This window comes from Cavia porcellus, unplaced genomic scaffold, assembly GCF_034190915.1.
Source record: "Cavia porcellus strain 051 isolate PalLab524CR breed Dunkin Hartley unplaced genomic scaffold, mCavPor4.1 scaffold_23, whole genome shotgun sequence".
Lineage (NCBI taxonomy): Eukaryota > Metazoa > Chordata > Mammalia > Rodentia > Caviidae > Cavia > Cavia porcellus.
In genome coordinates this window covers 10,611,860-10,683,076 of record NW_026947506.1, presented here as the reverse complement: position 1 = coordinate 10,683,076, position 71,217 = coordinate 10,611,860, and the positions used below count along the sequence as shown (strand labels likewise).

Here is a 71,217-nt window from a genome sequence, read left to right as displayed (position 1 = left end):
TTGAGCTCACTTTGTAGCCCAGGCTGGTCTCAAACTCCCAACAATCCTCCTGTCTCAGCCTCCTGAGTGCTGGGATTACAGGGATGTACCCATCCCTATAACAGTTTTTAAAAAGCCAAGACACAAACACACACAGGAGCTGAGGCCTACACAGGGTCGGGACCTGCCTGTGTCACCATCCTCCACCCCACAATGTCCCCCAGGAGATCTTTGGGGTCAAGGACACTATGTACTGTCATTTCCAGGGGAGCGATCTCCTTCTAAACCCTGCTAAGGACCTGTGAGGCTGTTGCATGGTTCGGGTTTATTTTGTTTTGTTTCTGTGGTGCTGGGCCTCAATCTGGAGCCTGGAGGATGCTGGCCCAGGGCTCCAAATCGAGTTGCACTGCTCACCCGGGGTTTTTTCCTTTTTTAAGTAAGCATGGTGCACTCTAGACTCACGTGGACAGTGCGGCCCAGCACATCCGAACGCTATGGGTGCAGTGGTCACCACACTACAGGGTTAGGTCATCCATATCGCTCCGTGCTTATGCTTTCAGGACTAAGGTGCTTGCAGCCTCACCAAGACACTGGCTGCTGTGCGGGGCTTGGGTGTCGTCATGACACTGCCATCTCCAGGGACAAGGTTTCTTCGGCTCCATTGTAGTCTTATGGGTCTGGCGAAGTTCGAGCCATTGGTTCGTGAGGTCGTGGCTCCTCACCAGCCTGGCACACAGAAGGTGCTTGTAGATGAGTCAGTGCGGGCAAGAGGACACACACATCCTGTGAGTGTCGCCTGCACCCCCAGCCTCCTCGGAGGCCAGCTCTGCCTTCTCTAGGTCACCGAGGCCGTGTCCCTGTGGGGTGTAGTGATGTTCCTGAGGTGGGCGAGGCTGCGGAAGCCATGCAGGCTTTGTTTGCTGAGCAGTCCCTGCGGCAGCTGCCTCGCGTGCCCCACTGGGGGCTCACTGTGCCTGTCTGCCTGGACGTCCCCACTTCCCCTCATCTTCTCCGCACAGCCGGTGACTGACGCAGCCTGGTGAGCAGCTGGCCCCACACTGTGCTGGTCCCCAAGGACAGCTTGTAGCACGGGTGGTTCTGACCCTCAGTGTCCTGGCCGACCTCATCCTGAGCCTGGTGGGCCGGGCCTTCCCACAGGGCGTCCACTCCAGGGCCTTCCCACAGGCGTCCACTCTTTGCCCGAGGCCTCGGCTTTTTTTCTTTCTTCAGAACCGAGGATAGAACCCAGGGCCTTCACACTGAGCTATGTATGTCTTCAGCCCTTTTTAAGTTTTTCTTTTCTTTTTTTTGTTTTAGTTTTGAGATAGGGTCTTGCTACATTGTTAAACTGCCCAGGCTGGGCTCTAACTTTTGATCCTCCTGCCTCAGCCTCCCAGAATGTCTCAGCTCTTAAAAAGGTGCAAGATTCTTTCTTGTTTTTAAAAGTACAGAAGAGAAAGAGACAATTCTTTACAGATCCCTGCTTTTTGGAAAAACAAAACTAGGCATCTCAGGAGGCCAGAACTCTAGAGCTGGGCAGAGGAGGGTGCAAGGGGAGCTCTGTGATGTCAGCTGGGGTTCAATGCTCTGCTCCTGAGGGTTTCCATGCCTGTCACCCAGAGTTGGGGCCCCAGAAGGTACATGTCCACCTCCCCTCCTGGCCCCTGTACCTGAGCCTCATGCATCTCAGTTCTATGTGGTCACAAGCGCCTCACTGCACTATTGTTCCTGATAACAACAACAGAACCTCATGCGCCTCTTCACATGCCCTCTGATGGACCAGGTCCCTGTGTGTCCCCTGCTCCCGCCGCACACCTTCCCTGCCCTGCCTCCCTGTCCTGTAGAGCCGTGAGCCTGGGGTTCTTTTTACTGCTGAGAAGTGTCTCCACTTCACCTTTATTTTGGATGCATATTTTTCCTGGGTGTAGAACTCCAGGTTGACCTTCGAGACCTTCATTCAGCTGTCCCTGTTCTGGGACAGGGACACATTGTGTTTCTGCTTCCCTCGCCGCAGCCCACCTGTGCGGTCTCTGCCCCATTTCGATTTCCCTCTGTGTTTAATGTGAATCTCCTTCTGTGATGCCTCTTTTTCCTTTTGTACTTTACAGATGTCCCAGTTTTATTTTCTTTCTTGAACTTTTTAAAGAGAAGACTCTTCTGCCCACCTTGTCTTTGCCACTGCATAGAATCTGTCTGGCCGTCTCAGAGTGTCTTTGGGGTTGATTTTTAGCACCTTAATAAGGAAGTTCTTTGTAGTCTTTGTATGTTTCTTAAATTTAGGGCTTATTGAACTCCCTTGATTTATGGGTTGAGAGCTCTCACTAAAGATGGAACATTTCAGCAATTGTTTCGCAAAATAGCTCTCATCTGCCCCAGCGCTGTCTTTATTTCAGTAAACTCTTTCTGTCCTTTGGAGTGGGACGCTGGGCAGTCCCCAGGTCCTCAGGGTCACCAGACTTTCTCATCCCTCGTGCCCAATCTGCTCTTAACTCCACCCCGCGTGTTTCTGCTCTGCCATCGCACCTGGCAGTTGTCACCTCCACAAGTTCACTTCTGTGTCTTTCTGTAACTCATCTTTGAAAAGACAAGGCAGTTATGACCACCCTTTCCGTGTCCTGCTGGTGGTCATTTCTGGGCCTGTTGACTGGCTGTTTTTTCTTTCAATTACAGATTCTCCTTTTTTGCTTGTTGTAATCTTTAGTCAGATGTGGGTATCATGAGCTTTGCCCTGTTGAGTGCTGTAATGTGTGTATTCTGATAAATACTCTTGAGCATTGTTTGGGGACAGTCAAGCTACTTGGAGAAATCTGGTCTTTTGTGTCTTGCTTTCAGTGTTTGTTAGGTGGGCCAGAGCTACTTATCCCTGTGAAGGAATGCCCTGGTTAGTGATGGGGACAGTCCTGTTCCAGGGCCCATGATAGCAGGCACCATTTCCTCCTGTTCTCACTGGTCTTGCGTTGGGTGCATTACCCCAATTTTTTTTTTTCTTTTTGTCTTTTTGAGTGTTTTGGTTACTTTCCTCTTACAGTTGAGACAAAATGCCTGATGCCCAAAATAAAGGAAGGAAAGGTTTATTAATCTTACAGTTTTTTAGAGGTTTCAGTTCATACTCAGCTGACTCCAAGGCAAGGTGGCATGGCTGAAGAGCAAATGTTTATGGTGGCCACAAACAGCAAGAGCAAAAGGGTAAAAGAGAGAAGGCATGCCTCCTTCCCTGCCTTATATTGTATGCTGCTTATCTGTCCCTCATATCACCAATCCTAGTTCTAGACAATAAACCAATCACAAATCTAGACTCAGCCGCCTCCAAGACTGCATGAGGCTTGAGGGGGCCATCTGAACACAAACCATAACATCGAGACAGGGTTTCACTGTGCAATTCAGGCTGATTTTGAACTCACTTTGTATCTCAGGTTGGCCTTGAACTCAGAGGAATCCTCCTGCTTTAGTCTTCTGAGTGTTGGGATTATAGGTCCACCACACTTGGACTTCCCCAATGTTGAATGTACCCAGTGTTCCAGCAATTCTCACTGCTATGCTCTGGGGAAACCCATTCCTGTCTGGCCCATAGGCCTCTTGTATTCTTGCATAGGGTCCTGGGTCCTTTGGTCTCCCCTTCCCTGCCCGATGGCTTAAGAGGCCACCACTAAGCTGGGCCACATGGAGCCACCTCATCTGTTCCCAACTCTCAGGGCCACTGCCTATACTGCTTATTATATGTGACATGAAAACAGTTGTTTGCACATTTTCTCTACTGTTTTGAGAAAAGGCGAAGTGAAGACCTTATTGTTTCTACTTGGTCAGGAATGGAAGTCCACTTGCAGTACGCAGGTTACATTAGGAGTTGTTCCTTAGGGAAAATGTGCCAATGTGATGGCCTGTCAGTGTGGAGCTGGTGGAGAGCAGGCGCTCAGCTACACTGAGTGTTGCCCTCCTAACTACACCACTGCTGGAATCACCTCTGAGGGTGGAGGTGTTCGCTAAAGGCACGGAGGTAGCTGGGCTCTGGTGGTTATAAGAGCTCAGTCAGGAGCACCTTCCCTACCCCGTGGCTGCCATATTATTTCTGCTGGTACCATGGTAACGGTTCTGATGAGTACAGTCTAACTAACAACTCTGCCTCCAGACCCCTCAGTGCCATGCAAGAGAAGTCTGTAGCACAAGTCTCTGGCCCGAGCTGGTGGGTACGGCTGAGCTCCCTGCACCACGGAGCCCTTGTTCTTACTGGGCTCTGGGAGGTGTTTGTCCTGGGAATTGCAAAACAGGGCCAAGGCTTTGCTTCTCTGGGTTTACACCTTTGCCTTCTTTTTCCCCAATTGTCTTATGGTGACTTCTCAGAGACACAAGGACAGGGAAGGGGGACACCATTCACCTGCTGCCTTCATACACTGGAAATCTTCTGAAGCTGACCTGGGGATTCTGTTTGATTTTTGAACTTTGATTCCATCAACTGAAAATGCAGTGTTTTTATGCAAGTGAATCCAAAGTATGTACCTTGGATAACATCTGGCACTGTCGTGTGTGACGCCTTTGACTTATCGGCACTGACTTTGCAAAAGCCTCTATGCTATAGCTACCGTCATTACCATTTCCAGTTTATGGATGGGTAAACATGAGTCTCAGACATAGAGCACAGGACAAGGGCATCCGGAGGTCCACCCATGGTCTACACCTGGGGCACACAGGTCTCCTGCTAAGTGCACCAAGAACGGATAGCCAGGCAGAACTACAAGTGCGGTGAGAAGTTGGGGGAGCATGACAGAGGTCTGCATGGAAGGCACTGACTTGCCATGGCTCAGGAGAGAGGATGTCAGGACTCGATGAGATCCTGTTAGTGTTTGCCTGGTGCTAAGTCTCAGGGCTTCCCTGGCATTGAGGGCAGTGGCCAGTGATGCTGGATGCCAGGAGAAGGCCAACTTGCTTTGCACACATGGTTTTCTTTATGAACTGTGGGAGGAAGGACCCCCTTGCCAAATGCCAAGATGTTTTGTCATGGCTTGTCATCTGTGACAGGAGAAGCCCTGTCAGGCCAGGTCCTGTGGCCTCAGAGAGTAGCTGCGTGTCATCCTTGGGAGGCTGTCACCACCAGCCCTGGCATAGAAACCTGCCCCCAAAGACCCGTGCTGGATGCCACAAGCCTCCTGTGGTCACCCCAGTAGGCCTCAGGTCCACATTCACAGTGGGCCTTTGGAGGGCTTCTCAGCCTCCCACAGAACCAGAGGGGGCACTGCCAGCCCGTGCCTCACTAGAAGGGGCATTGTGCCTGTCACTGGCTCTTGTGATGCAGACACACCAGCTGTTCCCAGCCCCAAAGCAGATGTGGAACCCAAGCATGGAGGAAGAGTTGGTCTGCTATGGTGTGGATCTACGTGGCTTTCCTGGGTGTCTTCCCACGTGGTTTAGCCAGCCCGCAGCCTGGGATGTGGTGGCCTGAGAGCTTCCTGGTGTGTAGGCAACCTTGGGTCCTCTCCGTGAGCTGGTCCTGGGTCTGGAGCACCCCATTTTTCTTTGACAGTGAGGTGCCCTTGTTCTGGGATGCCCTGGCACCTTCTGAACTCCTAACCTCATACAGAAAGAGACCCCAGGGTGGGGCCAGGGCAGACTCTGCTCCCCTGTCCCTTTGGTTCCAGATTCCTAGGCTCCCAGGGCATGGACTCCAGGCAGTGGCTATTCCATGGCAGTGATGCTGGTGCCTGTTATAACCGTGTAGGCTCATCACCTTGGAAGGGCCCCTGGACAGGATCATCTCCCATGGGGCTGGGTGCCCTGACCTCCACACTACTGACCAGTGAGCCTGGCTTGTGTAGTTCTGGCCTGGCAGGCAGGGAGCTGGACCTCTCCGGCAGCAAAGAACCAGCCAGTCCTGTTTCCCACAGCCTTGGTGCCCGGGTCTGTCTTGTCTTGCTTGTAGGAGGGTCCTACATCTTTGATCTAAGCTGGACCTCCTGCTGCAAGGACCCAAACAATCTGAGTCAGAGCGGTGCTAACAGGAAACAGGCTCATAGTGCTGAGACCACAGCCAAAGAGCTTCAGGCCTTTCTTCTGGTCACAGCACCACCTGGGGAGGCTTTACCTGAGAGGAACAATACACGGAACTCCCTCCTTGATACCCCACTCCCTCTGCAGGGTGGAGAACCCCAGCTGGCGCCGAGGCTGAGGTCTCCTCACTCGGCCCCAGCCTCACAGACTCCCGGGATGACAGCATCCAAAGGACATGTTGACGGGACGATCTGACCAGCGTCTCCTGTCTGGTTGATATCATCAAGTATTTCAGGAAGAAAAAAACTGTTTTTATTATTATTTTTAAAGCAACTCATTTCACTGTGGAATATTTTTGAACCGGGACAATAATAGCAAGAAAAGTGCTTTTCACACAACACAGCAAGAACTACTGTTGGCATTGGTGGGAACTCCCTTGAGTCTTTATGTGAACATGCACACATGTGCACACACATGCACAGTGCACACACATACATGCACACACTGCACACACATGCACACGTGCATACACATGCATACATGCACAATGCACACATGTATACACACATGCACACATTTGCCATACATGCATGCACAAGTGCAGTACACAGTGCACGCAGATACACACAAGCACACATATGCCCACATAAACCACTTTTTAATGGGTTTCTGCACCTGCTGAGTCATCATTTTCCTCTCCCTTCTGGAAGTCATTGCTGACTTCTTTAGGGAAATTCTTTCTGCGTATGCAAATAGATATATATTGGTTTGTGCAAGTTTTTGCATGCAGGTGGTTGGAGAGGCAAAAGTACTTTGTGGACTTTTTAAAAGCATGTTTTAAATATACTTTGGGGAGCTGTTCACACCAGCCCGCGTAGACCTGCTTCATTCTTCTAAAAGGGGTCAGTGCACACTGACCCCGCAGTTCACGAGGTCCCCTGTGGGGAACAGTCAAATTGTGTTCAGGCCCTTTATTGAACAAGATCACTACTTTTCACTTCCTGGAAGTGACTTTAGTGGGTCACAGGCTGTCACAATCCCGGTGGCCACGTTGCCGCCCTTGAGCTTGTGGTGGTTTACACTCCTGCCTGCCGAGAGCGGTTTCCCGGGATGTCACCTGCACACTTCTCCATCACACTTCTGAGTGAAAAACACTGCTGCCTTCTTTCTACAAGTGAGACTGGAAACGTTTCCCAGCATTTAAAAGCATTTACATTTCTGTTTCTGTGCCCTGCCCTTGTTATTTTTGCTCGCTTTTCTCCTAAGTTGTTTCTCTCTGTCTCTCTACTTTTGGTGGAAAGGACTCTATGTTTTGGCCCCAAACCCATTACTACTTCTTAGCCCAAAGCTGGAAGCTAAGGAGCTGCTCACAACCCAGGCTCTTTTTGTTCCTTTCCCTTCGCTGCCTCACAGGCTGTCTGCTTCCTGCAAAGATGGCTCCACCATGCGACTCCCCTTCAACCTGTTTTCTGTGCTTTCCCTGCTGAGGGCCTAGTTTGGGCCAAGCCTTGTCTTTCCCAGCTGGAACCCACTTCTCCCCATGGCAATGCTGGGGTAACAGGTCTGTGCCTCACTTTGTATCACTCACCAGAGAATCCATTCCTGCAGATGTTTCGTGTTTAGCTTTTTTTTCTGCAATTGCAAGCTTTCTTTCAAAAAAAAGCAAAAGAGAATGCAATATGTGTATGATAATTTATTTTGTGTTTTATAAAGAATTAGGACAGAGGCACTTGAAAGCCCCAGCTATAAAATGATGAGGAGGCGGAGTTGCTAACTGCTGTGATTTGGTCGCTGGGCTGGTATGCATGGGTCGGATCTTGGCGCTGCACAGGTAAACACGCGTGATTATGTGTACTGTATAGGAAAAAAAAAAAGGCAGAAAGCATCGTCCTGCCTTCAGGAGACCTCCAGCCTACAGACTTTCCCTAGTGCCAAGGAGGGGGTTGACAGTGGTGGTCATGCTTCACCCTTGCCTTCCAGCAGTTAGGGAAGGCTGACCTCATGCTGTTACACTCTCACTGCCTGCCTGATCTTGACTCTGTTTCTCTTGATGAATGTGCTTCCGCGAGAGTGATCCGCTCTGGAGGGTGCTGCTGTCTTTTCTCTGAGGAATGGTAATGAGAAAGGGTCTTCTTCTTCCTCTCCATGCAGAATAAAGCTCTCCATGCTTTTGTAGCAAGAATCCATGGGTACCCAGCCATTCCTCCACCCTCACGCAGCGGAAAATCACAGGTGGCACAAATAAAGTAATATACATCTGCTCTAGGGCAAATGTACGTGGGGCAAATTCAAAGCTAAGCAGGACTGTGCATTGTGAAGTTACCAGCCAGCTCCGAACATGGTGACCCCCTAAAGACACATCTAAAACTTGACTTTATTAACTCAAGCCTCCTCATGGCTCAAGGAATTTTTATTAAAGCAAGGACTTTATAATCGAAGCTAGGTTTCTTTGCTCAGTTATTAATTCTGTTACATGGGACTGACATTTCGAATTATTCTTCAGAAAAGAATGACAAAATTAAGGAAAGAAATCCTTTATATTTTTGTGCTTTGCTGAAAAATTCTTTTTTTTGTTTTTCTTTTTTGGTACCAGGGATTGAACTCAGGACTTTGAGATTGCCATGCAGACACTTGTGCTAAACACCCAGCCATTGCTGAAAATTCTTTATTATTATTATTTTTTTCCTTTTTATTGGTACCGGGGATCAAACTCACGACCGCCTGCTTGCAAGGCAGGTGCTTATGCCGCTGAGCTAAATCCCCAGCCCCCTAAATTCTTAGCAACGTGCAATGCTTCATTGCGTGTCATCGTTGTGCAGGAACAGTGCTAGTCTCTGTGTCCTTCTGGGTTTATATGCAGGTCTGTCAATTGCCAAGGTCTCCAGATGCACCTGGTGGGACGCACAGCTCTTCCAAGCCCCTCAGCTTTCCAATCCTGCCACTCCAGGCACACGGTTTCCCAGAGCACTTTCCTTTGCTAGGGATCGGTTGATGTGTGTTCTGTGAAAAGCTCTTTAGTCACCACTTTCCAGAGAGTGATTTTATTTTTCTGGGCCACTTCTAGCAACGACATTCTGTGAGCTGCAGCGGCTGGCTCACCCTGTTGGAGAGAAAGCTCTCGCAGGCAATGGCTCCCCTCTGGGAACCCCTCCTCTGGGGTGGTTGGTGTAGGAGTAGGGTGCGCCACTGTCAGTGGAGACCTCTCACAGTAGTTCTGCCGGCCCCTGGTAGCTGCCAAATGATCTGCTTTGTTTAGAGCTTGGCCCCCGTGATTCAAAGCAGGATGTCCTGGAGAGGCTGAGGTGTGCATGGCTGGGCTGAAGGTGAGACCGCTGGAGAGCTGCCTGCCACTTCAGGTCCTTTAAACGTCCTTGTGGGCACTCTCCTTTTAATGCTATACCTGGATTTTCAAAATCACCAAAAGGAAATCACCTTAGACTATTTTCATTCTGCCTCCCCATGACTGGTGAGATTTGGGGTTCACTCTCGACTCTCATCTGCCTCTCCTTAGCGCAGCCCTGCGTTTTGAGGTGTCAGGATACGGGCAGAATGTCATTCAGAAAGCCCTTCCTCACTGTCCTTTATTTCTCAGGTGTTGCAGCTTCTGAGCTTCTCACCTGGAGGGCTCAGCCCAGGATGGTCCTAGTCCTGCTGGGCCACCGCTTCCTGAGACCAGGCTGAGAGAGAGGGAGCAGGGACAGGCTGAACCCTTCCAAGCAAACGCTCCCTTTATTGGGTCAACCACAGTGCTTTCAGTTGACATGTTTCCAAGATCAACGGGAGAGGTTGGGTGCTTTAGCACCATAGCAAAGCAAATGGCATTTGTCCGTGTCCTTCTCAGTCTGCAACCGTGCTTGGGAAGTGAGTTTTTTCTTCTCCCTCCATCCACATGACTAAAGAAATCTGGACACTGGGCTGTGTGCTGGACCCCTTGTGCTACATGCAGCACTAACTTTTCCCAAAGAGAAAATGCTATTTCAGACTTCAGATTATCAGCCAGAATTGGTGACCCGTGAGTACCTTCTGTGGAATTGTTATTCCTCTGGCAATACCAATGGCAAGGCATGCAATATAAGGGTAATGGTTAGCAACGGTGTGGAACTCAGGATATGCCGCACATCGGCCAGGGCACAGCAAGTGAGAGGACACTTTTCCCTTCCTTTTGTAGATGAGGACATTTTGGCACAGAGGCTAAGAGGTTGCATAGCCAGTAGAAAGTGGAGCAAGGCTGGGACTGATGAACCCTGTGTGTGTGTGTGTGTGTGTGTGTGTGTGTGTGTGTGTGTGTGATGTGGGCAGCACGTGAGGGTGCATAATTACACACATGATGTAATGAGAGAACTCGTTAGGTCAGGAAACTGAGCTAATAAAACCATCAGCCTGTGATTACTTCTGAATGGGCATTGCAGCTGGGATTGGCTCTCAGACCCTGACGGTATTATGGGGGATTTGGTGCCAGCCCGCAGTTGGGTCTAGGGATATTGAAAGTTTTTATTTTCAGAAGCTTAGCTTTTATTTCCCATTTTTGTCTAGACTAATTTTAAGGTAATTCCCTGGGTGACCATATACTGAATGGAATCTGGAGGATGTTATTCATAATAATAAATTTGTACCCCATTGGGATTAGTTAGAAAGCAGTAAATTATGTACTGCTTTTTGCAAACCAGAGTTCTGAGGGTGTGATTAGACTCTAGCCAGGATGGGACGGTCTGAGTGACCGGGATTGTCACAAGGGCTCAGTGGATATTTTAGTCTTATCCTTTCCTCACAGACGAGCACCTATCTCAGTAGAGATGCAACTTTTAGCTACTTGGTATAATTCTGTTATGGCGTTCTAAGAAGATTTGCAAAAATCCTTATATCATCTCAAAACAAATCCACAATCAGCGATGTCCAGTCTGAACGTCCAGTGTGACCCCAGATTGGATTGCTCAAATAGTTGTCTGATCCCCTCCTTTGCACAGAGCAGAGAGAACTAAGTTATGTATTTCCCAGTCTATCTGCCTCCACAGCTCCAGGAGCTGCACCCCGGAGACAGATGTGGAATGACTTCCCACAGCGCTAAAGACCAGAAGTAACTTTTCTCTTGTGTGATGTGTTACCAACCAGTTAGGCTTTTGACTGGTTTTGGAATTGACTGTTAGGAATTGATTTCTTGTTTTTAGTGTATAAAACATTTTATGCTTACAAAGCCAAAACTCTGTAAGTAGGTATATTCTGAGATGTCCAGTTCCATTTCTATCTTCTCTACTTCATTTCTCTTTCCCTGTTCATGTAACAACATCTTTTTTTTTTTTTTTTTTTTGTCTTTTTCCTTTTTATCGGTACCGGGGATCGAACTCACGACTGCCTGCTTTCAAGGCAGGTGCTTATGCTGCCGAGCTAAACCCCCAGCCCCATGTAACAACATCTTAAAACCAGTTTTTGTTTGCAAAGGTGAGAAATTTATTTGGCTCATGATTCTGAAAGCTGGGGAGGCCGCAAGCTTGGTGCTGGCATCTTAGCCTCTGGTAAGGACCTTGTGCTGCATGTAACATGGTAGGGGGTATCATGTGTGAACACCAGTGTGGGTCTCTCTTCCTCTTAAGTCACTAACTCCATTGCAGGGGCCCCACCCCTATCACCTCATTTATCCTAGTCATCTCCCAAAGGCTTCACTTCCAAGTAGTTTAACACCTGAATGGATTGTGTTCCCAACACATGGACTTCTGGGGGATGCGCTCAAACCAGAGCAGATGGAGGTCATGAAATTCCTGTTCATGTGATCAGAACTTTAATACTGAATTTTTTTCTTAAAACAAATCTCACTTGGTTTTCATGAATTATTTTTCAAATGTAACATTTGCTCATACTTTATATTATTTCATTTCAGATTTTTAGATAGTATTTATAAATAAAACTGGCTTAGAGTATTCTTTTTAGGGAAATATTGATCAGATATTGGGTGTCTAATTTGGCTTCATAAAAAGTTATACCCCTGATCTCTGTTCTGCAACTGTTTACCCAGCATTGAAATTACCTAACTGGAGAAGACTCCAAGTTCCCCTGTAAAACCTTCAGGGCCTGCTATGTTATTTAGTGGGAAGTCTTCTGCAGTTTCCCCCCCATTTCTTCTACTGTGATTTCTCTCTTAAAATTGTTTACTTACAGTAATTAACCTCAGATTTTATAGCTCTAGTCGTTTGGATTTGGTAAGTTTTTTTGGATAGAAATTATTTACTTTAGTTTCTTCCCTATTTGAGTGGTTCTTTCATTTTTGTCTTACTCTGTTTGTATATTTGTACTGTTTTCTTATGAGATTTTATCCAAAGCAATGGCTTTTTTTAACAACAGTTTTTTGATATAGTTTTACTGTGTTTTTAGTTTTGTTAAGTCAATATCTACTCTATCTTATTTCTTCTGTTGTATTTACATCAGTTTTTTAACCTATTTTTATTGATATGTTTTAAAATTATTAGTACATATTAATTGTACAAAATAATGGGTTTCATTGTAAGATTCACATACATGCAGAGGATGCTTTGATAGTATCCAACCTCTCTGTTACCTGCCTTTACCCCCTTGCCTCCCCTCTCCGGGTCTTCCCTTCCCTAATATGTAGTTCTTTGATGGGGATTGTTTTGAATAGTAGATCATTAGTATGAACATTAGAATTATGTATAGTATTATGACATATACTATGTCCATGAGCATAGATAGTCTTTCTATCGTCCAGAACTTTCCTCAGTGTCTCTCTTCGGTGTTTTATAATTTTTGTTGTAGAGGCTTTTCACCTTTTTGCTAGGATTTATTCCTAAATGTTTCACTTGTTGAGGAGCGTTGTGAGTGGGGTTGTTTTCCTGCTTTCTTTCTCAGGGGGGTCTTTATTGGTGCCGAGGAAAGCTGACGATTTTTATATTTTAACTTTATATCCTGCAGCTCAGTGGAGATTTTGGTGGACTTCTTAGGGTTTTCTAGGTATACAATGATGTCATTTCTTTCTGTCTTTCCCTATTTGTGTCTTTTTATTTCTTTCCCTTGCCTGGTTACTCTGGCTGCAGTTACCAGTACCATGTTAAGAGTGGGGAGTGGCTGCTGTTTTCTCCTCCTGACTTGGTAGAAAATGCTTTCGGTCTTCCCTCTCAGTATGATGCTGCTTACAAGCTTATGGTGCAGAGCCTTTATTATGCTAAAATGTAATCTTCATAGGTTTAGCTTTTGATTTTTTTGTCATAAGGGATGTTGGTATCCAAGACTTCTCTGTGCCTATTGAGATGGTCATATGATTTTTGTCTTTGATTTTATATGATGTATTGCATTTAGTGATTTGTATATTTTGAACCAAGCTTGCATTGCTGGAATTAAGCTAACTTGACTATTGTACAAAGTGTTTTTTTTTTTTTTTTGTCTTTTTCCTTTTTATCGGTACCGGGGATCAAACTCATGACTGCCTGCTTGCAAGGCAGGCGCTTATGCCGCTGAGCTAAATCCCCAGCCCCAGTGTTTTTTTTTTTTTTTTTTTTATTGAGACAGGGTCCTGCTATGCAGTTCAGGCTGGCCTTGAACTCAATTTGTAGCCCAGGCTGGTCTTGAACTCGCTCTGATTCTCCTGCGTCAGCCTCCTGAGTGCTGGGATTACAGGCATGAGCCACCATGCCCAACTTGTAGATGACATTTTAAAGTGTGATGTTGAATTTGCTTTGCAAGTATTTGATCAAGAATTTTTCATCAACGGTCCTCAAGGGTATTGGTCTATAGTTTCTCTTTGCCATGTCCTTGAGCAGGTGGTGGCAACAGGAAAATACTGGCTTCACAGAATAAACTTGGAAGTATTTCCTTCTGTATTTTATGGAATACTTCGAGGAGTGTTGTGATTTTCAGTTCTCATTCATCACTGCTAGTGTGTAGAAATGCAGTTGATTGAAAAACATTGATCTTATGTTCTGTAGCCTTCATAAATTCTTCTTAGCTTTGGCAAAATTGTGCAGACCCCTGGGAATTTCGGACCACGTTTTCTGGTGAGTAAAGATGGTTTTTGTTTTTTCTTCACTGTCTGGGTGCCTGCTTTTCCCTTTCCTTGCCTTAGAGGCCCTGTTAGACCCGTGTGATCCAGAGAGGGCACACGTGGTGGGCCAGTCTCCGCCTTGGGGAGGGGGACTCCTTCCTCCTCTCATTCTGAGGACAAGGTTGCTGCAGTGTTTTCAGTCAATGCCCTGGATCAGGCTGAGGATGTTCTGCTTTATCCTAATGCACTTGAGGGAGTTTTCTAAAAAATAGAGAATGAATGCTGAACTCTGTCAAAGTTTTTCTGTATTGAATGAACACAGAGATTTAAAAAATTTGCTAATATAGATTATTGCATTAATTTAATTTTTTGTTTTAAAGAGAAAAATAAAAAAAATAATAAAACAGGTTCAAAACAGGTTAGTAGGAAAGTTACAGTAATTAATATATTTTATATTGTTGTCTTATAGTATTTATTTAGAGTATAAGATATAGGCATGATATCTTGTCTGAACAATATTAGTACAAAAATTTCTTTTCAGTGAACTAAGAGAAACTAGCTGTATAACTATCTTAACTATCTTGTGCATAAATATATTTTTTCTTTTCCTCTTCTTTTCCCCATCACAATTTATCTTTTCTTTTGAACAGTTTCTTTTTAGTTCAGTATCTATTATAGCAGCACAATTTGTAACAGCTAAATCTTGGAAACAATTCAAACACCCATCAACCAAATAATGGATAAAAAAGATGTGGTTTTTAATATCATGGAGTACTACTCAGCCATAACGAAGGATGAACTGGAGACTTTTATAGGTAAATGGATGCAACTCAAGACCATACTCATAAATAAACCAAATCAGACCCGTATGTGTAAACATCATATTGTCTCACTAATGTGAGAAACAAGTAATAAGATCCAAAATGTACATTACTTTAATTTTGAAAGGTAAACTACCTTTGAATTCCTGGGATAAACTCCCCTGGGCTATGAGACCTTATTCTTTGTTATTTGTTGTTGGATTCAATTTCCTGTTTTTATGCTCATGAAGGATATTGAATTGTACTTTTGTTATAGTGTCTAACTTGTTTTGGGACAAGAGTAAAGACTACATAAATCGAGCAGGATTTATTAACATTTAACTATATGAAAAAATTTATATAGAATTGATATTATTTCTCTCTTAAACATGTGATAGGATTCATCAGTGATAGACTCCCTTAGCCATATAGATCTGTATAGATCTGTAGTTTTATTTTAGATTACGAATTCAATTTGTCATGGATGTAAGGTTTATGCAAATTAAATTTCTTTTAACTACAAATTTAATTTTTTTAAAAATCTTTTTGAGACAGTCTCTCTATGCAGTTCAGGCTGGCATTGAGCTCACTTTGTAACCCAGGCTGGTCTTGAACTCACAATGATCCTCCTGCCTCAGCTTCCTGAGTGCTGGGATTACAGGTGTGAGCCACGATGCCCAGCCCAAATTTAATTTTTAATCAAAAATTCAACTTTTTTATGTGGTTGTTTTCCACAAGGTTACCTTTTTTTTGAGTGTCTTTTAAGGAAATCATCCATTGCATTAAAAATTTCAAATTTATTGAAACAGAGTACTATCATCTTATTATTTCCTTTAGTGTCTATGAAAGCTACAATGATTACTACCCTTTCATTTCTAATTTTGGGAATTTTTTTTGTCTTTTTAAAATACTCTGTGAAGCTTTTAATTTTCACTTGATTTCTAAAAAAGCTAATTTTTGGTTTAATTTCTTTTTCTTCATTATCTTTCACTTTATTTTTATCCTGATCTTTATTATTGCTTTGATTTTATTTAATTTGGGTTTAATTTTCTATCTTTTTCAGATCTCTAAACTTGGGAACTGGGCAAATTTATTTGAAAACTTTATCTTTTTTAGCACTATGGTCATTTATTGCTAGAAAGTGAGCCCTACACAGTATTTTAGAGGCACTCTAAAATTGTGGTTATATTTTCATTTTCACTCAGTTTAAAAAAAATGTATTTTGGTACCAGGAATTGAACTCAGGACTTCGACTTGCCAGACAGGTGCTGTGCCACTGAGCTAAATCCTCAGCTCACTCTGAAATATTGTCTAATTTTCATTTACTATCTTTTTTTGTATTATTGTTTAAAGTGTGCTGTTTCGTTTCTAAATATTTGAGCATTTTTTGAGAGAACATTTTAGATCTCTTATAGTAAGAAGCTATGATTTATGCAGTTTGAACTTCTTTAGCATTTACTTTGTGGTCTGTGCCAAGGCCTTGCTTGGTGACTATCCCCGCTGCACCTGAAAAAAGCGTGTTATGCTGTGTTGCATGGACTATTGGAGCCATTAGGTCATGTAGGCTACAATTTTATTCAAGCCTCCTAAAATGCTCGTTTACTTTTGTCACTTTGTTCTGTCAGTTATGCAATGCGAGTACTAAAATTTTGGTCACAATGGCTTCACATGTTTTGAAACTGTGACTAGTTTATTAATGTGAGGGCTGTTACATCGTCTTGATGACCGGCCCTTTTATCAATACACAACGGCAATCACCCTCCCTGGCGGTAATCTCTGCTCTAAAATCCACTCCGATGGGAACCTCGGCAGTCAATGTCTCTCTTCATTAGTGCTTGCATGGTTTTCGTGTCTTTCGGTCTTACTGTTTGTGTGGCTGTTTTGGTTACTGTTTCTATCTTTGTGTGTTTTGAGACTTTGCTACTAAACGAATATACATTTAGAATTTTTGTGTTTTTTCAAGAAGTTGACCCATTTATCTCTTCAAAATGAAATTTAAAAATCCCTAGCAATGAACTTTGTTCTTTTTTTTAGCTGTTAACAATATTTTGTTTGTTTTCTTTTATTTTTATTTATATTTTTATTCTGAAGGTTGTAAAAGACAATAGAACAAGACAGAACAAAGCCAATGGAGACAATGCAGTGAAATTGGTTCAGAACTTTAGAGCAGAATACTGGGATAAAGGTGATAGGTACCATAGTATATTTCGTTATCTTCACTGCTAGGATTATTTCCAAAAGATGAAGAATATTTCCAAAAGATGAGAAGTATAAAATAAAAAGCGGCCTTTATTCTGAGAACACGGAGAGAGATGGCCGGCACATGATCTCTCTGGCAGACACGTGGCGTGGGGGCATGTAAATAGCCTTGGTTTGGGGTGGAATCTAAGGCGGGCATTAGGGATGCACAGGTAGCCCATTGGTCCTAGGTTTGGCGCCATATGTAAATTTCCAGGGGCGGGAAGATGGCGTCACAGGTAACTTCCTAGGGGCAGGGGAGATAGGGGCTTCCTGCTTCCGGTTGAGGTTTTCCTGGCTACAGTGTCCTATCTGGGCCAAAACCCTTTCATTCACAATACTTGTCCTGTCAATCAGGTATAGCAAAATCAAACCAAAGACAGAACATTATAAATCCTATCAAAACAGAATACTGAACAGAGCAAAATCAATCAGACCAAAGCAAACAGTGAAAACATTATTTGCCTTCAAAGGTAGAAGGAAATCCCTTATTTGCTATATTGCATGTGCTCAGAGGTCTGGCCTCAGCTCAGCATAATCAACCCAACAATGCAAGCATTTAGTTGCTCTGTGTGCCTTAGCTGCCATCAACTCTGGCTGACCTTGACACCATCCAGCTGCTAAAGCGGGGAGAGGATGGGACATTTCATTTTCAGCCTTTGGGCCGGAGGCTCATGGAGACGCTGGCTTGTTCTCTTCCTGGCTCGCCCACTGCTTGCTTGCGCTGAACTTTGTTCTGAAATCTACTTTGGTATTAATATAATCTCTGCAGTTTTCTTTGTATCAATGCTAATATATTGTTTTCCAGTGTCTTAATTTGTGTCTTTCCAAAAAAGTGCGCTTTTGATCATATGCATTTTAAAATTTGTTTTTATTGTATCTATTTAAGGTACTTGCCATGTTGTTTCAATGGATAGATACCTAATGAAATGATTACTGTAATCACCTTACCCATTCCCTCCCATGTTGCCTCTTTTGTACATGTGGTAGGTGCAGCTAAACTACTCTTTCAGCAAATTGTCATCGCACAGCACAGTACAGTCTTATTAACTGTACTTCTACAGTTCCAGGCTTACACACCCTTCATAATGCTTTGTGGTCTCTGACCTACATCTCCCTGTTCTCTCCCTCTCCTCTCTCCCATAATCACTCTTCTCTGTTCTCATGTCATTGACTGCTTCTAGATTGTACCTGTGAGATTCTGCAGTCCTTTCTGTCTCCATCTGGCCCTGGCACAATTCACTCAGCACTGTGGCTTCCAGGTTCATTCATGTTGTTGCAAATGGTGATGGTTTATCTTTTTAAGGCTGGAGGCTATTCCTGTGCAAGTGTGTGTGTGTGTGTGGACTTCTTCATTCTCCCATGGCTGTGCATGTAGGTGTCTCCATCTCAGCCATTGTGAACAGTTCTTCAGTGAGCATGGGCATGCGTTTTCTGTGTGGTACTGCTTGGGTGTCCCTTGGTTGTATCACCAGCAGCAGGATTTCTGGGTCATATGGCAGCTCCATTTTCGATTGTTTGAGGAACCTCTGAGCTGTCTTCTCCAAAGACTCCACCTATCACTGTAAAGAGACCCCGCTTCTCCATTCTCTTGCTAACACTGTGGTCTCTTATGCTTTTGATACTAACCCTGCTCCACATGTGAGCTGATAACTTACTGTATTTTTGATTTGCATTTCCCTGGTTTGAGTACTTTTATCGTATTCCTGCCCGACCCAATGATGTCTTGTTTGGAAAAACACCTCTCCAGTCACTACTGGGTATGTATTTATTTTGGTATTGAATTGTGAGTTCCCTGTATGTTCCCTTATCAGGTACATGGCTTGTGCATATCGTCTCCCAATTTGTTAGCTGCCTTTTTTCATTTGTCACTGTTTCCTCTGCTGTGGAAAGAGTTTGATGTAGTCTCAGCTGTTTATTTTGTTTTTTTGTGGTTTGGACTTTTAGTGTAGTATCTAAAAGTTCATCATGAAGCTCAATTTCTTCTATGTTTTCTTCTATGGTTTTATAGTTTTAACTGCTAAATTTGTACCTTTAATTCAGTTTTAGTTGATTTTTATATAGATGTGAGATAAAAGTTCAGTTTCTTTCTTTCATATGTGTTTTCCAGCTTCTCCAATGCCATTGATGAAAATATCCTTTACTGCTGTATCTTCTTGTGTTTTTTACAAGCTAAAATTGTCCCTTGTATGCTTGGTTTATTCTGGGTGTTTTTACACAGGCCTCTGTATCTGTTTTATGCCGATTCTATATCATTTTGATTATAGTTTTGTAATGCAATTTGAAATCAGGAAGTGTGATAACTCAGACTTTTTCTTTCTTCTTTCTTGAGATTTAAAAAAATCTATTTAGTGTCTTGTCATTTTATATGCCTTTCTGATGTATGGGAAAAACACGAGGATTTTGACAGAAATTGTATTGAATCGTTTATTGCTTTGGATAGTATGAACATTTTAACAGTATTCTCTTTCCAAACCACAAGCATGAGACTTCTATTTTGTGGAAGAAGCGTTTCTTTGCTTCTTTCATCAGTGTTTTATGGCTTTTTGTGTATAGGTCTTTCACCAACTTAGTTAAATATATTTCTAACTGTTCTATTTTGTGGTTTTACAAATGGGATTTTTTTGCACCTTTTGTCAGATAGATTATTAGTGGTATAAAAATATCACTAATTTCTTAATGTTGACTTGGTTTCTTTCAACTGTATTTCATGGGGACAGCATACCACTGGGTTTTCCTTTTTTTATTTAAATTTTCAAGTTCTGCCTTTTAATTAGGATATTTACATTTATTGTTGGTATTACTAGGTTTAAATTTATTATGTTGCTTTACATTTTTCATTTCTTTGCTCATTTTGATTTTTCTGCCTTTTTAGATTTAGTAAACATTTTAAACAGTTTCACTTCATGTCCTTTGTTTAATTATTAATGATGGTTATGATTTGCAAATCATTATTTGTTATTTTAGTGGTTGGTTTGTAGTGTTTATCCTTTACTCGGTAAATCCAATCTTCAAGTGTTATTATGTCATTTTGTGCACCAGTCGGCTAATGCTCTGTATGTGCATCTCTAAATTCAGCCAACTGTGGATCTGAAACATCCAGAAGAGAATTTGGATTTGAAACATCTAGAAGAGAATTATGTCTCTCCTGAATGGGAACGGGTTTTTTTAGTATTACCATTACTTCCTAGACAAATACATCATAACAAATACAGCACATTTACATTGCGTTTGGCATCGTGAGCAATCTAGAGATGATTTGAAGTATGTGGGAAGATGTCCATAGGTCATAGACAAGTATTATATTATTTTATATAAGGATTGAGCATCTGTAGTTTTGGCATTTGTGGGGTGCCCTGCAGCCCACCTCATGGATACTGAGATGACAACAGTACCATAAAACTTTATAGCGATACATTTTCCTCTCCACCCATCTGTCTTTGTTTTAATATTGTCATGCATTTAACATTTCTACGTGCTATATTATTCCCATAGTACTTATTATTATTTTTGTTTAAAGAGCTAATATTTATTCTTCAAAGAAAATGATATTTAATAATATTTAAATAAAAATAAAATGTCTTACATATTTTATTTGTCTTATTACTAGTCTTGAACAAAACATTTGCAGAGCTGTACATGCCCATCTGGGATCATTTTCCTTTTGATGAAGGATTCCTTTTATCGTTTTTCATATTATGAGCCTTTCAGTAATCGATGACTTCAGCTTTTGTATGACTGAAACAAATTTTTATCTTTCTCCCAATTTTAAAACATTTGTGTTGGATATAAAATTCTAGCTTGACCAATTTTTCTGTGTCTTACAGATTTGTTCTACTACATTCTTGGCTGAACAATTTTTGATAACAAACACATTCTCCTAGCTGGATGTGGTGTCCCATGCCTATAATTCCAGCACTTCAGAGGCTGAGGCAGGAAGATCAGCGTGAGTTCAAGGCCAGCCTGGGCTACATAGTGAGTTCAAAGCTAGCCTGAGCTACCCAGCGAGACTGTCTCAAACAAACAAACAAACAAACAAAACAAAAACAGTCTGCAGATGTTTGATTATCTGTATATAGTAGGTCTTTTTTCCCCTTTGTAGCTATGTAAAAATTTTGCCTATTGTTACAGTGGTTTGTTTATGTTGTACTTGACAATTCTGTCCCTCTCTCTCTCTCTCTCTCTCTCTCTCTCAGCCTGGGGTTCATCTGGCTTCTTAGATCTCTGCAAATTTATAGTTTTCCTTTAATTTGGGAAATTAAAGCCACGATGTTTTCAAATATTTTCTGCTCCCACCCTCTCTCTTCCCTCTGTCAGGGGCTCCAGTTATCATGTGTGTCCCATAGTTTATAATTGTACCATGGCTTGTAGTACATTCATTAAAAAACTCACCTCTGTTTGATTGGGGCTGGCTTCTATTGCCTGTTGAAGAAGGTGGCTTGTTTACTTAGACTGCCACTGCTTGGTTTTTCTCATTGTACCAGAAACTTGCTTCTCTACTCCTTGCATGTCATTTAAGTTGGTAGTTAGGTCTGGAAGCTTGATCAAGTTTAGAGTCAAATTTTTGGGAAGAATATGTCATAGGTCCTAGTGTTCCAGTGGAATTCTACTCCATAGGGATACTACTCTATACTATGTGTCATAGTATTAAAATAGAATAGTACTCAGCTGTTAAGAAGGATAAATTCAAGTCATTTGTAGGAAAATGAGTACCCCTGGAAATCAGTGTTAAGTGAAATACATTAGACACACGTTTTAAAATATCATGCACCTTCTCTCATTTAAGTAATGCAAAGTATAAGAGCAAAATGAAGACTCATACAAAGAATCAAGGAGATAGATCTTCTGTAAATTGGAAGGGGTCCAACAGACCAAATGTGAGGGGCGAGGAGAAAGGGGTAAAGAAGATGCAACCTGTACACGTACCAAATGCCTTCAGTGAGTGTAAACATTATGTATTACAATTATGAATCAAATAACAGTATTAACAATAATAATGAAAATGAGAAAAGAAGATCTAGAGGGAGGTGGGAGGGGAGGTGAAGGGGCAATAAAAAGAATCAAGATAGTAGGTGTGTATACCTACTCCCTAAAATGGATGTAAACTTCATGTACTGCAAACATGTATGTAGAGTTTGTGCTTCTATCAAAGAGTGCATGTTGTTTGTTTGTCTTTTTTTCTTTCTTTGGGATGTTAACAGTCTTTGATAGCCATCACTATGAATTCACGTGACAAGTCATTTCCAGTATATTTCTCATGAATGGATCATAAAAATACTATTCCTTGAGTTCTTGCCCCCCCCCACGAGACTTGCTTAAGACTTAATATTTAAAGGTTAGTTTGGCTGGGTATAAAATCACTGGGTTCATTCCTGTCCTTAAGCATCTTAATGTATCATGTTATTGTCATTTGATACAAAATGTTGCTGCTAAAATGTCTGATACAATTTTACATCTTTTCTATTTTACAAAAAGAATGGCTATTACTAGGAAATCAGCCAATAGCACATGTTTGAGGGACTGGGGGAAAAAGGAGCCCTTCTCCACTGTTGGTAGGAATGTAGACTGGTGCAACCATTGTGGAAATCAGTGTGGAGATTCTTCAAAAAATTGCGATCAGCTATGTTTCTTCTGGGTATCTTCCCAGAAGAATTAAAAACATATTACAGTGATATATGAACAACCCATATTTATAGAAGCACAGTTTGTAATAGCTAAATCTTGAAAACAGTACAAATGCTCATTGACCAAGGAATGGATAAAAAAGTTATATATTTTTTTATAAAACAGAATACTACTTAGCCATAAGGAAGGATAAACTGGATACACTTTTAGGTAAATGAATGCATTTTGAGACCCATACTCTTAGGTGAAATAAATTGGACCCACGTGTGTAAATATTACATTATTTCTCGGGTGTGAGAAACCAAAGGTGTAAATAAGGACCAATAGGTTTTGTGACAAAGGAAGAAGCTGTTCAAAGGAAAGGGAAACTAGGGAGCGGGGGAAGAGGGAAAGGAAAAACATGATAAAAGAAGGATAAAATGGAAACAAAGCTTTGTAAATAAGGTGGTGAAGAGAAGTTGGAGAGGGGAAAGGCACTGGGAAAAAAGAGGAATCAAGATGCATACAGATGCAAATTCCCAATGAATGCGTATAATCACTGTGTATATATAAACTGTAAATAAACATAATCAAAGTGACAAAACTTGGTTTTTTTTCTAGATAACTAAATAATTTAAAAAAGTTAATACTCCTTATTTTTAGTTTCAACTAAAATCTGTTTTCAGATTGGCCTCTGTGCGGCCTGCTTAGTCCTTTTGGATTTTCTGGTTCACAGTTTTCTAGTGTTAGCAATCTCACTCTCCTGCAGGTCACGCACCTGTCAGTGCCTTGGCCCTGTGTGCTTACAATCTTGGGTCCAGTACAGGCAGGTTGCAGTCTAACCGTTTTGGGAGATAGTGCCTGTGGGCGTTAGCTTTTGCTATCCGAGATGCTTTAGTTATAAGAGGCAGCATTTATGGTTTGGGTCCCAAATGTCCCCAAAGGCTCGTGTGTTCCTCGTTTGGTCCTCAGAGCAGCAGTGTTCCAAGGTTCAGCTTTAGAAAGTGAGCAGGCTATGCGAGCTCTGGCCTCATTAGGGGGTTAATTCGTTGATATTGACAGATCCATAATTTGGTGGAATTACCACGAAGTGATGGAAACCTAAGAGCTGGGTTCAGTTGAGGGAATGGGTATGGGGACAAGTCCCTGGCCCTGGCCCCTTCCTCGCTGGCTGTTTCCCCTTCACTCTGCTTCCTGGCTGCCATGAGGGGAGTAGCTTTTCTCCACTGTGCCCTTCTGTCATAGGCTTCTGCCTCACCATGGCCTAAAGCAGTGGAGCCATGGACAGAAACCTCCGAGACTCTGCTCTGGGACAAACCTTCCCTGCTTTAACTTTGTGACCGTGAGCAATGCAAACCCTTAGGGGCTCTCAGGAGGACCCACACCTATGCACGGGCCATCACAGCTGCTCTATCCCTCCCTTGGCCTTGCAAATCATGGAGAAGAGTTTCTTGTGGCTTTTGTTGTTGCTTTTATGACTGCAGGATCTTCGTCCTCCTTGATATCCCTGACCTGACCACACCTGCTGACCCTCTACTCCCCCGTCACCTCCCTCCTACAGGTGGGAAGATCCTGCTACCCAGGGGCTGAAGATGTCTGCAGATTTCTTTTCCTCTCTCTCAGGTTTTCTGTTTAGTGTCTGGAGTTTAGAAGATAAAAAATTACTTTGCTGCTATGGCCGGTCATATCATTGAAAGCTCATGGCTTTTAGAAAAAATTTATAAAAGAGTTATCACAGCATAAATAAAATTGTCACCATGGGTCCTTTTCTTAAACAGGGAGATTTGCCCATATTGGTACATACATATATGTATGTATATATAATTTATTTTTCTTATTTATAGAAAAAAAAACAAAACAGAAAAAAGGGTAGAAATAATACAGAATTCCAAAAAAAAAAAAAAAAACCAGTAAGAAATCACTAGTTGATAAATTACATATTGTTACCTTAGAAGTAGTTGCTCAAGTCCCCAAACCAAAGCATAAAAAGCAGACAATCAAACAATGACAGTACAAGCCATTCTGTTTGATGACCTAACAAAAACTTAGTAATATAGTTATCTATGTTGCACAGTTAAACACACATACAGTTATATCCTTTAGAGCACTTTCTTTCCCTTTTATTATTACAGTATCTACTATACATTTTGGATTCTATTATTACATAATGTTTTGTAAGTTTCTGTGCAGTCATTCCCTGTGATAAGTCATGTTATAATTGTCACATTTAATTTGCCAATTTACCTATTCATTGCATTTGTTATCTCAGATTTTTCACAATAACAAAAAAGACCGCAGTAAAAACTTGGATATATTTCTGCTAGCGCTCGTGTGAGATTGTTACAGTCTTTATAAAAATCTATCTTTAATCTTTTAAAATGTAAATAACATGAAAGGGCTTTGTGAATGGGATACAGTACACAAATGTTGGGTACTTTAGTTATCTAGGATTCTGGCCTTTCCTGACTTTTACAAAGCTCTCCCACTTCTTGATAGCTGCTCTTGTAGATTGGAAAAGCCTGACATTTTTTTTTAAACTAAAACTTATCAAATAAACATCTTATTTCCCTTTACAATTTCCTTGAAACTGCTACCTTTCCCTTTACTGGTTCACCAGGCCAGATACATAAACACACACGCACACACCCCTCAGAGCCTGTGGGAAAACTTCTGTGCTGGCAGTTTTCAGTGAAGGTTGCTCTTTAGGTTTCTGTAAATCAGGGACTGTAAGGAGAGAGAGAAGGAGACACCGATTCCCTCTCAGCTTCTCTGCCTGCATCTGTGACCTGGGGTTTCAAACAGCTTCCTAAGCCATCCCAGCCAGGTAGCTTCGCCTGAACTGCAAAAAGACCCCAGAGTCTGCAGACTGCGTATTAGCAATCAGTGAGCCTGGCTGTTGGCCTGGAAGCTTATGCTTTTCTTTTGGGTAAATTAACTTAAGAACTCAAATTCAACTCCTGGAATTTACTGTGTATTCTCTGTTGAGGAAGCAGAGATCTTGGTGCTTTTAGACAAGGCTCAGCTGGCTGGGGCTGCCCCGAAATAGGACAGGTAATAGTTCTACTGTTTTATTTTATTTTGCGATAAGGTCTCACTGTGCAGTTCAGGGCTGACCTCCAGCTCACTATGTAGCTGAGGCTGGCTTTGAACTTGCAGCGATCCTCCTGCCTCGGTGCCCCCACTGCTGGGATTCCAGGTTTGAGCCACCAGCCTGGCAACATTGTTACTAATTGTTTTACAGACAGATGTCAGTGGGGTACCTGCTGTGTGCCAGGCCAAATGGACCTGGGGCTGGGAGGGCAATTGGAGGAGGACAGTGATGGTGAGACTCGGATCACAGTGGTGCTGTGTCAGGATCTCGTTTCCCACTGTGTGAAGATGTGATGCTGAGGGGTCAGCTTCCCTGCTGCTTGGTCTGAAGGGAGTCTCAGGTTTGTTTACCACCCTAGTGACTTATATACATGGACCGCTTGCATCTGCATGATGACCCATTTTACAGAGGAGAAAATCAAGGCACATAGCTTAAAAGAGGTTTCTTATATGAGAAAATAGTGGTTCCATCTGGGCAGGGCAGTCTGACCCCAAAGGCCACGCACTCAAGAATCCTGCTTTCTCCACAGTCTCAAGAAAGTCTGTCTTAAATTCACAAGCTAATGGTTTCACATGCAAATAAATCAATCACAGTACCAGGTCGTAAGAAACGAAAAGGGCCTGCAAATGCACTAAGCCAGGCAAGCTCGCCTCTGGGAAAGAGCTCTCCTTTGGAGGGTACCTGGCTCAGGGCTGTGCACAGAGGTCCTCTGCAGAGGGCGTTTGCCAGTGTGGCTCTGGGGGACCCTGCTAAGAGGAGCACAGTGTGGAAGGGTTCCATGGAGGGCTACGGCCCAGAGGTGCCCACCTGGGTTTAGGGTGTGGACTCTGCCTCTCCTGAGTCCCCTGGCCTCTGGCCACTTAGCTCACCTGATGTGCTTCTTGCTTAACAGCCTCACACATTGGTCTCCTGCTCCACGGGAATAATTAAGGTAGGAATTTCTCGGAAGAGGCGAGGGCCAGGCAGCTGTGAAGCTGGTCCTGGACCTTGGGAAGCCAGGTGAGGCCTAGCATGTGGTGGCCGGGTCAAGCCCTCTTGCTGGTGCTTTGGTGACTGCCCTGTAAACCTGGGTTTAATCTCCGCCCTGCCACTTTCACTCCTCAGGAAGTGCCAGGGGCCAGGTTCACCAGGATTTCTGAGTGTGAGTGGGGGCTGACAGGCTGGGCCTGTGGGGCTGGGGCCAGGCTTCTGAGCCCCCTTAGCAGTTTACCCCCCCTTTTTCCTCTCTTTCGTCTCCCCTGCCCAGGCAATGTCAGTGCCTATAAAATAGCAAGAACAGGTAACTAGCTAACTGCACGGACAGAAGCAGGGCTTTCCCTAGGAGAGTTCTTGAAATGAGGAATAAAAGGGAACTGAAGGTTTGCCCTGGGAGGATTCGGCAGAACAGCTGTCTCATTGCAGACTTCAGGCGTGGCTCAACCTCAAATCCAAAGAACTCTCAGGACTCAGACCCAACAAGTTCTCCACCAATAATGGCCTGTTTAGGACTCAAACTTAAAATGGTGACAATGATTTCCTGGGGCTTTGGTCCCCACCTCTTCCTAGTCTCTCTCGAGAGCCACATTCGGTTCAGATTGCGCAGAATGGACCTGTGAGGTCCAGCTGGTTCTGGTCTGCAGAGCCGCTACTGCTGGCAAGGGCCTCTGCTCCCCCGGGGCAGGAGATGGTTTCCTCTGTGGAGTCTGATTGGGTGAGGCCTCCTGCTGAGAGGAAGCCACTGGTCAGCATATGCCCTGAACTCGTTTGGAGGCTCCACCTTGCAGGGTCTGGTGGGTAGATGTGGCCACAGTGGAGAAGTGGTGACTCGGGTCTTTGGGTGAGGATGGTCCAGAAAGGGAGGTGTTGACCTTGAGACCAGTGTGAGTGCCGGGCTCAGCAGGCTTCTGCTGTCCGCTTCCCCACCTGGCCGGTGCCCACCTGCGTGTTCCTAAAGCTCTCAGTAAGATCTGTGGCTGCCGCTTCAGGCCAGCTCCCTTGTGCAGTCACTCTTAGGAGCCATTCACAGAGGACTGTTGGGAAGACTGCTGCCTGGGATTCAGCGAGGCCAGCGTCACCTGGCTAAATCTCAGCCCAACCACGCCCCTGGCCTGGAGATGCGACCTGCCTGCTCCTGGAGTCTGCGCTGGGCTGAGCTCTGGCTACTGAGATGCCCATGGCCCACCTTGGCTTTGCCTCTTTGCTTCGAATGACAGCGAATGATCCTCGGCTCCAGTCATCAGGACCACCTGAGCAGCCCAGGTCAGCAGAGCTTTGTGAGGAGCCTTCGGAGGAGCAGCAGCTCTGGACACACTGCACGTGCCAGTCCCTGCCCGCAGGTCCCGCTGCCCCTCTTGCTTCTCCAGCTGGGTACCGGTCCTCCCTGCGGCTCAGCCGCTCTTCTTTCTTGGCTCCTGGGTTTTGCACGCCGACCTTCACCCATTTCACCAGACCCTGCTGTGGCTCTGCCCGCTGGAGCTTGGTCACCACCGTGCCAGGAGCCCCTGGACCTGATGGTGCCCGGAAGGCGCCACCCGGCCAGGTCCCGGAGCTCCGGACCCTACTGTCCCAGGAGCTGGGGGCGGTTCCCGGTGCTTTCCCTCAGGTGCCCACAGGATGGCGCCTTCACCCCTTCGGGTCTTTGCCCCTCCTGTGTTGATCTAGTCCACTGCAGCTGCGCAGAACCAGCTGTGCCTTCTGCTGTTCCTCTCCTCCCCGGCACCCATGCAGGACTCTGTTTACTGTGTGTTTCTCCCCGCCACAGCCCAACCCCTAAGAGAACGAGGCTGCACTGCCTTTGTGAATCCCCTGTGTCTGGGCACGAATGCGGTGTGAACTGTCGTGTGGTCAGTGTCCAGTGAATGAGAATGACTGGACATTGTATCCTTGAGGAAGAGGAAGGACATCATTGAGACGTAACGCTGCTTCTCTGACATCTAATCAGGTAACAGAGCAGCTTTAGAACCACACGCAAAGCCTGCTTTCCCCACAGACATCTCTCTCTTGTTTTCCAGTGCTGCAGGTGAACTCAGGCAGGGCCTTGCACATGCTAGGCCAGCGCGCGACCTCTCCATTACACCACGGACGTTTTTATCTTTTGGAAAATATTTTTCCTCTGGGAACTAGAATACTGAGTCCTTGCAGGAAGCTGGAAAAAGCACAAGCCTTTTAAAGTCACTCACAGACACCCAGAGCTGACCAATGTCCACGTTTGGATATTTTCCCTTCCAGTCTCGTGTGCACACCTGAGCATCCTCATGCACGTGCTCTTCCATGAGTGTGTAATGTGTGTGTTCATGCGTGTTTATGTATACAGGCATTTTAAGCTGGGACTGAACCCTCTTTCGTTTTGTCACATACTATGCCAGGAACATATTACGTGTCGTGGCTTGTTTTTCTAAAACATCATCCTCAGAGGTATTTTTTTTTTTTTTTTTTTTGAGACAGGGTCTCACTCTGCAGTTCAGGCTGGCCTTGAGATCACTTTGTAACCCAGGCTGGTCTCTAACTTGCAACGATCCTCCTGCCTCAGCCTCCTAAGTGCTGGGATTACAGGCGTGCACTACCACGACCGGCTCACAGGTATTTTCTTATTATTACAGTCTGTGTAATTTGTGTATATTTATAAATATTTTTCATTATTCAGTTTGTTGTCATTAATAACTTTATCCCAACTCCTTTAGCTTTATTTATTTTACTTATTAATAATCTTCAAGGTTTAATCCTATGTCATAATTTTTAAAATTCTATTTTCTTGACTTTCATCGGTTTCCCATCAACTCCTTGGCTTTATCTGTGTCTCACTTTGTCTTTTTCTGAGTCATATCCTTTGACATGGGATATGGCGGGTTTTCCCCATGGTCAAGTGGACAACAGTGGTGCCTTGCGCTCCTCGTCTTCTCCTGTCATTTCATCCAGCCTGTCTGAGTCCTCTCTGCAGAGCAATCTGTTGATACCATAGTGCTTTCTGAGGTCACCTCCTCAGCATCTCCTGAAGAGATGAGCATTCTGTATTCTAAAGTCTCCGCCATGTGCAGCCCCTGGCGTAGGATTGCAGTGATGTCCCCTGCCTCCCCAGCCTGCTTGATGTGGGTCCCTGGACAGTCCCCAGATGGTCCCCAGGAAGCGCCTCCACACAGCATGAGGTCTGCACATCATGCTGTTTTCCCTCAGTGTATCACTTGTTAAGCTCTGTGTGCTGTGGCTCGGGTGTCTCCCCAAATCAGGGCCTGGACACTTGATCCCTGGGTCATACACATGCTGGTGGGAGCTGCCTGATCAAGAGTTCTCTTGGTTAATCTGTCTCCAGCTCAGTGGCATGGAGGGTTACTGGGGGAGTGGCTCTGCCTCTGCCTCGTGCCCGCTCCATCTCGCCGCCATATTTCCCTGCAGTGCTGAGGACCTCACCAGAGCTGGCACCATGATGTGGCCTTCCCAGCCTTCAGAGTCACAGTTTCGACAGTCAGAATTAGAATTGCTCCATCTGTGCTCTTCAGTCTTAGCAGCAGAAAGCAGCTAATGATGCCACTGGTTTCCTGCTGTGCAGGCAGCAGTCTGGGGCTCCCTAGTGGCCTATGTAGCCCCACGGAAGAGCTCAAGGAGCTCCTGGAGGCCTCCTTGCTGAGCAGATCAGAGGTCCTTTTCTTCAGGGTGCAGAAGGCAGCCGCTTGTGGTGCCCAGCACCTCAGCGCCATTGTTGTGTGCTGACCACAGTGATCACTGTGTGCGCTGCAGGTGTCTGTGCCTCTTGGCCTGGCTTCTATCCATGGACCACAAAGGGTTGTCTCTTGTGGTAAAGGCACTTCCTATTGTGGTGTCTGGGCATTCTTGGAAGCTCTCTGTTTTCAGCCTCTCTACCCTGAAGACAGAGCTTGGTTGAGCATCCTTAGCTAAGCCCTAGATACTTGGAATGTCCCCAAGATTCTGTGATGGGGTCCACTCACCAAGGAGCACCTCTGTAGAGCTACACCTGCCTTCCCAGGCCCCAGCGATGTCCAGGAGCTCAGAGGAGTGAGACTGCTCATGTCAGATGGGTCTGACTGGAAGCTGCTCTTGACCCAGTTGTGCGGCGGGTCAATAAGCATCGTGATAGAACTGGTTCTCCGAGCATGGATTTTACTCCCAGCATGGTCTGATGAGATAAACTCTCTAAGATAAACACTCTGGTAAGTTGGCAGGAGAGCTGGAGTTTAGAAATACATTTTTTGACATGTAAAGTTTTAAGCCCTCTTTCCTCTCCACTTTGGGGAAGCAAAGATCTTGGCAGGGGTCATGGTGGGCTGGCGCTTGTGACTGCATGGCCTCAAGGAGAGCCAGCTCTCCCAGGAGAGTCCACTCCTTCCAGATTGAATCCAGAGGCCCCATCGGCTGTGGGGTCTGACATAACGCCCTCTGGCCAGGGTGCGTTCTATCAACTTGGCTGTTCGGTCCCCCTGTAGTCACCTCTCACTGTGATTCTCCACACCAGGATTCTGATGAGGCCCATCACTGGGTCCAGCCAAGGGCAGCCTGGAGCCAGGGCCGGTGAGGCCAAGTTGGGAGTGGGGCTGATTCCAGAGTTTGCTACGGTGTGCAAAGGAGTCACCGCGCAGTGTCACACACACTTGCTGGCCCTCTGCTGAGCCTTCCTGAGCAGGAGGAAAGGTAAGAGTGCTTTGGGGCGCAGGAACTAACTTGATCCTTAGAACTCCTGGACTACACACTGGCTCACAACTGCGGGGGGAGGAATGCAGCCCTGCACATGCCAGGCTCGAAAAGCTCAAATCCCAACTGTCTGGTTTCCTGAACAGCGAATCCACTGCAATTGTACATTCTGAAGACATCAGAGCCTCTTCTCTGCTAAACAGCATGGCGCTACATGCATAGGGAGGTGTGAGGCCTTCCCTGGCTGCTGGGCCAGCTTAAGACATGAAAAGATGAGACTGTGGCCCTTCCAGGGGAGAACCACCAGTGTCTCCTGAGATCTGCGCCATGTTGGAACTTAGGACCCTGGGACACCGAGCAAGCAGCTCACCTCTCTGGTAAGTGGCTGTGGTGTGACAGACTATGGCCCCTCCAGGGGGAGAACCACCAGTGTCTCCTGAGATCCACACCATGTTGGAACTTAGGGTGCTGGGAAACCAAGCAACCAGCCTGCCTCCCTGCTAAGCAATAGTGAACCTACTGGTGCATGGCCTAGAGTCAAACATCCCACTTCCCCTAACCCCATCCTCTGTCTCCCCGTTAGCAAATGGGAACCAGAAATCTGAGCATCTCCTGGGAGGTTGACCATAGCAAATAAGGGAGATTTTCTTCTACCATTTCTTTGAAGGCAAGTATTTTTATTACTGTTCTGCTTTATTCTGATTAATGGTACTGCTCTATTCAATATTCTGTTTTGATAAGTTCTATAATGTTCTGTATTTCATTTTATTTTGATATACGTGATTGAAAGAACAACTATTATAAAGACAATGAAATATACTGTGATACCTATTACTGTTAAAAAAAAAAAAAAGACATGGGGGCCCGGGGATATAGCTCAGTGGCATAAGTGCCTGCCTGGCAAGCCCGAGGTCCTGAGTTCGATCTCTGGTACAAAAAAAAAAAAAAAAAAAAAAAGACATGAAAAGATGTTCATTGCACAATGCCAAGCTTGAAAAAACGGTGGGGTATGAAATGGCTTATTCAGAATAATCCCAGTCTTGCTATTTATAAAAACACCTGCACCAAAATGTTGATAATAGCTTTGTTTTGGGGACTCCATTTTCAGCTACTTTTCAGTATTTTTCAAATACTTACAATGTGTGTGAATGACATCAAGAGGTCACATGACTGAATTTTTATAAGATGTAAAACCCGTGATTGTAGACATGGAATAATTCCTCCCCCAGAAATCCCCGTCCACTTTCCCGGAGTTCCCAGCTCGTCTTGCTTCATGCCTGCCACCTGACTCCCCTCCTGTTGTAGGGTTATTTTTTGATTAACAGACTCAGTTCTTTTTTTTGGTACCAGGAATCAAACTCAGGACTTCACGCTTGCCAGGCAGGTGTTGTGCCGCTGAGCTAACTCCCTGGTTTTCTGAGTAGTGTTTGGTTCACAGAACTATGGCAGATGAAACAGAGGGTCTCAAATGCCCCTCCACTGTCGGGGACGTCCACATTTGTGCTGCACATTTGAACCCGCACTGATAGGTCCCCTGACAGTTCCTGCTCCGCCATGGACACGGCAGGTTATCCAGGGGCAGCGGACTGAACCAGGCCACCCACTCAGAGTCTGTGTGTTGCCTCCCAGCGCTATAGCTGGGAACAGTGAGGCCATGGGGACCCTTTTGGAGCCACCCGAGAATCACAAGGCTGGCACAGCTGTGCCTGTGCAGCTCTAACTGGTTGCCAGGTGTAGCTGGGACTTGGGAGGGCTCAGAGGAGGGGAGCCCCTTGGGGGACTTGAGGCATGAGAAAGGAGGACGCTCTGATTGGCCCCAAGACTGACTGGAGCCAGAACCTTCAAAGGGGATTACAGAAATAAAGCAGACATCCTCTGGCAACCTGCCTAGTGGGGGGCTCTCAGTGCTGTGCTGAGGTGGGGCTGCGTGGGCCAGACACAGTGTCACTGGTGTCACCAGTCCTGCAGCTCTTTCCCAAACCTGCCAGACACCAGTTAGTCAAGTCCTCAAGCAGGGAGCCAGGTGGCAGTGCAGGGCAGCAGAGGTCACTTCCCTGGACATTTGCAGGAAGTCAGTTTGATGCCCTGTACTCCCCTGGCATTAGATTACTGTACTCTATGTGCAGGAGGGAACCAATGATTATCTCTGCCAGTCAACTGAGTCCCCACATATGTCACATCAGCCCTTGCAGGAGCCACACTGACTGGTTGCTCCTCCACAATGTCACCACTGAGCCCTCCCGGAGCACCTGGGAATGCTGGCATCTGTGGGGCAGGTCAGGGCCCTGCCCCTGGTGCTGACCACCCCTGCAGCATGGACAGGACGCTAAGGACAGTGTGGTCTGCTCCCTCCAACAGTGTGGCCGAAAGGACACATCTGGACACAGCACATGTTGTCTGAAGTTCCACGGAGTCGAGCAACCTTTGATGGAATCGTAAATTCCCAGAAGTTTAGCTGATCATGATGGATGGTTAACCCCTCCTGAGTCTATGGAGGCCTCAGAGGCCTGGGCATTGCTGCCAGCCTCCTCCCATTGTCATCTGGGGCTGTCATTTCTGCCAACCATTGGGCCTTTTCCTGCCGGGGTCTGCTTGGCTCTTCTAAGGCATTTGATCTGCAAAAATCTGTGTATAAAATAGCAAACTACCGAGCACAACCTCTGCATGATTAAAAATGTGTTTTACATTTCCAAAGAAAATGCCAGCTGGCGAGAGTTCCAGAGAAAGCTTCACCTCCCTTTCCACGATATTACCTGTGAAGGAACGGAAGGGCTAGGTAGTGAGAGCCCCACTTCCTGCGGACCCTCAGGTGCTGTTGTGCTAGGTGGGAGGTCAGCAGAGTACCCAGCTCCATTTCAGAGGACACTGATCCCTTAGGAGCCCGTGACTCGTGGGTCCAGTCAGCAAGGGGAACAGTAGGTGTGTGTCAGTCCTCATGGAGCCCAAGGTCTGTCCCTGCTGAACTGGCTCCAAGAGCCCTGGAGGAAGCACCTTGGGAGCTGAACTAAGAACCACAGGCAGAGAGGGCAGGGTCTGAGCCCAAGACAGATTTGGTGGGACAATGGCCAGGCCCTAGGGGTCACCTCTCTACTCACGGTCTCCATGAAATTGGCTATCAGGCTCCAGGCAGTGTTAAGTCTCAGCTATGTTTGGTCCTGAGAGACTCCCAGGGGAAAGCACCTATTTTTCCTTCCAGCCCAAGCCAGAGCAAATCCATCTGCTGTGCACTCCTCTGAGTCCTCATTCTCCAAGTGTGTCTGGTTCTGCTATGCCCACCATGAGCCTGGGCAAGGATAAGTTCGCTTTGACCGAATCAGAGGGCCTCAGTTTCCAGAATATTGGTAATGTAGAAGTTCTGGCTTGAACTTGTGAAGACACCTTTTGAGGATACCTAACAATGACTCAGTGAGAAGAAGCCAGTTGATCCTCCTTTCCTCCAGGGATCCACCAGAGACGGGGGTGGGGGGGGGATCTGGGCTTCAGGAGCAGGTCATGGCTTGGAAGCTGCTTGTGCATTTGACAGATCCTGCTGAGCATGGACTGGGACGACGTGAGGAGGCAGGAGGCAGTGACCCCCAGGATCAAAGAGCAGTGCTCCCCTCAGTGAGCTTATGGTCCAGTCAGGGAGATGGAAATGGTGTCACAATAGGTAATTTATGAAATTACACCTGATCAACGTGGTGAGGCAGAGGGGCAGGCCTAGGTGTGTCAGGACAGGGTTCCCTAGTAAAGGGACACGTGTCAGGGATGTTGAAGGTGGGGGGCAGAGGTGGTAAACAGGACAAGATCCAGATCACTGATGGCTCCTAGATGGACAGAGTAACGTTAGTGAAGGAAAAAACACCAGGAGACAGGAAGACCACCTGTGGGGAAGACTGTAAGTTCTGTTTGGGACCTTGGTGTGAGGAAACCTGAGATATTTAGGAGCTGATGTGAAGTCTAACAGCTGCATATTGCCAGACACATTGGAGTGGAATTGCCAGGAATGGAATGGAATGAGAAGCATGGTTGGGCTCCAGGCATGTGCTGGACAAATCACCTGTCACCTGTGTGTGACTGAAGCCGCAGGTGCTCATGAGTTCAGCAGGAGAAAGGATGTGGATGAAGATGTCGTAGAGGAAAGAGCTCCAACACTCTGCACGTAAGTAAAGAAGGATGAATTTGCACAGGAGCAAAAGAATCTTCCAGATCACCAGGAGCAAAAGCAGGTAAGGGTGGTTGGAGTGAAGTTGAAGGGAATTCTTTGTACCATTGTTACAACATTTTGTAAGTCTGAAATAGTTCAAAAATCAGGAAGAAGAAAACCATTATTTTGCTAGGGCTGATAAGAGTCAAGGAAGCCAGCCACTCTGTCTTGCATAGTGGTCTCCAGTTGACAAGGACCTTCCTTCACGGGGCTCATTTCCTTTCAGGTCCCCTTCAAAGAGCCCCTTTAACTCCAGGACATTTACCTGTGCTTCCTCACATACTTGTAGACTATCTCTACATCTGAACCATCATCCTAGAAGTGCACTGTTAAAAAGGTAGATCGTTTATGTTTTTAACTCTTATGGTTATGAAATGTATACATTTTACTATATCCCCACTTACATATGAAACAAACAGACGAATGTAACATTAATTGCCTATCACTTTGTCAGGTTAGACTAGGTTTAGGATAACAGCAGACAAATCCCAAATCCTAATGGCTTAAGAGTGAAGGGTGAAAGATTTATACAATCTGAAGAGAAACCAGAGTATCCTAATGGCTTAATGGAACAAAGATTTATTTATTGCTCAAGTGCTGTATCCAGTACGGAGCTGTCACTCCACGTCTCAGCTCCATCTGGACCCCGAACCTCCTAGGCGCTGCGGCATGGAGGGCAGGGCTGCGGGTCAGGTCAGACCTGCTGCTAAACCTGTCATCTGGGAGCCACACATGTGCCCTCTGCTGTCCCTCCATAGCTGCAGGCAGGCGCTGCATCTGCTTGGGTTTTAGCGGGAGGGAAGCAGCCTTCCAGTGTGTAGCAGCAGAAGAAATCCAGAACTGTAGTAACCAGTACTAGGCAATTAAGGCGTCTACCACAAGCCATCAAAGTCAATAAATGGTGCTCTGGCAGAAGGACTAATTGCTAACAGACAGCTGCTCTCACGGTGTCCTCCTCTATTTCTTTATCTACAGAACTCTCAGGTCAACATGTACTCTGGCTGTTTAGATAGAAACACGAGTAAATAGGTGGGCCTTAAAGCAAAAAATGGTTTTTGATCATCAGACATTGCAGGTAGTGTGTTTAGCCTGTCTTTGCCCCCACCTCCTTACTCTTTTCCATCTTGAGATATGGACACAGTCCATGGCAGGGCAGCAGCTATTATGTAACCATGCACTAAAAATGGTGACCAGGACAATAGATGGACCTGCATATCTGTGACCCTTTGGGGCCTCTATTCTGGCCATGAACTACACCCTTCACCTTGCTGTAGACAAATAACACCTAGCACTGTTGGATCTTCTGCAAACAGACCAATCTAAATGATGCTAGTTGTGGGTTTGGAGTTAGGGATGTAGCTCAGTGATAGCATGTTTGCCTAAGCTTGTGTTAAAATCTTGGCTCCAATCCCCAGCACTTTAAAAAGCAACTATTACTGTGTGCCATAATGACATTTGTAAATGTATCATAGTTTGGAACATTTAAGAAAAATGTACAAGAGTAATCATTCCAATATTTCAACATCCCACACTTTTACAACACTGGGTTATCCTTTTAAAAATTTCTTGCACATTTCTATGCAAGTGATTTCCCCAAACTCGCTGTCTCTGCTGAATAGCTCAGCTTGAATTCCATTTCCTCCAAGAGCTTTTCCAAGTCTTGGAAGTCATTTTCTATAGATGTCCGTAATTTGTCATCTACATTACGGTCCATCTTATCTTTCGCTCCATTTCTCACTGAGCTGCCAGGTCTCAGAAGGAGCATGTTGCTCTTACTCATCTCTGATGGCCTCCAGTATCTGACACAATGTCCAGCCCTGCAGTAAGTGGACAGCTATGGTGGCCATCCACCATGTGGCCGATGCTTGCTCTGTTTCACGATAAGTGAGGATTAGTTTGAGATCCGTAGAATGGACTGTGGCCCTTGTAAAACTAAGAGAAAAAAAATGGAAAAGGACCAACTTCTAGTTTTCTTTGCCAAAGGTCAGAGCATTACTTGTTCTGTGAACGGCTCCAGCTTGCTGACATCTAAACTTCCCTTAATTTGGGGCAGATTAATTTTGGGTAGATATGATTCTGGGAAGCCGTCACACCCCACTGGCTTGGCAGCACGGCTGCTGTAAAATGATTACCCAAGTCTGTCTGTCTCTCCAGTTTGAGTTATTAAAAAGTAAACCAGAATTATCTGACAAAAATAAGACGCCAAGATGCTCTTCTGGCAGTGATACTCTTGAGTGTGGGCCTCAGGTGCCTTTCAGAAACTCTGTGGATGGCCTGGATTCCAGGAAGATTAAGATTCACTATCTGCAGCTGCTTCTGCCTTTGGCAGATTACATGATGGAAAAACCCAGGAAGCACTGCGTTGTGTGCCACAGCAAAGACCGCCCAGAAGAAGAAAAAAGTAACTGACTCCAGGACAGGTGAGCACTGTTCTGTGAGGATTTACTCCATGAAAAGGGCACTGGATTAGGTTCCATGTTGGTAGGCCCCAGGAGGCTGCAGGGAAACTGCCTAGAGGAATCTGGATGTCCTACCTCACCCCATACCCTCACCTGCCCTAGAGCCAGGGGGGCAGGAGTGAGCCAGCACTGAGGGTGGAGAGCCCGCCCACCTCTTCTCGACCTCACTTCCTGGCAGCATACAACTTCCGGGGGCCTGCCGGCAGCTTCCGGGGCCGCATGCAACTTCTGCCATGGCAGGAACCTAGGTACCCAGATGTGGAAAGGTGAGTTAGGAGCATGCCCAGGCCAGTGGTTGCTGAATGCCACAGGCACTGAAGATGGGGATATGGAAAGGCAGCCATACTCTGATGCCACAGCTGTTGGCACCTGTCTGGAGAGTTTCAGGGCTCTTCTGGGTGGGCTGTGCCTGCCTCAAAGTCCTGTACTTCCAACAGGTAGCCAGGAGGGCACCTGTAGATCTGAACATGTCAGTGAACTGCCCGAAGGCCTGTGATCCCACTGTCCCATCTACCTTTGGAAGTGGTCATCCTGAGGCTTGCTTTTCTGCTCCTCTGCAAAGGATTCAGGAAACAGGGACACAGCTCCTCCCCACCTCGTGCCAGGATGACAGGGTGGACTATCCTAATAGCGGGCCTCAGACCTCGGGCCTGCACAGTGCAGCCCTGGGAGAGGACAAGTCACATCTTTTTCTGAGGATCCTTCCTCTAGAATAGAGAACAATTCTAAAATAGGACAGAGGCCAGATGCTCTCTGCAGAGAGATGATAGATACTCCTTACATGGCTTTGAGAAGGGTCCTTACTGTACTGAGCAGGCAGGAACCTTTTTCTATTCCCTTTTATATGTAACAGCACCTAGTATCATATTTGGCACAGGATTCCCAACAAGCGGGCTTACATGCATCTTATTTTTGATGAATACAATTGTTCTGTGTATGTATCTCTTCAGGTTTCAAAGAAGATATTAGCTTTTCTCACGTACATTGGATAAAAAAAAAAGTAACACAAAATGAACATTCACAAACCTAGCATATAGTTCAAAAAACCTTCTTTGTGTTCTCCCCTGATCATGGCCTCCTGTGAAATCATGAATTTTGTATATATTACACCCATAATTGCTCATATATATACATAACTCCAATTAGATTGTTTAGCTTCTACATATGCTGGCTTTGTTTAGGAGTGTGTCATACAGTGGTTACAAATAGTGGTTGGAGTCAAGCCCATTGTGTTGAAATCTCAGCTGAAACATTTACTGGCTATGTGACCCAGCATCACTTTTTATTCTCTCTGAACATTAGTTTCTTCTTCTCCAAATGTCACAGTCCTGCCCACCTCATCTTCTTCCTGGGACTTCCCTGAGGACTTCGGGGACAAGAAAATGTTAAGGAACTTGTGCATTTCTTTTCTGGTCCATGGTTGACCCTCAGCTTAGGTTATCTCCACTTTCCTCTGCCCCAGATACTTCTGGGGGTCCCATGGAGTCCCCTTGGCAACCTATACTCTTGGGGCCTGCTCCAAGCCTTCAGGCTTTTAAGATAGGGACAGAAGCCCTGGACCGAGCAGGATCCTACACTGCATGTAACGTGTCCACACAGGAAAGATGAACAAGCCCGAGAGCAGACAGGGGATACCAGCCCCAGATCATTAATAGTAAGTTGCTGGGCCATGGCAGGAAGTAGTTCATCATTTCCAGATGAGCGGAGAACTGTCCTTCCTCCTCTGTGCCAGCAAGGACGACGCGGTGGCCCTGCCAGACCTCCCCCTCTCCCGGGCCTAATAGAGAGCAGTGACCAGGCCGCTGACTCAAAGCAAGGCCCTAAACTTGGAAGGAGCCTGGAGGGCTAGGCCGGAAACTCGGAGAGATAAAGAGAAGCTTCTGGAACAAGATGAGAAGATGAACAAGCTGTTTGCTGTGAGCATGGACATGATGTTCCAGAAAATTCACTTCAGCTGCCAAAGTAACCCATTTGGAATTCACAAGGAACCCACTGGGGGTCCACAGATGGGTCCGGAGCTTGTATGTGACGCTCCACAGCAAGCCTGTGCCGAGGGTCCCCAAGCTCAGGGCACAGAGAACTGGTGGCTCAGGAAGTACAGTGGTACATTGGTTCAGTGAACAATTTGGTTCGCAAACAGAAGCATTTGGCAAAATTTTGTTCTTGTTTGCGAACTGTGCATCTGGTGACTAACAGGACCACACTCATCTGTCCTGCACACACATGAACGTGGCTGTCTTTCTCAGAATCGTGGAATGAATTAAGTTGTAGGAGCCAGGAGACTGGCTTGGCTTCCAACCAACACCTCTGTGATCCCACGCTCAGGCTGGCCCTGTCGTACCATCCTGTGTCTCTCACGTGACAGGCCACCACAGACAGGGCAGCCTGGCCAGTAGTGTCTTCATCATGAATGTGCTACTGCCTTTCAGCACCCATAGTCCTGGTGGCACTGGACAGACGGGGCATCTGACCTTCCTGTTGTCTGTGATCTCTGTGGTTGTAGTGATCTCAGGTTAGCTGAGGTCTGTGAAAGACCATCTCAACCATCCTCCCAAGGCAGCAGTCCTGCAGGGAAAGACTAGGCTGCGAATTCTCAGAGGAGAGGAGAGAGGTGGCTTTGCAGGAAGGAGCAGGGAGAGGTATCTGCACCTTTCTAATGTGAGGACTGGAGTTGAATCTCCAATCAAAGGCTAAGAAAAGGAGCAAAAAAGAAGAAAGAGCACGGAGCAGTGGCAGGAAAGAAAAGACCACGAGAAAAGGTCAGGAAAAGGAGCAGAAGACGCTGCCGTGTGCTCTTGAGATGTGCCTGGAGGTGAAGATCCCTGCAAGCCGTGGGGTGGCTCCTGGCCTGGGTGGGGTGGGGGCAGAGGGCTGCTCAGATGAGCTGCTTTCCCAGAAGAGCCCTAGGAGTGGGGAGAGGGGCTGTTGGTTTTGCCTGACCATTGCCCTGGAGATAAGAGGTGCAAGAACAAGATTTAGGGGATTCTTTAACCTTAAATTTAAAGCTCGCTATTGTCACAAAACTGCTGTAAAATCAGTAATTTATTCGTATCTGTGGAAAGTAGGTATTTAGGGAAACAACTTAAACACTTGGCCACATTTATTTTCTTGTTTCACCTGTAGCTCACTCTGTCTTTGCCTTAATCCTCCTCCCTGAAAAATGCAAAAGAAAATTCAGATGTTATACCTTTGCGTCCATTAATGCTGAACTACACATCTCTAAGAGAAAGGTATTAACAGCAGTTTAGCATTATCACACTAGGAATATGAGAAGATCCCATAATATCACCTAATATTTAGCCAGTGCTCGAATTTCCCTGATTATTTTCCAATTTGAATAAAACAAGAAGTAAAAGACTGCAAAGCTTATGTGGTGCACGCACGCACACACACACACACACACAGTTCTCTCTCCTCGCTCCTCTTGTTTATTATTTAAGAAACTGGAGGGTGCTCCGTGGAATTTCCCCGCTGTGGATCCGAGTCCCACCTGCCGGGGTCTGGTTCTTCTGTCTTGCTCTGTGTGAAATGTGATCGGTTAGGGGGTTGGATCAGCCTAGGTTTGTTCTGGAGGAAATGTCCCTGTTAGCTGCTGCATCTCCAGGGCATGGGGCGGCGGGCTCCTGTCCTGCGTGGGTGTGCAGGCTCCCCGTGGAAAGTCACTCTTCCACTTCTGCCTAATGAGTTTGCCAGCTGCTCGTGGGGTCACCGTCGTTGTCACTGTTTACTGGGCTTGGGAGATGGCGATTTTGTTCCTCATTTGTTACCTAGAGTTTTCCTTAGAAACAGCTTTTGACCTGATCAGTTTCCCAAAGACAGTTTGTGTAAGAGCCCAGGTCGGTGCTTTTTCCTTTCAATTAGTTTTGGGAATAATGATTTGGTGTGTGGTCTTTCTGTTACCACGCACTTAGGGATTCTAACTTCTTTGATGTTTTTGAACTCATTGCAGGTTTTTTCTTTCTGATGCTTTAGCTGTCCCATGCTTGGTGAGAGAGAATCCTTTCAGACTCACTACATAGCCCAGGCTGGCCTTGAACTTGTGGCAGTCCTCCTGCCTCAGCCTCCTGAGGGCTGGGATTACAGTGTATGCCAACACCCCTAGCTCTAGGTGTTTTTTTTTTTGTTTGTTTGTTTGTTTTGGAAATCAAAGAAAATGTGTTTCACTGGGCTAGAAAGTACACACTCCTTTTTATTTGAAGGAGAATAATGCCTTATTAATTCATACTCTTCTGTTTCTAAGTCAAATATGATTACTTAAAACAATTTTATGTTGATTTTATGTTCATTCCAGAAGTTCTTGATTTCTAATAACATTGATGTGTCTGTAGTTTTTTTATTTTTAATAAAATAAAAATAAAGTTTTATAACAACACTTATTTTGAATAAAAAGTAAGACTCGGGTACTTTTTAAAATGTTGTATTCTTTTTATCCTGATGAAATACTCCATGAGAGGTGAACTTCTCCGCTTCTGTGGTTTAGAGTTACGTAAAATAATTTTTCTCTATGCAGGTAATTACCAACCTGACACATAGTTAGGTTCATTTTTTTGTTCCTTTTCTTTTCTTTTTTTTTGGTACTGGGAATCAAACTCACGATTTTGCACTTGGCCAGGCAGGTGTTTATGCTGCTGAGCTAAGTCCCTGGGCTTTTTTTTTGTTTGTTTGTTTGTTTGTTTCTATTTGCAAGGATTTTTTTTCCATCTTGGTTTAACTTTACTTTATAATCATATAGCATAGCTATGAGATTTCAAATTCAAAACTATAAAGCAAGTGTGTTTAGAGCGTTTAGCTTCTGTTCCTGTCTCTTGTTTATTTTCTGTTTTTTCCACCTATTTTAAAGTTCGATTTTGTTTTCCTTTCATTTTTTTAAACTAAAACAGGCGCATGCATAGGTGTCCTGCCTCCTTTAGACAAAAGCCTCATCTTGTATTCACTATGCGACGACTCACAAGGACCTGCTTCCTCGACACCGAGTAGCTCTCTTCATGTGGCCCTGTCACAGTTTGCTCCAGCAGTCCCCTATTGATGGAGTTGAGTTTACCATTTACAAATTGCATTGTAATCCACAGCTGCATGCATGTGTCACTTTGCATTTTGGGTGGGTGAGGGGAACAAGTTGAATGAATTTAGAAAGCCTTCAAGGCGCTAGTCTGGGTACACTTACTCCATATACAGATATTCCCTGGTGCTCATTATGGGCCGAAGCCTGTGCTGATGGGGGTGGGGAGGGAAGGCTGGGAAGAGCGCAGGCACGGCAGGCCTGTTCCCTGCCCTCTGCAGCCCGCGGCTCAGCGTGGCAGCACGTGAGCACGCATGGTAACAGTTGTGTAATTAAGAGCAGATCGGTGATGTAGGAGAATGAGACGAGCTTGCGGAAGGGGCCTGAGCAACGTGAGTCAGCCGGGAAGCCCCCAGGAGGAAGTGGCCGTTCAGCAGGCTTTGGAGAGGGTAGGGAGGTCAGGCACAAGCTGGGTAGAGAAGTGGAAGGAAAACACGCCTGGCAGAAGGACAGGAGGGGACGGAGGGGTCACAGGACAGGCAGCAGAGGAATCAGAAGTCTGGATCCTTCAGAGGGGAGGGGAGGTGTGGCGGGAGACATGGCAGGAAGTGTGTACAGGGGACGGGAGACAGTGGTCTGAGTGTCCTCGAACGCCTTAAATTAAGGATGCAGCCGGTGAGTCTCCAGGAGGGACAGAGGAGGCTTAGAGACCAGCAAGCACAGCCGCAGGTGCCCAGGAGATTCATGGCCCAGTTCATTTGTGGGGCGGTGGTGGACAGTGGGGTGGCGGGGCAGCTATGGGCTGACCACTGCAGGGAGGACTGGGCTGGATGAGCAAGAAGGAGGTGTTCACAATAGCTGTGGTCTTGAGTGCAAGCAGCTGGCGTCCTGAGGACGACCTGGAGGGACCAGGCTGCGGGGAGAGAAGCCATCGATTCTGGGGCAGTTTAATTTGAAACATCTGTGAGAAACACCGGTGTGGGCTCAGGGAGTGCATCTGGGGACGGGAGCACCGGGGTTTCACCTGGAGGTGGTGGACACATTCAGGTGGGACCAGGTCCTCCCTGGGCAGGAGCACTGAGGGAGAGGGCCGGGGACTTTCTCTGAGCAGCTCCAGGACAGCCAGGCTGAGAAGATGGGACTGTTCTTGGCAATGGCAGCAGTAAAAAATTGCTTTTCCTTAATAATTCACATTTATAACGTTTCAGAACAAAAGAGATCTAGAGATGTGTAGCCTGGCTCCCCAGTGTAACTGAGAGGAAACGAACTGGGGAGTTCTTGCTGTCTGCTGGGGTGCAGCCTGCTCAGTGTAGATTGCCCTGGAAAACATTGACTCCCCCGAACGGGGAAAATCAACTCGGTTCTGCCCATGATTCCTGAGTGGTTTCATCAAGATATAATTATATAATTCACACTTGCTAATTTTTTTCATCTGCGAAGTTAGCGTCAGTCCTTAAGCTAATTGGCTGTGGCGAGTGTAACTGAAGTAGAAAAGCAAGATTGTAAACGCAGGAAGCAAACAGAAAGGAAAGCTAAAATCCTCACGTGGTCTTGGGCCTCCTCTAAGGTGAAAGAGGGTTTCTCTGCCCTCCTCTCCTGGAGGGCCCCATCATCCTCTCCTGCCTTGGCGGGGGCTGTCTGGGAACACAGGCCTCCCTGGTCCTGGGGCCAGAGACTGCAGGGGCAGAGGTGGCTGGAGGCAGTGTCACCAACGCTGATCGCCTTCCCTGTGGCATGGTGGGACTGCACTTCTCAGTGTCCTTGTGTGGGCAGAGCCAGGTGACGACTCCTGCCAATGAGTTTTGAGTGGAAATTCTGCTTCCCCTCCAGGCCAGAGCTATGGTCCACAGTGTGAGGCTCCTCATGTTCTGCTTGTTTTCTGGCCCAGTGAGTAGAATCTTTGCAGAGTTCCTTAGCTAACCTCAAGTGAGTATGCAGCATGAGCAAAATATAAATCTTTGTTGTTTTAAGGCAGATATTTGGGGACTGCTTGTTACTAGAGCAAAACCTTACCTATGCTGACCGGTACTTTGGGTATTCTGCTGACTGCTTTTCAGGGGCAACAGGACAGTTCCTGTATTTAGTTCTTCAAGGACAAGTGGACCCCTCCAAGTTCCCCGATTGCGGAATTTTAGCCTCAAGGGAATGTCCCATGCCAAGGTAGGAGTCTTGGGGATACCCATGGTGGTCCTTTCTGCTGGTAAAGTGGAGGCCAGTAGATGGGCCTTTCTCCAAGGAGGGATCCAGGGGAGGGAGAATGCTTAAGGGGTAAAACATTGAGCAAGTGACTAACAGCAGGAAACTCTGCCATCAGGAAGGGAAGAAGGGAGGGGAGGCGCTGAGGGCTCTCAGGGACCACACTCCCTAAATGACTGTGGCATGTTCTTGCAGTTCATGGAATTGTTTCTTGTTATTTCTAGCCTCTTCCTCCAAAATCTGGAAAAACAACAACCCATTTCATATGCAGTAAGAAAAAGACCAGGCCTAGCAAAAGTAAAGGCAGCAGTTCATGTCAAGTTTGAGACAAGAAGAATTCTGCAGGGCCACCTTGTACGGAGGGTGCCCCGATTATAACCGTCCAGTGAGGGAGGACCTGGGGTTCCAGTGGGCCCTCTGTCTCTGGCCTCTGTGATTCTGACAGAAAATCCAGAGGCAAGCTTTGTACCTTGCCAAATCTGGTTGTATTAGCCATTCTTTCATCACGGGGACAAAATTCCCAGCACCAGAAACTGAAATCAGGAGAGGTTTATTTTGGATCACATTTCACAGTCTGTAGTGTGCTGGCTCCCAGGCAGAAATGGCCTGGCAGGGGGCTTGGCGGCAGAGAGCTGCTCAACCCATGGCCGCCAGGAAGCGGAGAAGGAAGGGAGGAGTTGGGGATAAAAGCATACTCTTGAGCTGGGCGTGGTGCCTCACGCCTGTAATCCCAGCACTAGGGAGGCTGAGGCAGGAGGATTGTTGGGAGTTCGAGACCAGCCTGGGCTATAAAGTGAGTTCAAGGCAAGGCCAACCTGCATAGTGAGACCCTGTCTCAAAAAGACAAAAGCAAATCACACACCTATGATCACCTCCAGCCAGACCACTCTGCCTGACTCACTGATGGGTGACCACCGGTGAATGTTACACACCCACGATCCAGTCACCTTCTAGAAGCCCCACCTCTGAACACACTTCTGGACTTCTGGGAACATTCTAGATGGAAACCATCGCTATAAGTGTTTATGACAAGGAAGCCACAAAGAAGGTAACCTTCACCGTATGCCCTTTGGAGGCTGCTTGGCTTTTCCACACAGCTGCTGAAATCTCACACATCCTTCCCACAAAGGGGGCTGGGTTCTCTTCACAGCCACAGACGGGACCCCCGGAGGACCCTGGGCCAGGGCTTCCCAGAGCACTAGCAGGACACGCTGTGCTATCGGAAGTCCATGATGGCTAGTGGCTCGTGCTGACAGACATTATCTGGACTCTGCTCCCGGGTTCCAGGGCTCCCTTCCTGCCCCTCCCTATCAGCTACTGACCTGTTACACTTCCTTTACATATTGGTGACTTGTCTTCGTTGCTCTAACAAAGTGTTTGAGGCTGGATACTTTTCAAGGAAGAAAGGTTTGCTTAGCTCAGATTTGAAGGCTGAGAGTACAAGACAAGGTGGCCCTGCTTTCCTGGCCTGTGGTGCAGGGGCCCTGGCAGCTGCTTCACCCCATGACTGATCGATGGCATCATGATGGGAGCACGAGAGAGACAGAGCGGGGAGTGGGTAATGGTAAGACAGGAAGCTGGAGAGTGCAGAGGGGCCCATCTTGTCCTGTGGATGATAACCTGCTCTCATAGCCACTGACCAGGTCCCTTGAGAATAACACTAGGCCCTCTGAGCGCAGCTTGCACTGTAACTCTTAGAGGTCCTGCTTAGAGGCCAGGCTTCCAGCACACGCTCCTGAGGGACTCATGGGAACATGTCCAAACCCCAGGAAATGGGCCAATAGCAGAAGGAGAGCACAGGTTCTAGGTCAGACAGAAATAGTGCTCAGTTCTGCCCCCCAGCCCTCTGGGGTCCATGCTCTCTGTCCTGTGCACCCCACCAGGTTTGAGGTGGGAAGGACATTGACTGTGCGGACAGTACCATAGGGGGACACTCCCTGTGTTGGCTGCCACTGGTGCTGGCAGGGGCTCTGGCCCAGAGGGGAGGGCGGAAAGGGGAAGGCATAGCCAGGAGAGTGGGGAGAGCCTTGCCTGAGCTTGCAGCATCCTGGAGGGGCAGAGGGGAGTGGCGCTGCCCCATCCTGCTGCCCACATCCTGTCCCTGGGCTCCAGTCTGAGATGCCTCTTTTCAGCCTGCATCACAGAGGGGCAGGGGCAGGGCCAGACCACGGGACATGACAGCTGGGCTGAATTCCATATTTGCCGGGTGCTTGCTGTGGCCTCTGCTAAGTCACTGGCCCTCCTGGGCAGATTGTTGAACGGGCCTGATGGTAGCAGCACTGGTCCTGCAGAGTAGATGGGAAGGTGCTGTCTTGCAGAATGATACTATTTTGTGCAGAGAGAGCCCTTCAAGGCCATAGCATGCTTATTATTATTTGTAAAAAGAGAAAAGCGAGAGGAGGAAAGAAAGGAGTTGGTCCCCTTGCCTGCACTACCAAAATACCATAGAGGGAGTGGCTTATACAAATGGACGTAAAAATACTTCTCAAGCCCAAGGTCAAGGTGCCGGCAGATTCTCTGTCTGCTGAGCCTAGGACGGACGATATCCAGTGTCGGTCGGCAGCGCCAAGTGGGTTACACGTTTCCTCTTCCAAGTAGGAGCAGACATGAAAGGGAAGTCCCTTGGAATGATTCTGCAGCTCAAGGAAAACTACATATCATCTGCAGGACATGGAGAAAGAACAGATCTTCTCTGCAGGAAAGGGAAGGATGTTTTAGAAAACATCTGGTTGGTGTCTTCGAGACAGAGGCAAGAGAATAAGAATGCTATGAAATAGGAAAGGGAACACTTGGGCTCTGGGGTGGGGTGGAGCCACAGCGGTGAGGGTGGCGGAGCTGTGGGTCTCTCCCCAGGGGCACCTGTGCCAGGTGGGGTGGCGTCTCATGCAGGGAGCCTGAGTGGAGAGCCATGAACAAGGAGATGCGGGTGTGGTGGAATTGCATGGTGCATGTTTAAACAGAGCAGAGCCTTGCAGTAAAAAGTACGTTGCCATGAATTCTCTACAGAGCACTCCTCTCTTTACGCACACTTACCCCATGTTCTCACCACTTTCTGAAGCAGCTCTGCAAGTCCTCTTTCCTGAGTGTCTATGAGGTGAGATAAAAACCATGGTGACCGCTGCTGCCCAGTGCCATCCAGTGGAAAGGCAGGTGATAGTTACCAAAATGGCACAGAACCAGTGATGAGCAGATGGGGTCTCCTGGAGATTCCTGTGAGCCAGCGTTGGCTGGAACCGCCAGGTGCCGACACAGCACAACAGGAACCCTTCACGGAGAGGGGAACGGAGGGTGACGTCAGTGTGCAGCCCCGAGGTGGGGTCCTGGAAGGGGAGGGAGGTGAATGAGGCGACTAGAGCAAAGGCGTGTGGGATTTGCAGAGCAACAGGCTGTGGGAGGTTGCGGGTTCTCTCAGGGAACAGAATTATACCAGTGGCCAGGGTCAAGCGGGTGCACCTCGGAGAGTCAGGAAGGCTTTTGCAGCCGGCTTCTGTCACAGAGCATCCGAGCTACCGCTGCACACCGCCTAGAACCTCATTACCGTAACACAGGGCGTGCAGCCGAAACTTAGGGGACTGATCGTTATTTTACTGAAACTGTTCCAGAAACTATTGCAGAAAGAAAGAAAACTTCCAAATTTTCTTCTGGCGGAGATGGAAAAAACCTGATAAAAACTTAATAAAAAAGTCATGCTTAAAACATAAAACTCTAGTACTCTCCCCAGGACATATACGTTCGGTGCCGGGTGGACGCCGGTGTGACTTAAAACACGAGATGCCAAGTTGTGCCTGGAATTGAGAAATGCGAGGTAAGCCTCGGACATTCTGGAAAGATGAAGTCATGTTATGGCTGTGGCAGTGGCGGTGGTGGCAGCGCAGGGCACTGCTTCAGTGATGGAGTGGCTGTGACCTGTCCTCGGTGGTCACCATGCGCTAGGAGGGCTTTGCAGGAGCGCACGGTGGGAACCAGACCCACGCCACCTCCAGTGGTTCGAATCTGGCAAAAACACTTGCAGCCAAAATTGAGATCTTTATCAAGTTAATTAAACCCAAGATAACAAAGCCATAAAAATGCTGGAAGGAAATGGCAGACGATGATTATGTCATCTTGTCATGGGGAGGCTTCTCAAACTGGAATCTTAAAGTCAGACACTTTAAAGGAAAATTTGACAGAATTTACTATCCTGCAAAAAAGAATTGCTCTTCAGAGTGGAAAACGTCATAATAAAAAAAATAAAATAAGCTGATCTTGGTACTTTTTTTATTTCTGACAGTGTTGGACAGTGAACTCCAGGCCTCGCTCGTGCCTGGCTAGTGCGCAGGCAGCCAGATACATGCTGACTTGGGTACGTGTGGCAGAGGTCAGTGTCATGACCATGTGAAGAGTTCTTTCAAACCAACATGCAAGATGCTAACTGCCTAGTGGGGATCACTAAGGTCCCAGTGGGACGGTGGCCCTCAGACCCCAGCCCCCCAGCCCAGCCATGTCCCACAGCCTGTCCCATACAGGAAGGGCGTTCCCATCCCAGCCCTGTGCTGGGCTGGAGGGATGGGCAGGGGAGGGGAATTTAAAAGAATTCAGTTGGTGATGGTTATGTGCATGCAGTAGCTCCCCAACATGGATGTAATCATTATGTGGTACAAATATATCAATAAAAATTTAAAAGAGCACCCCCCCCCCAAGGCAGTCACAAAACCAAGCTATTCCAAGTCCTTGGCTTCTTGTTTTGAGTCTGCTGCTCTTACCTCGCCTTCAGGTTCCCAATGCTCCATTGCATTATAGTTTCTATGCACATTTTCTCCAGTTGTCCAGCTTTATGCACCTCTAGATTCACTTTGAAGGGGTTCCTGAATCTGGATTTCTTCTGGGCACTAAACTATAACACTTCCTGTGTCTTCTGGGGAAATCTTTCCCTGACCTGAGTCACAGGACCCCACTTGACCGTGGGGAGGAGTTGTGGGTCCAGAGGGCAGGCACCTGGCCTACTGCAGAATATCGGGGGGCTGTGTCTAGGTGATGTGAGCCCTTCATGAGCTCGAGATGACCCTGGGAAGTGGGATGCTGTATCCATCCATAATGTGCAAGGCCTATGGCTGCCAGTGGATCCCAGCAGCAGGCAGTGAGGCTCTATGTTGGAAGCAGAAAGCTTCCAATCTGCTCTGTCTGCCTCTCCTTTTAAGAAGGCAGATTTTGGGGTGCAGTCTTCATCATGCCAGTGTGCTGTGGCTTGTGGTCAGAATGCTCAGGGAACTGAGCTAGTGGCCCAGCACTGCATGGTGCTGCTAGGGTCTGTGGGTGACTCCACAGAGGTCCTCCCCACACCCCTAAAGTGAGATTTCCAGGGCTGATGGCTTCCTCTTCCTCAGACCCCTCATCCTTTCCCTGACCCTCTCCTGCTCTCTTAAACTAGTAATGTTTTACAAAAGCAATACATGCTTAGAGTAAAACATTCCAACATTCCAGGAAAACTGAGCTCACAAAGCATAAGCACCCACCTCTCCGAGGTGGCCTTCAAAGACCTTGGTTTCTTCCCAGAATTTCCCTGCATGGACCCAGAAACACTGGCTGATGGAGTAAAGGGTCACAGTGGCCAGACCTGGGTTGTTCCAAGCCCTGGTCTTTGCTTTCCACATTTGCTACAGGCCAGAGGGCTCTCAGCAGCTCTCCAGCGCCCTCACCCTCTACACGAGTTTTGTCTACTGTCCAGGTGTGTGTGTGTGTGTGTGTCCCTGTGTGATTTATTCAGCCGATGTCCCACAGATGGACATGGAGATTACTCTCACAGGTGTTAACAGTTAGTGCTCCAAAGTTAACAGTAAGTGCTCCAAAGAATCCCGACACACACATCTTGGAAGGACTGGACTTGTGAATCAACAGGAAGCAAATTTAAGGGTCTTTCAAAAAATTTTTTTTTTTTTGGTACTAGGGATCAGACTCACAACCTACCGCTTGCCAGGAAGGAGCTTATGCTGCTGAGCTAAATCCCTGGCTTTCAATTTTTTTTTTAACTGATAATAAAAAATTAATAAGGGTTAAGTCAAGAGGAAGCTTAAAAAATCGTTGCTCTTTCAAAGTTCCTTCTCATTATCAAATGGCTCTTTTTGTTTTGGTCTCCTGTAAACCTGCCCCTAGCTGTGAAAAAATTAATCTTTTAAAAAAAAGTCTGTGTTGATCCATGAATTCTTTTTGTAGCTGATTTACGCAATTATGTCCGGTAGAGCAGCCCGGGGCCTCCGGCTCCCTCCTCATCCCCTGACCGGGCATTCTGGAGGTTTCCTCCCCAGCCTGCCCAGCCGACCTCTGCTGATTGGACTCGGAGCTGTTATTCCAATCGACTCGGCCTTGGCTGACATCTGGATGCATTTTACAACAGACTATTTTCATAATTCCACAAAAAATTCTCAGGATTAATGCATGTTTATTTTTATCTTCCAGGGGACCCTGAGGAAGCCAGAGCCAGCTTGAGCCCAGCTCCTTCCTGGAAGCTGGTTCCTGGAACGGGACACCCAGTGGGCCCTGTGACCCTGTGGCTTTAGAACCTTCCCACTGGAGCATCCCCGGGATGGCTGCGAAGTCCACCCAGAGCAGGCTGCTGGGGGACTTCTGCAGGCCAGCTGGGCAAGGCAGCTGGGTGTGTGGATGAGGGTGCAGAGGCCCGGGTTGCGGGTCCTGGGAGCCAGGCGCATGTGCATGAGAAACGCAGGGCAAGGGCTTGGGGACACTGTCTCTTTTGTTCTCTTTGCTGTGGGAATTTTCTTTTTCTCCATCTGAAGATTTCCCTGTTGCTTTTCTCCATCTCAAGTTCAGCTGTTCACACAAGGCTTCGTCCTGAAGACCTGGAATCTTCTGAGGAATAATTCAGATCTTCCCAGAGGAAGGAGCCACGGTTGGCATGGGTGGATCTTTATTTCAGTGCTTTTACAGTTTTGTCACATCATCAAGAGTCACTCTTTGAGGGGCTGGGGATTTAGCTCAGCGGCATAAGCCGCCTGCCTTACATGCAGGCAGTTGTGAGTTTGATGCCCGGTACCGATAAAAAGGAAAAAGACAAAAAAAAAAAAAAAAAAAAAAAAAAGAGTCACTCTTTGTTCTGAGAACCTGCCACTCGGCTTTGGTAAATCAAACATTTAAACCTCCCAGGGTGCTCTGTTATGACCTGGAAACTCCTTTCTTGAAGATGACCCATGTGCATTGAGAGACTGGTGGTACAGTGTCACCTTCCCAGGGGACCCCAAAGCCTGTCTTGTTGCAGAGACACGGAGGCTTTCCCCAGCGTCGTGTAATCCCTGGGGATAGGTGTGCACAGCCCACGGTGCAGGTGTGATGTGGGCCGTGCACCACCAACATGTGTTAGCAAACCCAGACAATCCTGCATCTTCTCCTGGTGTGTGACTGTGCTTCTTTCTGTTGGTTTGCGTCATCTTCTCACTGTGTGGGACAGCAGGCTTGTGCCCTGTCCCCAGGGGAGAACTGCACAGTAAAGGTCAGGGGGTGGGAGATGGAAGCTGTGCCTGAAGGGTGCTTTCTGCATCACTTGACTCCTGGTGAGAGTCCTCCTGCTTCCAACAGGGGAGGCGCAGAGGGGTCCCACTGCTGATTTTTTCAGGGGACAACAGTCCTTAAAATCATGCATATGTAGCTAGAGAACCTTTATTTGTACAGGGGTGTGTCAAATGTGTGTGTGTGTGTAAAAGTACACAGGCTCACAGCTTCGTACCCATGGGTGAGGAGGAAGCACATGAAATGGAAGGGGATGGTTGGTTTTCTTTTGGAATTTGGGGGAAATTCTCCCCATGAAGAATTTACTGGGCTGGTGTGGTAGCTCCCTGGTAGAACCTTGCCTAGTATGTGTGAGGCTCTGGGTTTGATTCCCAGTGCCACCATACACACAAAAATTCTTTTCTTCCTCAGACTATTGGATAAAAGAAAAGGAAAAAAATACAAACCATAAACTTCAAGTGCTCAGCTTCCAGTAGGAGTCAAAGGTAGTCCCAAACCTGTATGGTCATCAGGCTTTCACATTTTATTTTATTCTATTTTTTGGTACTAGGGATCGAACTCACGACCTTGTGCTTACCAGGCAAGCACTTGAGCTATTGAGCTAAACCCCTGGTCCATTCCACATTTATGTAAACATCGCAGTATTAACTCTGAGAGGGCTATGAAGTTTAGGGTACGTGTTGTAATTTTCAGGCAATTACTGAAATGTCATGTGATGAGGTATTGCCCAAAAACCAGCATTAAAAGTTCCATTAAAAAATGGAACTCTGAACACTTCAAACAAGCAGTGAGAAAAGATTGAGGATAATTCACTTAAACGCTGGTCACAGATCACTGGCCTGGGGCACAGGTCAGAAGAAAAATAATTCGAAAGCTAAAAAGAACTGATACTGAACATTTCGGGATTACAGAAAAAATACACAGGAACAGAAAATTACATTTAGAAGGGTTAAGAATGATTTTTAAAGAGAGTTTATAAAACAGTTTTGAAATTATGGAAGACCTACGTTATTAGGTCAAGAATGCTAATTATGTCTTAAGAAAAATGTGTAGGAAGACATCATTCACTGAGACATTCTGTGGAAATGACTATACTTGAATAAATCGTATAAACACTAGGAAAGAGATAATAATTTAGAAAGGAAAACAGATCATTCTTGCCTCAAGGTACTCCAAAAATATTTAGGGAGAAAAGGCTGAGGAGAGGGGTGGGGGAGAGAGAGGAGGGAAGGGGGAGGGTGAGGGGGAGGGAGGGGGGGAGGGTGAGGGGGAGGGAAGGGGGAGGGGGAGGAGGAGAGAAGGGGGAGGGTGAGGGGGAGGGAAAGGGGGAGGGGGAGGAGGAGGGAAGGGGGGGAGGGAAGGGGGGAGGGGGAGGAGGAGGGAAGGGGGGCTGAGGGGGAGGGAAGGGGGGTGTGACCCAGGAATTCTATATACTCAGGTCACACTAGTCAGCCAAGAAAGCAATAAGAGACTTTCAATACACATGGAAAGAGACTTTAAATACACATGGAAAATTTAATCATCCTAATACACACCGTGACCACTTTTGTTATAATGGTATGGAAAACTTTGGGAAATGTGTATGTTTCTATGGCCCATGGAATAAAGCACCCTACATAAGGATCTTTGGGCAAAGATGCTGGTCACAGCTTGGTTCCAGGGGTTAAACACTAGAAATAAGTGAAATGTTCTAAATTGGGGGGCTCTCAAATAAACAACTCTGTTCACCCACAGCATGAACTATATTATGAAGGGAAGGAGAGAGAAGGGGAGGGAGGAAGGGAGAGAGATTAGAGATATTGCCTTCCGATATGGTGGATGAAAAAGCCAATCAAAGCAGCACCTGTGATTGCGGGAGAGCCGAGGAGCCCCGCCGGTGCGCTTACTGCCGTCCACATGAGAGCAGGGAGCACAGACAGATGCCGGAGACCAGCGATGTGCGCCCATGGGCACAGGAGTGGATGGTGTGGGAACACTGTAGCTTGTGGCTAAGGTGCCCTGCTCGAGTGTGTGGGGAGCACATAAGACGAAAGGCAGAGAGAAACAAAGACAGAAGAGGCTGCTAATGAAGCAACCTGCTTGATGTACATACGGCAAGATACACACACACGTGCGTGTTTATAAAAAGAGATGAGTGGGATGCTGAATACATTTATCAGTGAAAGTGGCTCCTCCGTGGACTTTAAGCACGTGCATATTTTGCAATTTGTTTCAGAATTTCCAAGTACAACAGCGTTAGAGGAAAAACCCTGGAGGGGGTCCTGCTTGTTCCCTTGAAGTCAACATAATTTGTGAGTGTGTATTAGCGCATATAAAGTTACTTCATTTGCATAGGGCCATAGGTGAGTGGAAATGTATTCCACCGTGTATCTTGCTATGTGAATTTTAGGTTTTCTCTTACTTTTAAAAGATATTTCTACCTATAGCCTAATTTGTATATTATGTTTTATATACTGTTCCGCAGCATGAATAAATTACAGCTCATGTACACGTTTCCCTGCTGAATGATAGCTAAGCTGTATGCAGTTTTTTTTCCTTGTAGGCCATGTAATTTCACCCAGGTGATTGCACACTTGGGTGACACACACACATGGGTTTAGAGTTGCTGCAGGACAGAGATGCACATTCACTGTACATTTGCTCCCTGGCACATGTGTGCACACACATGCATGCACACATGGTCGGTATGTATCTGTGTGTACTCATATATGCATGCAATATACAGTTACACATGTGTTTGTATACACAGGTATCCTCATGTTCACGTCCCTGATGTGGGTGAGCTGAAGGTGGACGTGTGTGATGACACAACACTCGCTCCTAGGCACATGTGTGTTACAGTCACACACGTTCATACCCAGGACTGCAAGGTCTGTGCATATCACAGGTCTGCATGTATCACACATACAAACACACACACCTGTACACACCCAGGAGGGAAAGCTCTGTGTCACGAGACACGTTCATCCTTCTGCCCTGGCTGTCCTTCGTAGCGTTCCTGTCCCCTGCTCCTTGCCACCTGCCAGTGGCAGATGCCAACACCACACCCTTCACAACACTGATGTTTTTTAAATTAAAATTTTAAGCTAATCATGTGGGCAATAAAACTTGTATACATTCTAGCATTGTTTTGGTTTCTAAAATCCTATGCTTGACTTGGAAATGCTTCATACTGCCAAGCTCAGTTTACAGCGTGGCCTCATGCAGGTGGGAGTGGCACCGCTGCCCTGGCACCAGATGCTCCTGTGACACTGGGGAGGCCACTATCTGTCTCACAACGTGGCTGACTCTGAGCGCCAGGCTTTCTGGGTCAGTTTTGCTCATTTCTTCCCAGAATGTTATTTCCTGTCATTGTGGTTCCCTCCTTCCTGTGCCACTGAATGGACCTTTTTGCGCCCTGCATACTCATCCTTCGTCCTGTGTGGTGTCACTCTGTGTCCCCACGTTTCACCAGTGCCTTTTGATTTTGATAAGGATGACCTTGCAGAATTAGCCATATCTTTCTGCCGACTCTGCCCATCTCCTCCTTTGTTATTAAGCCTTTGTGTGTTCAGAAAGGCTCTGTGTATTCCCACTTAGAATTTCACTTACGGCCAGGGATTTGCCACAACGTAGATGAGTCAGGCTTGAAGGTGCCAGTTGGGGGCTTTTGCCTCCTCTCCTGCCTCTCCAGCCCAGCTGTTTTTGGGGGCTCTGCTTTGTGCATGCCAGTGAAACATCACACTTATATGTATGGGATCCAGCACCTCCATTTATTCTTGGTGGCACCTCTTGACTCCATCCTGTTCTATTTCCTTATGTATTTCTGCATCTGCATCACTGGCTTTTATTATTCTAGCCCTTAATTTCTGGCAGGGAAAACATTCCTATGCCACTTGCCCCCTTCCCTTTTATTTTCCTAGTTATTGATTTAAACAACTTAATACCATCTAAGTAGAAAAATATTTGAGTTTTTATTGCAATTGGTGGAATTATTTCTATATGTCTTAGTCTTCTACACTGTAATAAAATCCCGAGTACTCTACTTGTAAAGTGAAAAGTTTCTTCTGGCTCACAGTTGAGGAGGTTCCAGTCCATGGCTGGTGAGTGCTACTGCCTTGAGCCCATGAGGAAGTGTACCCAGGTACAAATGCGTGGTGGACCACAGCTTCTTTTCTCTGGCAAGGAAGAAAAAAAATGAAGAAAAAGAGGAAAGCAGGGTCCCCATCCCTGCCACACACACCTGAAGTGGCCCAGAGTCCCTACTAGGCCCCAGCTATCAAAGGCTTCACTGCCTCCCCATGACACTCTGCTGGGGACGGAGCCTTTGACACACGGGCCACTGCAAAATCAAACCACGCTGGCATGTCCTCTCCCAGGCAGAGTTGTGACTGTCACTTACTGCCTCTCCTGCAGAGTGTGTGAGCCTCCTCTAGCAAAACAAGACCTGGAGATGATGCAAAAGAGACCCACGGCTGTGAATACATAAAAACAAAAACGAAATCCAGCAGGGAGGAAATGATAGAACTTAAATTAAGTTAGAAATTCAAGTTGGAAAAATATTGGCCAAACATGTTAGAAAAAGAACAGCCGCTAATGTAAAGCCAGTGATTATAAAGCCATTGCCAAAATACCGAAGTTCAGCAGATGAACTGACACAGAACAGAACATGCACAGGCAATGCACAGAAAAGCAAAGGCTGAGAGATAGTGAGGCATGCTTGGCCAGGGGTGGCAGAGCCAACAGTCCTTCAGCTGCTTGGTGGGGCGCTCACACTGTGGAGCGCTTACCCTGTGGAGTGCCCATTCATGTGATGGTTCTGCGGCTCAGGCCAGCTATTCCCAGCAAACTGATGGGAATAAAACCGCTTGGCATGGGGTGGATCCCACAGCATGCCCACGTTCCTGCTGAAGTCAGGGTGCAGGGTCATTTGTGTAGGATGACACTGGGCAGCACCTGAATCCTGGTCTCAGGGGTGGGGCCAAATGCCTTACCCACCTTCTAGGAGATGCGACACTGGAGAAGGAGGGCTCTGAGGGGCCGGAACACAGCACTACAGGAAGGTCGCTGGCTTCTGGAGAATGGGCACCTGATGCCCTTTTTTGGCATGCAGGGGACATGACCACTAACACAAGAGGGCATAACCATATCCTAAGCTGAGGAGTGCCTGTGACCCTGGTGCAAACGGAACAGAGGCTCAAGGCACAGAAACTTTTCCTGACGGTGATCAGGCAGAGAGCCCGGGTGTGAGATTGGTGAGGAAGATCGCTGTAGGAAGATCCTACATCACCTTGATGTGGGATCTGGATTTTTCCACATGTGCCTGCCTTAGTTTTCAACAAACAAATGAGAGGCAATTAGGCCAAAACTTGACCCAGAACCCATCGATGTTTGGTAAACAAATGACATAAAACATTTCTCTTGGACCTCAATTGTGACATGTGAAGTCGGCTTAGCTCTGAGCTTCCGATCTTTGCAAAAACTTGAATTCGGTCCCGCTGTGCTTTTACATTTTGAGAGCTAATGGCTTGGAATCCAGATGTAAGGGAGCCGCGGGCCAGGGCGCACTCTGTCCAAGGGAGAAAGGTTTGGCGTGGAGAGAAGCCATGCAGACCTTGCGTCCTCCCGCAGCTCTCCCGGGAAATGCATTTCGGATGGTTCTCCGTCCGTTTTGATCCGGGGTCACAGGCACTCCTCAGTTTAGGATGTGGTTACACCCCCATACACCCAGCCTGGGATGAAATCGAGGTTTAACTCGGTGTGGTAGATTAACTAACTAGTGGTCACCTTGGAACACCCAGCTGAACTGAATCAGGGTGGTCCTGGGTGTGGAAGGCCCACCTGAGGATTGTTGCCTGGAGGGGAAGATGGTGCGCTATTGATCCTCCTGGAGAAGCGTGTCATCCTGGCTTTCCTGATATGAACTCAGCTGTTCTCATCATCAGAGGAGCTCAAGCGTTGCTTCCTGGCTCCTGTGCAGATCCCTCAGCCTGATGGCACAGACCTCTCCTCCCACTAGCATAGACTTTCTAGCTTCCACCACTGACCTTTGGGCCTTCCCAGTGCAGAGCCTTGGTACAGCTTGTGTGGATCATTGCTATGAGCTCTTGGACTCATGCAGGACATTGCCGTGGGCTCTAGGCCTCCAGCTAGACACATGGAGGACATTGCCATGGGATCCAGGCCCTCAGCTGGGTTCTTTGGGTCTCTGGTGTGTGGACAGACCTCCTGTACTCCTTTGCATTTGACTTTTTGGATCAGTACTGTAAAATAATCCTATAAATTATGTGTCTGGGATTAAATCTTTTCCTTTGTGAATCCTGACTGCTACACAGTTAATTCACTGAACAGCATGGCTCAGCCCAGACTGCCTTGCACATGCGTGGAACACTTGTTTTAGCCTACTTGGGTGGAATCACGTACCACTAAGCCTATTCTGTAATAAAGCACTGCATACCTTACGACTGTTAATTTGTTGAATATCACATGTACGTGAAGAGTGGGGCAGTTGTTTGAATAGATATCTGCACCATTGCAGAGTGGGAGACTCCAGTGTGGAATCACTGTAAGCTGCAAGTTGGGATTACCCGTGCTTTGATTTCTACTCTGTTGTAAGAACTTTAATTAGATTTTTTTGCCCTTGGTTGAACCAAGGTCAGAGTTAGTCTTTTCTTAGGAAATACTCCTGGGTGCTGGCTACACGCTGTCTGCAGGAGCCCTACAGAAATAGGTTTCCCTCTCTCAGCAGGGTGACGGATAGTGTGTCCTCTGTGAGCTCTGAGGGTGCTGAGAGCTTTTAGAGTCATCTGGAGATAACAGCCGGCTGAGGCAGAGCAGATACAGGATAATTAGCAGTGAGCCTGTATTTTTGGAAGACATGAGTGATTTCTTTCCCGGAATAGTGGAACAGATGCATTCCATGGCAACAGGAGCAGGCTCAGAGGTGGATGGGAATGAGAGACTGGGGAGGATTCAGAGGACGAGGAGGAGCAAGAGAAGGAAGAGGAGGAGGAGGAGGGAGAGGAGGGGGAGGAGGACGAGGAAAGGACGGGGAGGAGGAGAGGAGGAAAAAGAGAAGGAGGAGGAGGAGGAGGAGGAGGAGGAGGAGGAGGAGGAAGGGGAGGAGGAGGAGTTCTCCCAGTGGAAAACAGTCCAGGGCAGAGACACCAAAGAGGTGGGAGAGACTGGAAAATCGACATTAATAAAACTGAGTTACAACACATGTGGCAGAGGCTCCCGGGAGCCAGCTCTGCTGGGATGTTGGTGATGGAGAGGATGGGGTGCTCCCAGGACCTTCCTTCTGCCAGCTCACGCCTTTGGGGCACACAGGTGGGAGGTCCTCGCCCCGACCTGCCAGGTACATGTCAGCCTGTGACTTACTTCCTCCAGCTCTGTTTCCCGCCAGTGAAAGGCAAACATTTAGCACTGGCTCCCCCAAATCTTGTGCCTGGTGCACATCACAGAACTCTTGTCTTCCTCCGGGTTATTTTCACTGAGCCTGGTTGCTCACCAATTTAGTATCTGAGGGTCTTGTTTTGATCTGCTTACGTCATCACAGAGACATGAACTTCCAACTTCTCCGGTCTGTGACTTTCATGAGTGGGACTCTAATGACTGCACAGCCAGCATCCCCCTCTCAGGTCTCTCCTCACTCACATCTAGATCCTTCTCTCATCTGCATTCCCAGGGGTCACTCACACTCCTGAGCACGTGGCCAAGGACAGGCTGGACTGATGTCCTGTGGTTGTCAGGTCTCCATTTGGGGTCAACATGTCCCTTGAGACGGGCACAGAAGGGAGCCTGAGGCACGATGACTGGCAGGGCTGTTGTGTGTGTGAGGAGCTCAGCCAGCCTCCCCTGTGTCCTCTGTCCTCTCAGCCCAGGTGGTGACTGCCCCTCCTCAGCCAGATCATCAAACACCCTGATCACCCGGTTCCCACTCTGCAAATGCTCTCTGTGGAAATGTACTCAAAAAATGTACTTAAAAGAGCCGTGTGCACGTGTGTGTCCCTCTGTATGTGATCTGCACATCATGCATTGTCATCAGACACTCCTGGGAGACGGGGCTGCTGCCTAACCCGCCCCGCCCTTCCGTGCAGGGTCAGGAAGTGTGGGTGGCAGTAGGGACCCCAATTCTGGTTCTCCTGAGGAAAACAGCCTTGCTGTGAGGTTTGTAGGTGTCCTGTAAAGAGTCCCTTGTGCCTGGAAATTATTTACCCTTCCTTTCTGTGACTTTTGGAAGAACGGAGAGGAAACCTACTTCCTGGACAAGATAAGAGTTTTTGATTGGGTGTCACTATTGAACCAGTCTCAGATGATGCCAGAGTTGTGCTGGGGCGTCAGTGGGGACCTATCATCTTAGTCACAGTGAAAGCAATAAAGGGATCAGACCCTTCCCCTCCCCCCAGGCCTGGGGCATTTGCTGGTTGGATCTGCTGAGCAGTCTGGGTGGCCGGCTCCCAGTCTGCTCTCTGTCCCCAGGAGGTGGGGAGCTGGGTCCCAGCCTCTGGCCATCCTGGCCATGTGTCAGGGAGGAAGGTGTTCCTTATCACCACTGCATAGAAATTAAAGAATGAAAGCCAGTGGTCCTGACATTTGACCTCTCTGTGACAGAAAGAGCCAAGGGGACTCAGCTGTGTGTGTGGGGGCTCCTGACGGCTGGGGGTGCCCCACCAGAAGACCGGGTTGGTGGTGGTGATGACAAAGGGTGAAAATGATCCAGAGTTGCTTTTACAGGGTCTCCATGGGGGATCAGGGCCAAGTGCTGGGCTCCTGTGCTGGGACCCACATCCTAGCAGGGTTAGGGGAGCACTGTGGCTTCCGCAAGCTGCCTGGTTTCACTCCTGTGCGGGTTGGCCCCCAAATTCATGTATTACTGCTGTTTGGCAGTGACCCTGAGAGGAGATGGGTCACAAGCCCCTCCTTAGGGAGGGACCCATTTACAGGATTAACGAACCACTGGGGCTGCAGCATGGCTGTGGAACGGAGCTTCAATGCTGCCTTACCGTCTTGCATGGGATGCCCTGTGCTGAGTCCTAAGGCAGAGGACAGCTACAGGATGCCAGCACTGTGCCCTGGAACTTGCCAGCCCCAGCCCTGTGGGCTGAGTAAACCCCTGCCTGGGGCCATGAGCTTGCTTCTGTGCAGAGGGACTCATGTCGCCTGTGGAGTTCTCAGTCTTTCTGGGTGCTGATGGGGCTCTTCCTAGACTCTCGGGATGCCCCAGCATGAACCAGAAGGCAGATTCTTTTGTTAATCAGCTGAGGCTTTGCAAAGGGTGAGACTGAGAGCCAGGGCTCAGGAGTCTTGCAAATTGGATTCAGCGTGAAAAAAATAAGCTGGAAAAGGGGCCCTGGCGAGCCTGTCCCCAAAGCCTCTGTTGACTCACACTCCTGAGCACGTGGCCACGGACAGCCTGGATTTATGTCCTGTGGTTGGCAAGTTGCATCTCTGCAAGGGGGAGCCCTCAGTGGTGCTGAGCTCAGTCCTCATTCCATGACCTGCACTGTCCAGGGGACAAAGCTGAAAGGGGCTGCATGACAGGTGGGAACTAGGCTGAGTCTCAGTGAGTTGTGGACCTGAGAGCATGGGGTGGAGAGCTGGTGACACCTCTGTGGACACCTCAGGGACAATATCTCAGACAAGCTGAACTTGAGTCTGACCCTGAGGACTATGTCTGCTCTAGGTATTTCAAAGATGTCACTTCCTGTGAACAACCCTGTGTCAAGGGCCTCGGGACTGTTGACTCCTCCCATACCCCTGGTCCTGTAGATCCACCAACCCTCTGGTGGACTTGGATGGTGGTTACCCTGCCGCATGGTGAACTTATCCCTACCAGAGCGTGCCAGGCTGCCCTGTTAGACAACTCCACGGAGTCCTGTGTACATCACCCAGCCTTGAGCAGTGACTACACCAAGCCCTTGGCTTTGGAGACCGTGTGGCTTCTGACTGGAGTCACGCGATGGTGACCCGTGAGGGGACATCACCTGGAATTGTCATCACTTTCCATTGCCCTTTGCCTCCTCCTCAAATCAGCTAGGACTTTGCAGTTACACAGTGAAGTTACACAAGTACCCCAGAGACCTGGCTTTCTTAGAAACCACAGCACAGCGGAGAAAGTGGAGCTAGAAGCCCCCTCCTGAGTGGTTTATTATTTTGGGGGGCACTTTTCCAAGAAAGCAAAAGAAAGCAAGCAAAGAGGGGTGGTGCTGTGGCTGTGCATGCGGCAGGAGCTGTGCCAGGGCTGGGTGTCTGGGCTTGCAGGTGCTCTGGGTGGGTGCTGGGCAGGCCAGGAAGGGAGCTGGGGAGGCAGCTAGGCTTTGTGGCAGGAATGTGGGACCTGTCCTGTTGACCTGGGGAAGGCAGGGGCCCAGCTGCAATCTGGCGGGATGGTGGAGAGGTGGGGGGGGGCACCTCTGGGCTGTATGCTGAAGGTGAGGCTGGGAAGGTCTGGGGAGGCCAAGCCCATCTACCATCTGGCCTGCGTGGGACACACTTGGGGACACAGAGCCTCAGTGAGGAATGTGGGCCACCGTGATATCTCTCCTGTCAAGAGGTGGGTACCTGGATCCTGGCCTTGAATCTGGAGAGTCTGACAGCTCCCTCAATGCAGGAGGACAGCAGAGGTGCCTCCCTGGGTCCCCCAGATATGCACACTTAAGGACACTTCCCTGCAGCAAGCTGCCTGGGAGAGGACAAGTCTTCCTGGTATCCAGGTTCGCTGGCTGGTGACACAGCAGACTGGCGAGTCCCACCGAAATCAGGCTTGTTTGGGTGCAGGTATAGGGGTCATGGCTGCTGGTGGCCTTCTTGCTGAGGTGGAGTGGCATCCCATGGAGATGATGGGGAACTTGTGTCTCATCCCTAACAGGACTCAAGCCTGGCTCTGCCCTGTCACCTCCTGGAGGTTCCTTGTTTATACACCTTGTGCAAGGAAAGATTCTGTCGTCTGACACCTTGTAAGGCTCAAGTCTACATGCAAAAGTCTGGGACTCCTCCAGCTGAGTGTTGCCTGGGCTATCCTGACTGCAGCTGTGACAGTGGAGGAGACTCAGCAGGGGCAACCTTGTCCCTGAATGTAGGGCCACAGAGCCCAGTGCATGATGAGATCACTGCTTCCTGTGCGGTGTGAACCTGTGATGGAGCCAGCAACAGCCAAGTACGTGTGGGCAGTTAGGTGCCACAGCTATACTATGTCCCCATCCCCATCTGCTTGCAGGTGACAAGTAGGTTACAGCCATCATGACCAGAGGTAAACAAAGAGGAAGGGAAAGGGAGTGCGCTGTGGTCTGGGGTAATGGAAATTAGAATTTCCCCATAATTGGAGTGGAGTTGATGGCTTAGATTAGAGAATTAGATTAAGAAGAAAAGAAAGCAAAACTCGGTTTCTTCAGAAAATACCAGAAACCATGGCTAACAAGCATCAAAAACAAGTCCTGTGATCACTGTGGCATTAAAATTTTAATTAGGAACTAATTGGATAAACATTCTAACTAATGTTTAATTAAAATTAGGGAAATGAGCCTACAAAACCAAGGCTGGCTTCAGCCTCCTCCGCCAGAGGACACCACGGGGCTTGGAAGAAAGCAGATTTCTGGTACAGCCAAGTTACCGTGCAGACGGGAGGCCAAGGAAGCAGATTTTCACGCTCTGCTCTCAGGAGTCTGGGCGGCACCGCCTACCAGCCCTTCTCAAGCAGCATCACAGTGGTGAGGAAGTCTGCGGGGGCATCCTTGAGGTCCAGAGGAGGGGCTCCAGGAGCTAAGCTGGGGCCCCGGGACCTCCCTGCCCACTTGCCTGCTAGCCCCCCCCTCCCACTTCCCTCTCTGCCTCCTCCAGTCCCAGACCCCCTGCACCTCCCTCAATTTCTGAGACTCCCATTGATGTCTACCCATCTCTGCTCCCTCAGCTGGGGAGAGGGAGTGTGGAGCTGTGACATCTGTCCTCCCCATCTGGGCTCCGATCCAGCCCTGTAGTGGGGCTTCCTCCTGGTTCTACTCCATGCCAGGGACAGAGTGGTTGATTGCCCTATGGGGTGCTGCATGAAGACTTCCCTGTACCTACTGGCTGTCACAGTCTCTGCCCACGCTCTGGCAGAAGTGGTAGCAAAGATCTCCAGCACAGAGAAGGAGGCCCTGCCCTTTAAGGAGGCCAGAGCGGGGAGATTCCATGCAAGAGGACAGCACAGGAACTACACCTTGAGGATGGATGTGACTTCAGTGGTCCGGAGGAGGAGGGAGGGGGAGACAGGATCCTGGAGCAGAGAGGAGGGTTGTGGGGAGACACAGGAGATGCTGAAGAGCTGTCCTGGTTATTCAGGGTCTTCGGAGCTAAGAAGTCAGGCTTCTCCTGTGCATATGGAAGGAGCAGATAAAGAGGCCCACAGGACCAGGGGAGCCAGCAAAGGTCCCCTTCTGCTGTGTGTGTTGCTGGATGACAGGACTGCAGGTGCTGCAGCGTGGACTCAGCCCTGCCCTCCTAGAATGTACAGGGAATCTCATCTCCTCTTCTTACTCAAAGACTCTGGGTCTTTCAGGAGGACCCTGCTCTTGTTTTGATTTCGCACCTGCCCTGTCTTTATGTAGAGACGCTAAATATCAAGTCTGTTGGTTGGTAAAGCTTTGCTCGAAGAGCAAATAGACTTGAAAATCCATAAACTTGGACCAAAATGACTGAGTTGCTTTCCTAGGGTTCTCAAAATGCAGTAGGAGTCTGTTTAGAACACAGCCAACGAAGCAGGCTCCACAACCAGCCTGTGGTTCAAATCCTGGCTCTGCCACTCAGCAGCTGTGGGACCTCGAGCAGCACTCAGACTCTCTGTGCTTCAGCCCTGTCATGTACAGAGTGACCCGGAAGTCAGTGTTGAGTGACCCGGAAGTCAGAGTGCTGAGTATCCCGGAAGTGGCTGACTCTCGGATTATCCCGGTGATTAGAACCGGGCCTAGCAGCATGTTTCTAAGTTAGTTTCACTTCTGTTGCTGTTTTTATGGAATTCAAATGGTTCACTTTTGATAAAAGTAGGCTAACAAAGCTTGGAGGATGAGGGAAAGAAAGCAAATTAGTCATAAATCCAGGCAAAAAGTTTATATATAAAATTAAACATAAAGCAGCCTGGCTGGTAAAATCCAGCACTATTTCTGGCAGACACATTATTTTCCATTGTAAATACTGTGGTTATTAAGTCCTTGTGTGATTTTTGGCATCTCTTGCTCTTTTGGAGGATATTTTCAATCGTTTGTTTCCTTCTGACTACCCTTAAATGACTTCACGATGCTATTTGGGGGAGATTATGGGACCAGAGAGGCCTTAACAAGGAGTATTAAATGCTTAATCTGGGAGTGTTTTAACAATGTGGTCACTGGTGTGTGTGCAGGGTGTTTCTAGCCTGTTTTTGCCACACTTAGAAGTTGTGACATTTTCTGAGTTATGTATCACATTCTAGAGGGCCACAGGAAAGAGTTATGATTTAGACATTAGACGTATTATGGTGTGGATTTTCTTCCTGTAACTTTCCTTGCTGGCTCTGTGTCTTGTGATAGAATGTCTCAGCCCTCAGTGAGAGTATCTTGTGGATTTGGAAGCTGTATTCGGTAAGCCCCTGTGGCCTGCCGAGCATAGCCATGACATAAACACAAACCATTATTTCTATGATTTATTTAAAAGGCCAGCTCTACAATCTTGCTATGAATGCGATTTTGTCAGGCTGTGGAAGAATTAAGATTAACATGGGAGACTGAAAATTTGCTTTGTTATAAAATTTGGCTGTTTACTAGTTTTCAATGAAATACTCAAATATACTCAAATACACACACACACACATGCACATGCACATATATGTTATTATATACATATGATTCTAAATACTTAGACAATGGATTTAGGTATGCAAAAGTTGATTTTTGGGGTTGAATTAAGTTGCTTTCCTTGTATTGGAACTGTGTAGACACATCCTTTGCTGCATCTACAGTTTCACTCCCAGTAATTTCATTTATGTATTTATGCCAGTGGGAATAATATGGGGGTCTTGTGTGTGGCCCACAAGTGCTCACCACTGAGCCACACCACCAGCCCCAAGTCCTGTCAGTCAAACCTGACCCTGAAATGGTGCTCCCAATGCTGCTGTTGGGCTGTCCTTTTTTCAGGGGTCATGTGCTTTGAAAGATGCACTCTAACTGCTCTGCATTACTTTTGAGGGCTTTCTGCTCCCTGAAAACAACCCCTGGAGCTGTGTCCCGCAGTTGCTTTTTGCATAGATAGGAGTAGTCTTGCATAATCGGGCAACTTCATCTCCTCCTGCAACTGAGGAACAGCTACAGGGTCCAGGCTGCTCTCAGTCACCCGACCTTGTTTGGGAGCTCGTTCAAGGGTTATGGGAAGATGCTGATCTCATGGGCTGGCTATGCTTATGTAATGCATGGCCTGAGTCCGACTGTCCAGGCTTCAGCACACTGTGGTCAAGAGAGCACAGTCAGCTACCGGCAGAGATTTCAGAATAATTCACTTTTTAACACGTGTTTATTTAAAGAGAGAGAGACAGAGTGAGAGTGGGGCCATACGCCTGGCTGTTCTCTCCTCAGGGTTCCCAGGGTCCTGAGCACCCTCTTCTTCCCAAGGGACAATGTATTAATCTAGATCCTGAATAATCTAGTCAGAGAGACTCTGCCTGCAGAGGCAGGGTGGATGGCTGAGGTGGGCGCCTGCTGCAATAGGGGAGGGAGGGGGCATTTGCATCTGCTCTGGTCTCCCAGAATCCCAAGATATCCATTTCCTGCTGCCCTGAGGCTGAGCTCCTTGAATCTTAGAATGCCCTATCTAAGTTATCTGGAGGGCTTCGGTCCTTGCAGGGTGTGGGATGCAGGATGTGTGTAGACAGAAGGACCCATCGCTGGTCAAGAGGCCTCACTGTCTGCCACTATGCACATCTCCTGCACACAAGGCTGAGCTAGAGGAAGGACAGGGGGACACGGTATGGGATGTGCAAAACTGGTAAAGCCACGCCAGTGACAGATTCCAAGAACTGAGAGGGTGGCAGTGGAGAAGGCAGGAGCTGGGCACTCTGCTCCTTAGCTCTCCAGGGCTGGCTGGCATGGGACTTACTGTCCCCATAGCCACTCACGGCAAAATGGCTCTTTTTGGCATGTCTGGATCAAGCACATGTCCTCAGTAGATCCGTGTGCTGTCTTCTGCTCCCTCTTTGCACTACGGATGTGTGTGTGGGTTACACATGACACAGGCACATGGCCCAGGCTCTGGCTCCTTTGCCGGTAGGGCCCCCTCCGAGGTTGGAGACCATCCTAAGTGCCACATAGTCCTTCTGGGTGTCAGCCCCTGTGTGGCAGCTCTAGTAGGTGGGTGATCCTAATATCCACTCTGGCCACCTAGAAACTGAGGCACATAGAGATTATACAATTGCCCAAGGTGTCCTTTGGGGAGCTGGAGTTCCCGTCTGCTATGATTTCTGTCCAGGTGGCCCCTCAAGCCTCATGCAGTCTTGGAGGCAGCTGAGTCTAGTGTTTGTGATTGGCTCGTTGTCCAGGGTTGGGATTGGCAGTGTGAATGCTGCACCCTTCTGGGGGCGGAGCCACATACAACGTAAGGGAAGGAAGAAGGTGTGTTTCTTTCTCTTTTGCCCTTTTTGCTTTTGCTGTTTGCCACCACCATGAGCGGCTGCCTCTCAGCCATACCAGCCTGGAGCTAGCTGAGTATGGACTGAAACCTCTAAAGCTGTAAGATAAATAAACCTTCCCTTCTTTAATTTTGGGCATCAAGTATTTTGTCTCAGCAAAGAGAAAAAAGTAACCTAGACAGCATCCAAGAGTCCAGTGCTGCGGCAGGAGTCCAGAACTGCACTGAATCATACCTACGTCACCCCTCGGGGATGGGCCCTGGGCAAAGCTTTGTACAGAGGCTCAGTCTGGTCAGCAACAGCACTACAGGTGTCACAGAAGCCACTGCAGCCTCATCACTGAGAAAGGAAGTGTGATCTGTCCCATAACTATGTCTTCTTAGTCTTCCCTCATGTTCTTTGGTGCTGGACTCACTCACTGCAGCTGAGAGAAAGACCCGCCATGCTCCTGGCCACACCAGGGAGAGGGAGCCTGGTAAACCAGCACTGGCCCCGCTGAGTGCGAGAGATCCCTGCAGAGACAGACAGGGGCAGCCTAAGGCCTTGGGGGCAGCTGCAGGGCATTTTCCAGGACAGCCACTGGCTCCAAGATGGACGGGTCAGGTGCAGAACTCATACATACGTGGCTTTACCTCGCTATAGAAATACCCGCTGCAAGGCATTAAGTGGACTCTGTGAAATGTATCCCATGTGGCCCATCCTGCAGTCTGGTGATTCTCTTTTCACTTTTATTCGGTTCTGTTTTTATCCCTTTATACCAGAGTTGGTCTGTGGAGCTGGGGGAATGGAGAGGATGATGATGGCAGCGGCAGACAGTGACCCCTTGGTGAGGCGCCCTTGCCTTTGTTCTGAGCACCCGCAGCCAGCTGCTCCCTGACTGGGAAGAGGCTTTGGAGCAGAGTGTTTTGATGATCACAGATGACCTCACACCTCAGTACCTCAGGGCTTAGAGGGTTGGATTTCTCACGGTCTCCCTGTAACCGTCATCCTGGACCCAGGTCTCCAATCAGAGAGAGAGGCAAAGCCACAGCTCCTGACCGGGGTCCATGGCATTCACACCATTTCATTGTGCGGGCCCTTGGGATTCCCGATGTCTGCTCCCCTAACCATCCACACTCTCCATATTGTCCTGGACACCTGGGCTCAGCCACACCCCAGTATCTGGCTGGCTGAGAAAAGCCATCAGCTCCCCCTGAACTGCTGCTGACCACATAGTTCCTCCCAGGGTCAAGCCTTTGCCGTGCGGGTGTTGACCTGTTTCGGGCTGTCCTTGCCAGTTGCTGGAAGTGGCTGATTAACTCCCCTAAGGCCAGTCCAGCAGACAGAGACATGCTGGGCTTGGCCATCGGGCTCTAACTCAAATGCCAAGCAGGGCTGTGCGTGGAGTGCAGTGTCTGGCAGTGATGCGTCTCCTGCTGCTGCTAGAGACCACATTTCCCCTGACAGATGGCCAGGAATGAAAGCTTTCTGGGGAGACATCATGTGAATCAGTCTTTCCACCATGTTTTCTAACAGAAAGAAAAGAAGGGAAAAGGGAGGGAGAGAAAGAAAGAAGAAAGGTGGAGAGAAGCAAAGAAAGAAGGAAGGAAGGAAAGGAAGAAAGAGGAAGGAAGAAAAGGAGGACAGAAGGCAGGAAGGGACGGAGAAAGTGGGAAGACGGAGGGGTCCCTTACGTCAAAAGCCAGTGATGAGATTTCCATTTTTGGCAGCATGCCTGACAAGCTATGTAGAGAAACCACACCAGTGCATAGCATCTGAAATGCTGGTTCGAATGCTTTAAAAGCATTTTTTAAAATGCATGGTTAGTGACACATGGGGAAAAAAGCCCCCTGAGGCCCATGGTGACGAGGTGGTTGGAAGCTGGAAAGGTAAACGTGTTTCAGCTGGTTTCGTTGTGGGAGCGGGATGAGGCCCGCAGGGAATGACCTTTAGGAAGGACAGGACTTGGGCTGTGGCTTCTCATGGACGTTGCAGAGGAACAGAAGAAGAGTCCAGGGTCTGATAGGTTCCAGCAGTTGGAGACCCCTGCATGGGGCCAGAGTTTCAAGGAGGCTACACCAGAGGTTGCCTCTGGGAATCACCTGCACGACAGGCCAGCTCTTCCTGGGGACAGAACATGCTGCCCCTGCAGCTTCCATGGGGATCTGCCACCTGCAGGGTGATCCGAAGGCTGGGCACTGAGCTGCACAAACTGCTTACTCCTTGCTAATTGAAATTTAACCTTGAATGGCCACACATGTGATAGTGGCTGCTGTGCTGGACAGTCCTGCTCCAGGGGCCAGGGCAGGTTTGACCCACTGCAGGCATACTCAGCCACCACGACTGTTCCCACTGGAGCCCGGCCCCAGTCCCTTGTGAGCGCCATGCCTCCAGCTGCCTTCGCAGACCCAGGGACCGAGCGCAGAGTAGAGTGCCCTGTGACTCTCCACAGAGAGAGCTCGCTGGCCTCTGTCCCTGAGTTACCAAGCAAGATCGATGGCATCTGAATGGGTCTTGGTTCTGTGTGCAGAGAGCGAATAAAGGGGCGGGGCAAATTAGTCCCTAGTTTCAAGAAGTGCAACAAATCCAAGAGAAGGTATTCAAAACTAGAATAAAACCCAAACAAATCAATACCAGGAGCAAAAGAGGGCACCATCACAAATAAAACTGTGACCCAGAGAAGATAACACAGCAGAACAGAATGAATGACTTTATGACAATAATTCTGAAGTCAAACAAAGTACAAATAGTTACAGAAAATGTCAATTACCAAAACCAGCTGATGAAGACACAGGAAGCCAAATCAGCCTGCTTATGAAAAACATGAATAGCTAGTTAAAAAAATCTGTCCTTCAGGAAAACATCAAACACAGTTAATTTTATTAGCCAGTTTGAATGAATCCTCAAGGAACTGAAAATTCTAATCTTACATAATTGTTGAGGGAAATTTACAATAAGACTAGAAAACTAATTAGGACCTATAACAAGATCAACCCAAAGTGG

At 47.4% G+C, this 71,217-nt stretch overlaps 2 long non-coding RNA genes across 5 annotated transcripts; both read left to right on the top strand.

Annotated features, from left to right (window-relative positions):
- Positions 1-28,103: 28,103 nt before the first annotated feature.
- Positions 28,104-32,643, top strand: LOC111755715 (uncharacterized). Its single transcript, XR_002790263.2, has 6 exons — positions 28,104-28,595; positions 29,099-29,233; positions 30,633-30,816; positions 31,119-31,294; positions 31,441-31,671; positions 31,878-32,643. It is a non-coding gene; the product is annotated as an uncharacterized LOC111755715 (long non-coding RNA).
- Positions 32,644-32,942: 299 nt separating this feature from the next.
- LOC134472430 (uncharacterized) lies at positions 32,943-52,498 on the top strand. Of its 4 annotated transcripts, XR_010042240.1 has the most exons (7): positions 43,353-44,864; positions 44,996-45,098; positions 46,013-46,182; positions 47,733-48,939; positions 49,405-49,491; positions 51,567-51,762; positions 51,934-52,498. It is a non-coding gene; the product is annotated as an uncharacterized LOC134472430 (long non-coding RNA). The 4 variants fall into 4 exon arrangements; XR_010042241.1 differs by lacking the exon at positions 43,353-44,864 and adding an exon at positions 32,943-37,900 and having other exon boundaries at positions 46,013-48,939; XR_010042242.1 differs by lacking the exon at positions 43,353-44,864 and adding an exon at positions 37,920-43,330 and having other exon boundaries at positions 46,013-48,939.
- The last annotated feature ends 18,719 nt before the right edge of the window (positions 52,499-71,217 follow it).